General features: G+C 35.4%; 5 protein-coding genes across 25 annotated transcripts in view; 2 read left to right on the forward strand and 3 right to left on the reverse strand.

Moving 5' to 3' along the window:
• Window positions 1–1,555: 1,555 nt before the first annotated feature.
• On the forward strand, window positions 1,556–14,426 carry LOC106069661 (uncharacterized). The gene is made up of 3 exons (XM_056012028.1): window positions 1,556–1,689; window positions 6,335–7,243; window positions 13,388–14,426. Exons 1-3 carry the CDS (start codon window positions 1,651–1,653, stop codon window positions 14,288–14,290), a joined length of 1,851 nt encoding a protein of 616 aa, XP_055868003.1. The 5' UTR covers window positions 1,556–1,650; the 3' UTR covers window positions 14,291–14,426.
• Window positions 14,427–14,508: 82 nt separating this feature from the next.
• LOC106069675 (vacuolar protein sorting-associated protein 72 homolog) lies at window positions 14,509–23,618 on the reverse strand. 6 transcript variants are annotated; one of them, XM_056011712.1, is made up of 9 exons: window positions 23,417–23,618; window positions 22,681–22,838; window positions 22,380–22,538; window positions 21,283–21,388; window positions 20,355–20,549; window positions 19,569–19,716; window positions 17,969–18,091; window positions 16,972–17,047; window positions 14,509–15,737 (listed from the first exon to the last, which is right to left on the reverse strand). In XM_056011712.1, exons 2-9 carry the CDS (start codon window positions 22,792–22,794, stop codon window positions 15,579–15,581), a joined length of 1,080 nt encoding a protein of 359 aa, XP_055867687.1. In that variant the 5' UTR covers window positions 22,795–22,838; window positions 23,417–23,618; the 3' UTR covers window positions 14,509–15,578. The 6 variants fall into 6 exon arrangements, with proteins under 6 accessions (XP_055867687.1, XP_055867686.1, XP_055867689.1 ...); XM_056011711.1 differs by lacking the exon at window positions 23,417–23,618 and adding an exon at window positions 23,122–23,401; XM_056011714.1 differs by lacking the exon at window positions 23,417–23,618 and adding an exon at window positions 23,061–23,401.
• A 75-nt stretch (window positions 23,619–23,693) lies between these two features.
• Window positions 23,694–31,767, forward strand: LOC106069678 (uncharacterized). Of its 3 annotated transcripts, none has more exons than XM_056011715.1 (5): window positions 23,694–23,846; window positions 25,271–25,581; window positions 26,214–26,350; window positions 28,340–28,461; window positions 31,026–31,767. In XM_056011715.1, the coding sequence occupies exons 2-5, from the start codon at window positions 25,319–25,321 to the stop codon at window positions 31,152–31,154; spliced, it is 651 nt and encodes a 216-aa protein (XP_055867690.1). In that variant the 5' UTR covers window positions 23,694–23,846; window positions 25,271–25,318; the 3' UTR covers window positions 31,155–31,767. The 3 variants fall into 3 exon arrangements, with proteins under 3 accessions (XP_055867690.1, XP_055867691.1, XP_013084842.2); XM_056011716.1 differs by lacking the exon at window positions 23,694–23,846 and adding an exon at window positions 23,953–24,287; XM_013229388.2 differs by lacking the exon at window positions 23,694–23,846 and adding an exon at window positions 25,020–25,083.
• A 5,188-nt stretch (window positions 31,768–36,955) lies between these two features.
• LOC106069676 (TAR DNA-binding protein 43-like) lies at window positions 36,956–45,879 on the reverse strand. 4 transcript variants are annotated; one of them, XM_013229385.2, is made up of 6 exons: window positions 45,522–45,879; window positions 43,218–43,384; window positions 42,499–42,639; window positions 40,425–40,562; window positions 39,792–40,046; window positions 36,956–38,351 (listed from the first exon to the last, which is right to left on the reverse strand). In XM_013229385.2, the coding sequence occupies exons 1-6, from the start codon at window positions 45,757–45,759 to the stop codon at window positions 37,881–37,883; spliced, it is 1,410 nt and encodes a 469-aa protein (XP_013084839.1). In that variant the 5' UTR covers window positions 45,760–45,879; the 3' UTR covers window positions 36,956–37,880. The 4 variants fall into 4 exon arrangements, with proteins under 4 accessions (XP_013084839.1, XP_013084838.1, XP_013084841.1 ...); XM_013229384.2 differs by having other exon boundaries at window positions 45,516–45,879; XM_013229387.2 differs by lacking the exon at window positions 40,425–40,562.
• A 10,080-nt stretch (window positions 45,880–55,959) lies between these two features.
• The window catches only part of LOC106069679 (peripheral plasma membrane protein CASK-like), a 390,362-nt gene continuing 374,665 nt past the window's right edge, over window positions 55,960–71,656 (reverse strand). For 7 of the 11 annotated variants that reach the window (XM_056013242.1, XM_056013241.1, XM_056013240.1 and 4 more), the window contains 6 exons: window positions 67,323–67,421; window positions 66,581–66,728; window positions 65,691–65,912; window positions 63,974–64,176; window positions 62,124–62,222; window positions 55,960–59,797 (listed from right to left, as the gene is read on the reverse strand). In XM_056013242.1, coding sequence (XP_055869217.1) covers window positions 59,621–59,797; window positions 62,124–62,222; window positions 63,974–64,176; window positions 65,691–65,912; window positions 66,581–66,728; window positions 67,323–67,421 — 948 coding nt within the window. In that variant the 3' untranslated portion in view covers window positions 55,960–59,620. Of the gene's footprint in view, window positions 59,798–62,123; window positions 62,223–62,626; window positions 62,708–63,973; window positions 64,177–65,690; window positions 65,913–66,580; window positions 66,729–67,322; window positions 67,422–71,656 lie in introns of all 11 variants that reach the window. The other 4 variants (XM_056013245.1, XM_056013243.1, XM_056013239.1 and 1 more) reach the window with 1 other exon arrangement.

Below are 71,656 nucleotides of genomic sequence, written 5' to 3' on the forward strand. Positions count from 1 at the left end.
TGGTTTTATACAAACTAAATAGGCTATGTTGCTGGAGTAGAAAATATATAGGTCACAGTTTCAATGCAACTAAAATTTCTGAAAGTGAAGTTACGAAAGAAGAATATGCACACCTACCTATATTTATATAGTCTGATGTATTTCTATGCATGAGATCAGACACATACAGTGCGTCTTTCTTAACGACAAAGTGGGGTACGCGTACCCCCCAGGGGCACGGGAAGACTTTGGAGGGGGGTACGCGTGGCACCTCATTAACTACGCTGATTTTCTTTTTTTAAATCGACTAAGAGTAAGACTGCTTTATAGCTGCTGCCTGGTCGTGCGGTTTGCGCGCTGGACTGTCGTTCGGATTTATCGACGGTCGAGGGTTCAAACCTTACCCGCTCCCATCCCCCGTCGTCCTGCGGGAGGTTTGGATTAGGAAGTAAACTATCTTCAACTCTGACGGAACATCCGAAACATGTAAAACATTTTACAAACATTTTTAATAAATATAAATTTTTATTGATCCTTACGGAAATTTGTTGTGATTACAAGGACTCTTTTCTCATATAAAGACAACACAACAGAAAAATACACATAAATACAACAGACACAACATAAAGAGTTCATTCAGCGACTACACACAGGTATCTTAGTGCTTTTCATGTTCCCTGGTCAACGAGTGGGCGGTGATACGTTTTGCACTAGTGATTTGTTCGGTTAAAGCCTTAGGCTTAGGCTCGTTATTAAGTTCCAAGATGGCGGGTGTGTTGTCCATACTGTCAATCGTTTTACATCAAAACACCAGAAATATCCAGTTATTATGTTCAGTCTTCTCATAGATGCAAGGCGAGGGGTACTCTGTACTCAGCGTAACAAAAATTATACAAGGGTACACTCTAGCCAAAAGTTTGGGAAACACTGATTTAGATGATAGTCGAGTTCTGAACAAACACAGCATAATGTTATACCGTTCTTATCTTATCTTATATAATACAGACGTTACTTCACAAAAGAAGATGATTACGCCCTACGCGTCATGCATTCAGTCATGCATATTAACCAATGACTTAAATTCTGCCAAGCCACTGGTTTTCCTGACTAGCTCAGGCAACTCATTCCATGCTCTAATAGCACTAGGGAAGAAGGAGCATTTGTTCCGTCTCCGTACTAACGTCTAACAAATGAAACATATGTATGCGACGTTAAGTCTGTTTCTAATTTTTAATAAACTGACATTATAAAATATACAATAACTATTGAATACATTTTATAAACTATGGGATTTTTTTAAAACAATAGACACTCAACAATCAGTAAAAGTAGGTAATCAGCTCACTGTATTGGTTCAATAAAAAGAATAAACTAATGATAGTATTTATTGGTAAATGTTTTAAGAGAGCAGATGGGGGGAGGGCACTCTGAGCTAACCGCACCTGATGACACCGACCCTAGTTACGCCGATGGAATGGATCCATAGACTTATAAATAGATCATAATGAAAATGCGCATCAGAGTAAAAGTCTAAAACTAAAACACCAAGAAATGCATTTTTGTTTCACTTGATAGAAGAGTTCTTACTATTTGCACTGTTTCATCAATATAGGCTACAACCAAGGAAATCGCGTTGACTATTAGATCTAGATCTACATCTAGAATACAAGAATGACACTTGTACCTACTTGTACATTAACATTTTTACTGGTAATGTTTTCTTTCTGTATCAGTGAGAGGTTAAATATCTTAGATTTAAGTATCTTATCCTAATGCTGTTGGAGTTTATATTCTGTATTAATGAGAGCGAAGATTTATCTAAAACATGTTATTGTTGGTAATTTTTTAATAACAAGAATACGATTAAAGCTTTACATGTTTCGGGTGTTCCTTTATAAACCAAGAATATTAAAGATTCCTCAGATTTAAAAAAAAAATAATTTTATTTCACATCCAATGTCGAGCTTTTTACACCCTAAGAGTCCTTAGGCTTTTGTCTCTTTTTTTTTTTTGGGGGGGGGGGGGAGTGGGGCTACAATATACAGGTACATTCATTCAATCTTTTATTCTTTCTTCATTCTTCTTTTCATTCATGAAACTGAACAATTACTTTCACCTATCCCATAGTATGTTGTACCGTTGGGGCACCACACAAGATTTGTCAACCATAGTTCTCCATTCCTCTCTGTCTTTGTCTTGGATAGAGCCTCTATCAATGGCAGGCCAGTCCATTATTTTGATGTCTTCCCATCGCTTTCTCTGTCTGCCTCTTTTTTTCTGGTACTGTTCCATGAAAGAAGGTATTTACAAGCCCCGAAAATGTAATAAGGCCATAGAGTTTAACTTTTGTTTTTTTTTTTTACAATAGTTAGCAATTGCTCTGGAAACCTGTCTTCGTTTGTGATTAACTTAGTTGTATAATTTATTAATAATTTACTATTGTGTTTTCTATAATTTTTCTAAAGCTAATATCTAGTAGGCCTATATTGCTATTAATTTACAAGATTCACATATGTATTCCAAATTATGAGCCTCTGTATTAAGCGTTTATTATTCTAAAAATGCTGAATTTTGTAGTATGGAATGTATGGAGTTGAAATGTATGGGCGATGTCTAAAGATAAATACAAAAAAAACTTAGAGCTAGGTTTTACTTTTTTTTTATTACATTGGTGTACAGTTGTTATTCTTTTATAATAGAGTGTAGATAAGTTCTAGAGTGCTCTAAAACTAGAAGTACAAAAAAACTTTAACCAAACCATAACCCCAACCAACCATCCAACCAACCCCACCATACGTTCAACCAATAAACCATCCATCCAACCAACCAAATACCAACTATTCATCCAACCAAACAACCAACCATCTAACCAATCATCCATCCATCCAACCTAATACATAGGTACCATCCCTTCAACAATCAAATACCAACCACCCATTCAACCCTTGGCGATACAGCCTATGGAGGGTTGTGGGTTGCTTCAACACATACTTCCTTTCAGGTCTCTCTCGTCTCCAGCTCTAGTTGCTTTAGATCTGCCTCTCAGTGGCGTAGCTATGGTGCGGGGATGGGTGAGAGAATTGGAAAATCCCCCTGGGCCCTGGACCCTAAATGAGGTCGGCTCCCAAATGAGGCTTCGACATTAAAAAAAAATATTAAATATTACGCCATTATCTCAGGTCATCTTCTTCTTCTTCATCGTTCTCATTGTTATGTTGGAGTGTTCATATGACTAGACCAATACATGAGATGAACTGCGCAGTGGTTTCCAAATCAGGGAGCTCTCCATATAGTTTTCTTTCTAATGTGGTGTTTTGGGGCCAGTGTCTTATACGGGCGTCTTGGTAGAGAGAGCAGTTTTGGCATTTTCTGGTGATACTCCACATGGGCAGATTTCACTGGTTCCAATTTTGAGCTTCCGGAACATGTGTTGTCGCATTCTCATGTCATGATGTTGAATGTCAAAATGCAAGGGCCCCTAAAGGGGTCAAGCCCCCCCCCCCATGACGGCAAATTCCTAGCTACACCACTGCTGCCTCTACACCATCAAGCCATCGTATTCTTGATCTGCCTTTGAGGCACCTGCCCTTTGACTTTTGCAAATGAACTATTTTCCTCTTCTGTTCTCTGGCATTATCTTATTTTTAGACTTGTCTAAGGAAGGCTGTTCTTCGTTTATTTCCGTCACTCTTTCATTTCATTTTGTATGATTCACTGACATGTTTGATCAATTAAATGCGAGCCTTTTTTAATATGTATGTTGTCTTCTTTAGCGCTTCCCGTAAGAGGAGAAGCTGCTATTAGATCGTGTATTCTGACAGTCCGTCCGTGACGTTAACAAGCGAAATAAAATATAAAAAAATACTCACAAAAATATATCCTTTATATTGAGTGTATACGATTCGATTAGTCATGTAATAGAATATGTAACAGATCTGGACTAACAATACAAAAGCAGTGCGATTCGAAATATTTTTGTTACCAATTGTTTTTTTGTTTAGCGCAATGTCATACTTTTAGCGTTCTCAATACGCTATGATCCAATCACTTTGTTTGGACTAGATGGAAAAGAGGTAGGGGAGAAAGAACGGGGTGTCTGGGTGATCGCTTTTTCAATAGTGTTTAAAAAAAAAAAACGGAACGACCTGAAGTCGAACTTGTGGGTTAAAGCCTTCTCAGGCTTCTCAAGCTAACGCGGTAACCACTCTGCTAGCGAAGAGTCCTGAATGTGGAAGATTGTCTAGTTATCTATTGTTTCTATTTCATGTTTGTGTTCACTCTGACGACAAGCTAATCTAAAGGGCAATAATTCAGCTTACACCATCACTTCAGTCAAGTACTATTTCTTTCCCTTGTTTGAAATACCAAACAAAACAATTTATTACAAATAATTAATTACCTAATTGTTTAATTTTGTATATTGATTCATGTGTTTTCAAATAAAAGAAATACTCCTTCTTCTTCGTTCTCATTTTTATGTTGGAGCGTTCAGATTACTAGACCAGTATATGAGATGAACTGCGCAGTGGTTTCCAAATCAGGGAGCTCTCCATATAGTTTCGTCTCTATTGGGGTGTTTCGGGGCCAGAGTCTTGTTCTGGCCTCTTGGTAAAGAGAGGTAAAAGATATAATTGTGCGAAATTTCAGCTTGATCCGAGATTGGACGTCGCAGAAATGACGTGTACAAACTTTTGGCCTGACAGACAGAATGAGTTTAAATGAAACGGATTTTACAAATGTTTTCCAAAAGCTAATCCTTTAATTTTCAAAATGAATTAAGCAAAGCGTTATAATAATTGTAAAAAAAGTACGCCTCTTTTACACCAATGTAACAATGTAGGCCTATAAATGTAAGTAAAATAGTGTATTATTATTTGTACATATATCCTTACGCATTCAATATTGAGATTAGGAAAAAAAACAAAAAAAAACTTGAAGATAATGGCGGATTACATGATTAAGACAATTGGCTTCTTTTTTTTTTTTAATGCACGATTTTGCTTCAGTGTTAAATATAATTAGCTTCCTAGTTCAAATCTTTCGCAGGATGACGGGGGATGGAAGCGGGCAGGGTTTGAACTCGGGACCATCGAGAAATCCGAACGACTGCCCGGTTGCGTAGCGCACGATCATCAGCCATAGCCATCTATAAGCCTAAATCAATTTAAGGGATTGTCTATAATCTATATCACATAATATGGTGCTACGTACAGAAGAGACTTTTAATGATACAATAACAGACTCATATATGGTAGATTATGATGACTTTAATCTTGAGTTACAATTAATAATGTGTCAACAATAACTTTGATTACATTACTCCATTTTCGGATTCCATCTTCTCTCCCCTTTCAACACACATTCCACATTCACACTATGCTGCCCACGTAACATATGGGTTTAAAAAAAATATTTTATCATAGTCAAAAATGGTTTTTAGCGGCCCCCGAAAGGGGAAAAGACGCTATTAGTTTTGTGCGAAATGTCTGTCCGTCTGTCCGTCCGTCCCGTTTAGATCTCGTAAACTAGAAAAGATATTGAAAATCCGACATCACAATATTTTAGACCATTCAAAATTCTGATGCAACGGCTACTTTTTTTTTTCTGAAAGCGAAAAATCTAATTTTAAAATCAGTTATGCAAGCAGTTTTTTAAAGAGAAAAAACTAATTAGAAAGCATTATAAGTTAGACCTAATTTAAAACGAATAGTAATCTTGTAAACTTCATTTTCATGAACTTTTTTAAATTGATAGATTGGTTGTAAGACATCAGTTAGGCCAGGGGAGGCGCGGTGGCTGATCGGTAAAGCGCTTGGCTTCCGAACCGGGGGTCTCGGGTTCAAATCCTGGTGAAGACTGGGATTTTCAACTTTGGAATCTTTGGGCGCCTCTGAGTCCACTCAGCTCTAATGGGTACCTGACATTAGTTGGGGAAAAGTAAAGGCGATTGGTCGCTGTGCTGGCTACATGACACCCTCGTTAACCGTAGGCCACAAAAACAGATGAACTTTACATCATCTGCCCTATAGACCACAAGGTCTGAAAGGGGAACTAGTTAGGCCAGGTTCACATCTAACTTTACATCACTTTTACCTATCCGGGAAAGTTGGTGCACTACACAAGATCCGTTAACCTTCTTTCTCCATTCTTATCTCTCATTTGTCTTTGATATAATTTCATTCGGATGTTCTTTCTGAAAATATTGAAGCCTGCCTGGGTGGACCACTTCGGGGGCCAATTTTGAGTTTGTGTCTCCACACAAACTGTCTTAGTAACCTTGTTTGTCTTGTAACCTGTTTTACGTATCCCATTCTGTTCAACTGATTGCATGTAATGAATTCCTCTATTTTTCTAGGCATTATCCGGGTATCTCGGAGCGGATGTTTGTACCTATGATGTACTTCCAAGCGCCAGTCTTCCTGAGTACGAGAAGAGCTACTCTGATTTTATCCATAAACCTTTCCAGAAATCTCGTCATTTCGTTAAACAGTCAAAATTAGCCAGCAAATTCAACTCTTCTGTCTGTGGGATCATGGATGTTAGTCTCTCCGGAAGCATTCTGGGTAAAGACGTTAAGCTCGCCCCAATCAAATCGTTCCCCTGGCACGTGACTTTGTTTACGGGAAGGCTAGATTTGTGCAGCGGCGTCCTGATTTTAAACCTTTGGGTATTGACCATCGCAAGGTGCAGTCCTCCCGCTCAGCGTATTTACATGGGGATTTGGGGTGTCAACAGTTTCAACAACTACGAAGAAGACATTATCATCAGCAAAAGATTCGAGCATGAAGACTACAACCCACTGACCAAAGAGAACGACATTGCTTTGGTCCGGTTACAAAAGCCGGTAACCTTCGATGCATACTCAAGACCTATTTGCTTCCCTGACGTCAATTTAGATCTTTCTGCTTCCTCTGAATGCTACATCTCAAGTTTCGGCGCTGTAGACACCAACAAAAGCCGCTTAAGTGAATTTCTTCGATATAGCAAAGTAAAAATTATCCCCAATGAAATATGTTCGTATGCCTGGAAAACAAGAGGCATTGTGATTGATCGAAGATCCATTTGCACAGACTTTGATGCTGGAAATCTTTGTTTTGGAGACTCTGGAATTCCACTGGTGTGCAAAATGAAAGGACGCTACTATCTCGCTGTAATCTCGAATGGTTATGAAGAGGGTTGTACACTCACTTACTACCCAACGACTTTCACTCGAGTCTTTGAATATTCTGACTGGATCTACTGGGTCATTGAAAAAAACCCTAATTGACTGGTCATTGAAAAAAAACAACAACACAAATTGACTGGATCTAATAATAATCTTTATTATCCATGGGGAAATTTGTCTTACAATTTGTACATTAAAAATACATTATAATTCTAAAAACAAAATATGCCTTAACACTAGTTTCATCCAAACATATTGTGAAATATCCACAGTAGATCAAAGCGATTCAATGTTTTGATTGTCAGAGAAACAAAGGATTTTTTGTTTTGAAAACGGTATCTTATATCTCCTTCTTAATAGAAAAACTTCAAAATCCTGGCCTTCTTGCTATTGTTTCTCTCGAACAGTTGCCTGAATGAAGTTTGTTTGCTAGCAATGACTTTGCTAGAAGCATTTTTTTTTTTTTTGCCGTTTATTTTTTCAATATTTAGATTGCCATTACAGGCAACTTAATATACTGCAAAAGAGAGCATGTTAAAACATTGACAAGGCCTTTTCACTAACAGTAAAGCAGGACATTTTTCTTAAAAATTGTAATCTTTGTTGCCCTTTTTACAAAACGTATACCAACTCACTCACTCAAAAAGTCAATACACGCTATTTCACTCCCTATGTCGGATCAAGCTGAAATTGTGTACACTTTTTCGTTTACTTAAGAAAACAAGAATCAATAATAATAATAAAAAAAAACCAATTGTTAATTAACTATTGGTAATTAATTATTTTATTTGTTACCTCGAACAAGGGAAAGAAAGTGTACTTAGCGGATGTGGTGGTTTAAGTTGAGTTTATAATTTGCTTTAAAGTTTTAAACTAAAAATAAATAACTATAAAACCTTCTATTTTCACAAGCACTTTTCTTGCACAATGGTTAGTGTGTTGGCTTAAGGAGGCTAGAGCCCTCGAGCTCAATCCGAGGTTCAACACCTAAGTAACTACAAAACGTGGAAGCACGATCATGTCCAGACTTGGGATTGGCCACACCTATATCACGCACTCCTTTGTGCTGAAGAGAGAGGAGCCCCCACTTTGTGAGTTCTGTGACTCTCGTCTCACCGTGGAACATATCCTCATTGATTGCCCCAGATACCAGAATATTAGGGGGGAGGTTTTTTAGAGTGCTCAACTTAAGGACACTGCTCGATAGAGTCGACCTCGGGAAGGTACTGGGCTTTGCCCGGGAGGTGGGGCTGTCTACGAAGATTTGATTTGTGAAATTGTGAACATATAATATTTACAAAAGATTTTTATTAAATTATTACATTTTTACTACCTTTTCTATTTTAACTGTGAATAGACCTTGTTTTTAATGACTTAACTAAGTAAAACTTAGCTCTTGTTGTACGAAGAGTAACCTTTTAGGGATTACGGGCACGACATGGCCTAAAGCGAGCTGATGTGCCAAAAACTCAAAATTCAAACACCCGACTTGAGCAGAGTTGTGTTTGCTGAGCGCAAAAGGCAGCACAGAAAACCTTCTATCAGAGATCCCCCACCCATCCCCGTTTCTTCTTTTTCGTTCTCATTTTACATGTCGGAGAGTTCAAATCAGTAATCCTACATCTGAGATGAACCGCGCAGTGGTTTCCAGATCAGGCAGTTCAGATCAGTAATCCTACATCTGAGATGAATCGCGCAGTGGTTTCCAGATCAGGCAGTTCAAATCAGTAATCCTACATCTGAGATGAATCGCGCAGTGGTTTCCAGATCAGGCAGTTCAAATCAGTAATCCTACATCTGAGATGAATCGCGCAGTGGTTTCCAGATCAGGCAGTTCAGATCAGTAATCCTACATCTGAGATGAATCGCGCAGTGGTTTCCAGATCAGGCAGTTCAGATCAGTAATCCTACATCTGAGATGAATCGCGCAGTGGTTTCCAGATCAGGCAGTTCAGATCAGTAATCCTGTATCTGAGATGAACCGCGCAGTGGTTTCCAGATCAGGCAGTTCAGATCAGTAATCCTACATCTGAGATGAACCGCGCAGTGGTTTCCAGATCAGGCAGTTCAGATCAGTAATCCTGTATCTGAGATGAACCGCGCAGTGGTTTCCAGATCAGGCAGTTCAGATCAGTAATCCTGTATCTGAGATGAACCGCGCAGTGGTTTCCAGATCAGGCAGTTCAGATCAGTAATCCTATGTCTGAGATGAACCGCGCAGTGGTTTCCAGATCAGGCAGTTCAGATCAGTAATCCTACATCTGAGATGAATTGCGCAGTGGTTTCCAGATCAGGCAGTTCAGATCAGTAATCCTACATCTGAGATGAATTGCGCAGTGGTTTCCAGATCAGGCAGTTCAGATCAGTAATCCTACATCTGAGATGAATCGCGCAGTGGTTTCCAGATCAGGCAGTTCAGATCAGTAATCCTACATCTGAGATGAATCGCGCAGTGGTTTCCAGATCAGGCAGTTCAGATCAGTAATCCTGTATCTGAGATGAACCGCGCAGTGGTTTCCAGATCAGGCAGTTCAGATCAGTAATCCTACATCTGAGATGAACCGCGCAGTGGTTTCCAGATCAGGCAGTTCAGATCAGTAATCCTGTATCTGAGATGAATTGCGCAGTGGTTTCCAGATCAGGCAGTTCAGATCAGTAATCCTACATCTGAGATGAACCGCTCAGTGGTTTCCAGATCAGGCAGTTCAGATCAGTAATCCTACATCTGAGATGAACCGCGCAGTGGTTTCCAGTTCAGGCAGCTCGGATCAGTAATCCTACATCTGAGATGAACCGCGCAGTGGTTTTCAGATTAGGCAGTTCTCATTATAGTTTTTCTTCTATAAGAAAGTTTTTGGGCCAGAGTCTTTTTCGGGCCTCTTGATATAGTACCGGGTATGCAGCTTTGAAGGACATGGTCAGCAGGTTTCGCTTGTCCCGACTTTAAGCTTCCGGAACATATGTCGTCTCATACTGTTGTGTCCGGTTCTAAGTTGAAAAATTATGCATTGGTCATGTCGAGATAGCTTTTAATAGGCGTCCTTTTTCGTGTAATTGGGATGTGAGCTGGTCTAAGTCTCATTTATTTATTCTACACTCTGTTATTTTCATCATTTTTTCTGTGCTAGGCATAACAGTCGCGCTATATAAGAAGCAATTAAGAAGAAAAAAAGTTTTTCTAAAACATTTTGGAATCCACAATGGAAGTAAATGAAACAATAACAAATCTAAAGTTATTCATTTCCTTTGGTTTGGGATCCTTTGTTACCGGTATAGGAATAATTATGGACGACGTCCGACAGACGCCATAGAAAGAATTTTTCTATTGATCATAAAATATATTATCTATCTATCTATATAATTCTCCTCTTTCCTCAAGAGTTTGGACGAGAAGAAGAAGTAAAGGAAAGATCACTCTCTTATTTCTGTGTTACGGTCGTAGCGCAGCATGGTGTGAATGAAAACGGTGCGAATTTGGATATTGAATGGAAGTGGGATTCAAAAAGGTGGAAGCCGGAAGGGATGGATATGAAGAGAGTTGGAAAATAGGATGTTTACGTAATTTGTGATCATATTAAAGTATTTTTAGATTAAAACCTGAAAGTGTCTTATTATTTGTGAAGAGTCTTGTGTCGTAACACAGATTTCGCGGGGCTAAGTTTGGGCAGGGAAGCGGATAATAAGTGACATTTAAGAGTTTTTATTAGAAAATAAATTCGTCTATGCATTTTAATCATTCTAATATTCTTTACTACGTACAGAATTACTTTACGAGCCTTGCGTGTAGCAAAGTCATACAGTATATCATAATAATTCTGTTTCCTACATAGATCACGCTCAATAGCAAGAAATACCAAATGTTTCAATCTATCTTTGAGAGTTGTTGACCTCAAGTAATTCTTCATTAGTTTGAGGCGCGAGAAGCTTCTTTCGCCAGATTACACAATTACAACTAATGCATAATGCCGTTTTTGAATAAAAAAAGAAGACGAAGTGATATGCAGAAATGTGGTGACTATATAATGGAACATAGAACAAAACAAAGGAAAAGTGGAAAATTTGGGAGATTTTGAAACATTAATTTTTAAATAAATTAAGCCTAGAACGCTATATTTAAAGATTAAATTCTTACAAGAGCTGCATCTTCCCTAGTGCTATTAGAGAATGGAATGGGTTGCCTGAATCAGCCAGGAAAACCAACAACTTAGCAGAGTTTCAGTCATTGATTAACATGCTAGACTAGATTGACACATGAAATAACGTCTATAATCTATAAGATAAAAAGATTCTTATTGCAAACTAATTTTAAAAAATATACTTAGTCCTACAAGCGAAAATATGCACCATGAAACAGAAAGCCATTCAATGTGACACCTGTGATGAATGGTACCACGCATCATGTCTCCATATGGATACACCTGTGTATTAGGCAACAAAGATGCATCGTGGCACTGTGTACCGTGTGGGTTGCCTCATTTTACATCAGGATTGTTTGACTTACTGGATGCAAACACTTCTAACCTACGAAGTATTAAGAACATCATTCTGTTCCTGCATTTATGTCTGGCTTCTCACTTTCCAAGATTCGATTTCTAAGTCTGCTGATTTGTTCCTAATACTTTGAAAGTTCATTACTAGGTTTTTTAGATACTTTAGTATAACTGCTTTAGTAGGTTTATTTAATGAGCGTGTTTTATTCTTTCCTCGATCCATATGCTAGGAACAATTTGTACAAATTATTCCTTAGAGCAATTAGAGCATGGAATGGGTTGCCTGAGCCAGCCAGGAAAACCAGTGACGTAATCAAGAGATAAAAAAATGTGCGCATCAGATTCAGAATAAAATCTGGAATAACTTACAAATGCATTTTAACTTTTCAATAGAAGAGCTCTCAAATAGACTATATAGATCAGTGTAACATATGTGACTTACAAAAACAAAATATGTTTTAATAGAGCATGTTAACTATTAGATTCTAGATCTTATCTTTATATGATCAATGACTTCTGTTACTAAATCTACTTTTACATTTTTACTGGTAGCCTAATATTTTTATTTTACAACAACCATTTTTTTTAAAACTAGTACAATAGTTTGAATAGTCAACTATTTATGAACTATACTACTGTTACCCTGTACGGTGTACTGTAGTGTGTAGCACTAGTCTAGATCTAGTACATAGTCTATTAGTATTATCTATTAAAATATTGAAATAGTATAAAACACAACTCCTATTATAATAATCAGTGGCATCACTAGGGTGTTGCGTGGGGTGTGGTCTATACCGGGTGACATCCAAGCTCGAAAAAACATGACAAAAGAAGACACTTAAAAGGATAAAATTTCTAGTCTATTCTAGGTATATAACTACATGCACATTTACTGTACTAATCTAGATCTAAGCCATAATATTTTTTGTTGTTGGTACAGATGTCTAAAACGTTACATGCTTACAAGGGGGTTGCAAAGGTGTTTGTTTTTTTAATCAGTTATATTTGTATATTTTAGTATTAATCAGGTAAAAACCACATTATAACATTATTGCCACATTTTAGACAATTAAATTATTAATTTAAGTGACTTCATTTCATTTGTAAGTGCAACCTTTCTCAGAATAGTCAAAGTTCTCTCAACGTGTATATGTATATATATATATATATATATATATATATATATATATCAAAGAAAATAATTAATCATGAACAATTAACTAATTGGTTAACTTTTTGATTGATTCATGTCTTGTCAGGTTCAATAGTTGTGATGATTGTGCAAAGTTTTAACTGGATCCAAGAAAGGGAAATGGGAGAAAAAACATGCTCAAACTTTATACCAGACAGACAGAGTGAGTTGATATAAGCTTTGTAAATAAATCATCAACAACTCCTGCAACATTTTCAAACAAAAAATAACAACGCTACAAATATCAACATAACACCACCACCTACATTAAATTTAACAACACAAACAATACTGGAAAAAAGAAAACAGAAATATCAATGACACAAACCTTAACAAACATCATCAAAAAACCCATCATAAGAAAACCCAACTGAAATCACCACCACCAACAACAAAAACCATTCTTCCAGCATCAACAATAAAACTTAACAAAAACATTAACAACAAAGACAACAGCAAAATCAATACTTACAGCAACAATTTAGACCTCTACATTTTTAGAGAAATAGGTACGTGTAAATCAAATTTATTTCAATCTCATGACTTTGTTTCTTTCTCTAGATGTTACCAGCGATTCTCAGAGCTGATGTTTGCACATATGATGTACTTCCTAGCGCCAGTCTTTATGAGTACGAGAAGAATTATTCTAATTATATCCATAAACCTTTCCAGAAATCTCGTCATTTCGTTAAACAGTCAAAATTAGCCAGCAAATTCAACTCTTCTGTCTGTGGGATCATGGATGTTAGTCTCTCCAGCAGCATTTTGGGTAAAGACGTTAAGATCGCACCAATCAAATCGTTTCCCTGGCATGTGAATCTAAAGTTGTTTTCATGCAGCGGTGTTCTGATTCTAAACTATTGGGTATTGACCATCGCACGATGCAGTCTTCATGCTCAACGTATTTACATGGGGATTTGGGGTGTCAATAGTTTAAATAGTTTTGAAAAAGACATTACAATCAACAAACGATTCCAACATGAAGACTACAACCCCCTGACCAAAGAGAACGACATTGCATTGATTCGGTTGCAAAAGCCAGTAAAATTTGATGCGTACTCAAGATCTATTTGCTTCCCTGATATCAATATAGATTTTAACGCAGCTACTAACTGTTACATTTCAAGTTTTGGTACCATAGACTCCAACATAAATCGTTCGAGTGATTTTCTTCGATATAGCAAAGTAAACATCATCCCCAATGAAATCTGTTCGTATGCTTGGAAAACAAGAGGCATTGTGATTGATCGAAGATCCATTTGCACAGACTTTGGTGCTGGAAATCTTTGTTTTGGAGACTCTGGAATTCCGCTGGTGTGCAAAGTGAAAGGACGCTACTATCTCGCTGGAATCTCGAATGGTTATGAAGAGGGTTGTACACTCACTTACTACCCAACGACTTTCACTCGAGTCTTTGAATATTCTGACTGGATCTACTGGGTCATTGAAAAAAACCCAAATTGACTGAATCTTCTGGGTCATTGATAAAACACAAATTGACTTGATTCTTGAAATAAAAAAAAAAACAAAAACAAAAAACTTATTTTGCAAAGTTTTAAACTAAACCCCAACTACCCAATTTTCGGCAACTCTGAATAAAAAAAAAATCTAAAAAAAAAATAATTAAGATCTAATAATTATAAAGAAATAAACAGCTGTAAATAATATAACAATATGCCTAGTTTCTAAAAATATATACTTTTAATACCTTTAGAATATCAAAAAGGTTTTAAAATACTTAATTTCCCAGCTGTGGGGGCTTGTATACTGAGGTCATGGGTTCGTTTGTGTCAAAAAATTATTTAAAAAAAAAGCGATATACATTTAGATTTCACTAAAAAAAACAAAAAAACAAACATCATCACATACTGAGTTCTTCTTAAAGAAAAGTTTTAAAAACTGCTGCTAGCATCCTAATGTATTAGGGCTCTTAACACTGCGTCCTACCCTACTAGAGTCGAATTGGTTAAAATCTATTTATCAAATCAGTTTATATAATGTATATTTTTTAAAAAGTTTACACTTACAAAAACAGGATACAATTTACTGTAATGTGTTCAAATAGGCTATAATGTTGGACATGAGCAGCTTTCTTACACAAATATAAAAAATCATGTTTAAGTTACAAATCCATTTTTGTTTTTAAATTTCCCTATAACATGTTTTTGTTGTGATCTAGGTCATGAACTAATAAACAAATTCCCCCTTATACATCCTCAAATTTTGCCCCATCACTGGAATCCTGTTAAAATTAAGTTCACTTGCTTAGCCTTCTCTTTAGCTCTCTCATCATTTACAAAAAAATGCAAATTTCTCTCACCCCAACAACAAAACATATCTAGTCCTACATACCCACTGTGATAATGGTAAAACTCTTTAGTTCCGCAAAATACAAAAATGTAAAAAAAACAAAAAACAAAAGTAAACATAAAGCTTTCATTGCATTCTCTAATATTTGCCAATAAATATGCCTAAGTCTGTTGAACAATTTGGGCACCACACAAGATGTGTGAACTGTATTTCTCCATTTCTTTCTGGCCAATCACTAGTATTAAATTAAAGTAATTTAGTCCTCATGCACACAAACAATGGTTTAAACAGATATTCTATGTTCTCCAAAAAAAAAAAAAAGGGAAGATCAATCAATTTGATTTTATAAAGTTGTATATTTTTTAGAGTATTTACTCCATAAGTGAAACAAAAAAAAAAGTTTCATTATAAATTACATACACTCAGAATTTTGTTGTTTTTTTCAAACAGTCACTGATACAGTCTGAGGCGAATCTTCGTTTTTTTCTTTTCTTTTGACACCAACTAAAGGACTGGATGCTCTGCTCTTGCTCTCGCTCTCTAACTGCCGGGAGTAAGCATCACGGATGAGTCGAAAGGCTTGGGCGTTAGAATACGGAGTCTGTGGAAATGCATGTTTATGAGTCGCCCACGCTGAAATTTGGAATCCTCTTAAAAGGATAAATAAAACATCCCATGGCCCTTACTTAGAGTTAACTTGATGAATCAGTTTTAAAGCTATGACATTTTTTTTATTTATTTTAAGGCACAAACAATCTTTGGGCACTATGGAAACAACTAACCACATGCTCATGAGCTCAGAGTCATACTTAAGAGGGGAAATTGATTTCACAAAGTGAACATAATGACAGCTTAATTTGATAGTTTGTCGTATCTTTCCTCTACATTCATGTCTCCTAAGTTTTAAACTTGGTTGAACATTAGCACGACTAAATTTGTCACCTGATTTTAATAATGTTAATAAAATAAAGTTCCCTTTTCAGACCTTGCAGTCTACGGGGCAGATGAGATAAAGTTTGGTTAACAAGGGTGTCATGTGGCCAGCACAACAACCAACCGCCTTTACTTTCCCCAACTAATGTCAGGTACCCATTAGAGCTGGGTGGACCTCCGGTTCAGAAGCCAAGAGTTTTACCACTCAGCCACCACGCCTCCAATAATCTTTATACATTTAGTTATTAACTTTTGGTCCATTATCATTAGGAGTAACCTTCCTTTCTCATTTGCTTGTTTCCACATTATTGCAAGCAATTTATGACCTTTGACCTTTCCTGCTATTTCCAGTTTCTTTGATATATTTATAACCTAGATTTTTAAAAATTGCAATGTTTTTTTCTATATGCAACATAATGACAATCCAATTCAATGGGGAACATAATAGCTATTTAATTGTACAAACAACTTAATGACATGTAATTTCTATAGGCAACATAAAAACTGCCCACTTCTAGACACCAAGCAGCCTAGATTAAATATCAGCAATTCCCTACTAGTAATCTGCTTTAATGATAATCCCAATATTGATGAATGTATATAAATAACTAATAAACAAAAAATGTTCAAAGCAGTGAAGATCTAGATATGGAATAATAACTAACGGAAAAGCAATTACAGATTTTCAATTTCTAAATGATATGATACAAGGGAGAGTAGAAGTCCTAGTGGTGATATTGTATATTCGAATAATAAAAAGTTTATCACAATACGCTTTCAAAATATAAAGTTTCTCTAATTATTCATGGGTTTAAAACCTACATCTGAATATAATATCAATTTCTGAAATTTGATGGAATGGTGCCAACATTAATCTAGTAAATAAAAATTAATCTAAATACCTGAGTGATGGGATCCAAATATTTGGCAGGAAGTTTAGTCACAGGGCAAAGTGTCTTTCCAGGTGGCTTTATTTTACTGAAACATTCAACACAAGACTAGATGTAAAAAAAACTAAAAGAATCAACTTGATGTAAGAAAAGAAACATCTCAGGAAAAAACAAATAAAAGTCTAATGCTCAAACTAATGACAGTAAAACACTGAATCTATTTATACTTGGTTTTCCTTCTTTAAAATTTCTTAGACATGGGGTTTTCTTTTTATGCAAGAAGAAGGTGGCCGGTCGAATTCTGAACTGATGGCTTTCAAGTTAAAAACCCAGGTGAAAACTAGGATTGTGTTTATTATGGAATTTTCAGGACATCCCTGAGTCCACCCAACTATAATATAAATAAATAAATACGGAAAAGCTCCAGACTTTTGTTAACAGATGTCTATGCCGGAAATTAGAAATTAGGTGGTCAGAAAAGATAACTACTGTCAATTTGTGGGAGAGAACTAGACAAAAGATCATAGCCCAAGACATCACAAAACGAAAGTGGAGCTGGATAGGACACACCCTGTGAAAACCAGCTACCAATGTTGCAAGGCAGGCACTTGATTGGAATCCGCAAGGAAAGAGACCCAAGCAAACCTGGATGAGATCAGTCATCAGTGAAGCAGAGGATACTGGAATGACATGGGAGCAGATGAAGAAAGCTGCTCAGAACTGAGTTCGGTGGAGAGGTGTGGTTGCAGCCCTATGCTCCCCTAGGAGTGCACAGGATTAAGTCAAGTAAGTCAATATAAACTTTTACTGTCTTTTACTTTAGTATTTAAAATTTAGATTTAAGCTATTGCAATGTAATTTTGCAGATATTTGCAGCTAACCTTTGACTCTATGCATTCACATATAGCCTTTGACTCTATGCACTCAAAGAGAACCTTTGATCTATGCACTATCAACTTGAGAAAAATATTTCTACAAATATTGATAGAAGAATAAAGTAAACACTTACACTTGAGGAAAAATTTCTCTAAATGTTGACTCATCTGTGAAAGTTATAAAAGTGCGTTCACATTTCTCGTCAACTGTCAGCTCCGGCTTCTTCACCTCTGCCACTCTGTGTGGACGAGACAAACTTTTGATTCAACAAGATATTAGTGTAAACAAAACATCACTCAAAACATATTTAGAACAGCATTTGTTTTATCAAGTGTAATAGTCACATACATCTCTGAATATAATAAGTGATTTCTGAAGATGCAGAGTCTGTTTTTATTACAATACCTCTATTCAAGTCAGAACTTAATGGAACCTGTATCCAGGAACCTGTATCCAGCAGAAACTTGGATCAAGGAACCTGGACAGATGATCTCAAAAACTGTTCTAATGATTTTGTTAGAAATTTAACAGTTGATGTACATCACTGAGAAAAGAATTACTAGCTTCTTGGCCACAAACTCTAGTTTGGCTGTTATAATTTTTCAAAGTAAAAAATAAATAAATGTAAATTCGGCTGGAGACTATATCTAGGTCTATGTAGAGCCAACATGGCGAAGTCAGCCATATTACCGTAATTATGCCATGACTGAGTAAATTTAAAGTTGCTTAAACTTTATTGAAGTTAATAAGTGCTGTTTATATTTTTATTAAAAACTATATAAATAACATCTAGATTCTAAATCTAGATGCAGATTTAGACAGGATATTAAGAACTTTAGGTCTATTGTTAGATCTAGATGTCCATATAATGAACATATCAATAAATAATCACACAAATATACCTGCCTTACTAGCCGAATCAGAAAATGCATATTTCTTTTGCAGCTGACTGTGTCATCGATACAATACCCGAATTGAGCCCAAAAAAATTTTTTATTATATTTTTTTTAGGATTTTATTATATTTGAAGTTTAATAATAGAGGTATTGTCTTTTTAAAAAAAAATTATCTTAAATTTTTTTTTTTTTTTTTGTTTCGTCTGTTTCAGTGTCAACTTGAACAAATGCCATTCTAATATGTATTCATACAATGCATCACTGGCTATGTAAACAAATAACTTCATTTATTAACTAGAAAACTAAACTAACTAAAACTAACTAAACTAAACATTATTGGAGTAAACTTAGTCAAATGTTTCAAGTCTCTGTTTCCCTGATTTGTTTTTTTCATTCATAGCTTGCAATTTCAGCAACTATCTAGCCACTTTCCTGACACTGAAACCCATTTCTCCAACACTGTAACGATCAAGCCAGTTTCACTAACAATTTAGTTAGTTGTACAAATTCATACAAGTGCCATTAGAAAGCGGAATGGGTTGCCTGAATAAGCCAGGAAAACCAACGCTTAGCAGAGTTTAAGTCACCCATTAACATGCTTGACTAGATTTACACATGAAATGTATAGGATGTAATTATCTTCTTTTTTGAAGTAATGTCTGTAGTCTATAAGATAAGTTTACCTAGCTGTTAATTAAGCCAATTCCCTGTCTAATAATTAAGTCAGTTTCCCTGGCTTCTAATTAAGCCAGTTTTCCAAACTATCAACTAAGCCAGTTTCTCTTACAATCAAGCTAACTATTCTGACTGAATGCTTAAGGTAACCCAGTAACCTACTCTTCAGAGTCCACATCTACATCTGGCTCATAAGGAAGCTCTTCAATCAGAGGCATGGTCAAGGAATGGTAGCGTATGATGGGGCCTTGATAAACTTGTTTCACAACCCTTGCCCTTTTCTTCTCAAGCTCTAGCTTCTGATAGTTTTCTGTTGTAGATTCAGAGCACATAGAGATAGACTGACGACGATGTAACGCAATAGAGTTGTATCATCAAATAGCGATAGAAAAATGACTGATAGTGTTATTTATTAGTAAAAGTACCCCTTTTCGGTCCTTGCAATCTATATGTTTTTATGGCGGACAGTTATCGAGCGAGTCATGTGGCCAGCACAATGACCAACCCTTTTTTGTTTTACCCAAATAATGCTAGTTACTCACATTATCTGCCCTATAGATCACAAGGTCTGAAAAGTTAACTTTTACTTTTAAAAAATGATAAAACCTAATCATACAAAAATGTTAAACCTAATCATACAACAAAAATGTTAAACCTAATCATACAGAAAAGTTAAAAACCTAATCATACAAAAAATGTTAAAACCTAATCATACAAAAAATGTTAAAACCTAATCATACAAAATGCTAAACCTTATCATACAACAAAAACGTTAAACCTAATCATACAGAAAAGTTAAACCTAATCAAACAAAAATGTTTAACCTAATCATACAAAAAATTTTAACTTAATCATACAAAAAAGCTAAACCTAGTCTAATTCTGGTCCTATAACACAGTCTTACAAAGATGATAACTTTATTAGAAAACTTCTTAAAAAAGTAATTACCAAGACTTTTCATGTTTTGTATTTCTGTAATTTTGGCTTCTTCTAATAACTCCTCTTGTGTCATCCTACGAATGTGGGAAACATTTTTCTTGGCTGCCATATCTTTCAACATTTTGTCCTTCTCCAGATCTAACTTCTGCCGAGAAGACGCTGCTTCAGATTTAAGAGCTGTTGACCTTCGCACCGATTTCCTTTCTGATAGTAAAAAGTAAATTAAAATCCTCAGTTTAACCGGTTAAAAAAGAAATAATAGAAACAAACCTCAACTTATCTCACGAAATTTTATTTAATGAGCCCTAATCCATATAAAAAAAAAACCACTGCCATGATTTAAGTAATAAAAAGGCTGCCTGGTCCTGTGGTATGAGCTTTGGACTGTATATCATGATGGTCCTGAGTTTAAACTCTCTGGCTTCCATCCTCTTGCAGGAGATTTGGATTATGAAATTATCTTCATTTCTGACGGAAATTCAAAAAATGATAAACTAAAACAAAACAAGTAATGTTTGTTTGTTTGTTTTACATGTTTCGGATGTTCCTTCAGAGTTGAAGATAATTACTTCCTAGTCCAAACCTCCCGCAGGATGACGGGGGATGGGAGCGGGCAGGGTTTGAACCCTGGACCATCGATAAATCTGAACGACAGTCCAGCGTGCAAACCGCATGACCAGGCAGCCATCCCGGTGTGAAGCACTTAAAGCCTTTGAAAAGAAAAAAAAAAAATACCTATAAACAACAGACTTGAATGGAGATAAATATAAAAAGGATGTGTTTGGAGATGTAGGCTAGCTCTTCTCAAGCAGAAAAGGAGTTTGGAAAAGAATGTGTCCATTTGTTTTTCTTCATCCTTAGCAGACTACAAAATTCTTAGAAGTTGCAACATGTGCAGCAACATAAATGCTGAGTATGTATACAGTATACTACTCACCTGGGGACACATAGATTTGTACAGTTGATGGAATTTCTTTGGGCTTTTCTTTTTTGGGTTTCTTAACAACAGGTTTTTTTTCTTTATCCTTTTCACCTTTAGGATCCTAAGTTGAGGAGAAAATAAAAGAGAAAGAAACGGTAAGTGTGATGACTATTATAATCGCCATCAAACGTTCATTTGATTGAAGACTTTAAGGCTCAAATGCCCCCTTTTAAAAGCTCCCCGCCTTTGCGCTTTATGCATGTAAATTAAAATTTGGCAAGTCTGAGAAAAACATAAGATGGCTGAGGATCACTCGGAAAAGGGCAAAGAACATTAGATACAGTTTCCCTTTCTCCCTACAGTGAAGACAGTGAAGGTCAAAGATGGGCCTGAACCATTCAAAATAGTAAGCAATGGGATATATGCCTACCCTGCAATGGAATATGATAGCTTGTACAGGCCTTCATAACAAGGGTGCCTCATGTGCTTTTAAAGATTTTACACAAAATAGACTGGCTTACTGGCATTTTTTTTTCTCCAATTTTTATAATTTTTCTATAGTCAAACTATTTGTCTCAGAAGAAACTAATTATTAAAAATAGTTTTTCATAAACCTTTTGAATTTGTCATCTATTTAAAAAAATATTTAAATTAAAATTTCACACAGGGGGCAAGGTGACTGAGTGGTGAAGCGCTTGGCTACTGAGCTGGGTGGTGTCAGGTTTGCGGCCCGGTGAAAACTTGGATTTTCAAATTTCAGGATTTTTAGGGCACCTGAGTCCAGCCAACTCTAATGGGTACCTGACATTAGTTGAGGAAAAGTAAAGGAAGTTGGTTGTTGTGCTGGCCACATGAAACCCTCGTTAACAGTGCACCACAGAAACAGAAGATGACCTTTACATCATCTGCCCCAGAGATTGCAAGGTCTGAAAGAAAAACTTAATTTTTTTAAATTTTACAACAGTCCTGCATTTTCTTCACAGCTCTAGAAGTGATTTTTTCCCACTGTTGTTTACTGACAAGCATATTGAGCTTATGTGTTACAGCAAGTTCTTAGCTAAGTTTTCAGTGTTCAAAAAATAGAAAAGCAAATTGCAAGTCACAGCACTTACTTTGTAAGCTTTTGTCACCACTCCTTTTCTTTTCTTGGTTGGTTTGCCTTCAACATCATCATCACTTTTCACCTCATCATTTTCATCTATGCTAAAGTCTGAATCGATAACATCATCGGAATCGGACTGAGAGGAGTTATAATCTTTATCTTCCTCTTCCTGTTGATGGCAGAGTGAACAAAATCAGAGTGAACATTTTTCAACAGACAATACATAAATTAGAAGCTAAGTTTTTCTATGAACCATGAGACACGAAGCATGACAAATCTTTATTAATTAAATGACAATGTTAATGACTCACTTCATCGAAGCCTCCATATGTTGTTTTATAAAAATCATCATCATCTTCGGCTTCTAACAGCTTCGACATCTTATTTCCAGCGTTGATACGCTTCTCTCTCTGTGTGGCTAACATTGTCAAGTGTGTCTTTTTGTTGCAATATATACCAGTATATTGATCTACAAAGGTAAAGTCATACTCATAGTAGAAATAATATTTTGAGAAGAATACATTAATACAATAATAAATAATATTTAAAATACATACAATAACAATTACAATATTTAGAGTAATACGGTTACTAAAGTGAACTAAAGTTACTTACAGAGTTGAGTAACTTACTCTTAGTGAAAAAGTCTTACTACTTAGACTTACTAACTAGAATCTCATCTATTACTTACTAGTAAATACTAGAATCTAGTACTACGGTCTTAGTAAGTTTAAAGTTACTACTGAACTTACTTAACTTATCGTCTTATTACCACTTATTTTGACTTATTCACATTATAGTGATTATAGACTATAATCACTATATACTAGATCTATATTTACTCTGAGATCTTATTATTTTTTTTATAAAATCTACATATCTAGATTTTTCTAGTCTACTCCCAGTGTTTTGGATATAATAAGTAATAGATCTAGATCTATAAGTCTAGAATCTATAACTAGATCTAGAATCTAGATCTAGGTCGTCTATTTTAAAAGCCTAGAAATGCATTGGTGACCAGCAAACAGCGAAAATATTTTTGGCTACCTTTCTGTATACAGGTACTGTAACTGTATGTGGTTCGATAGATCTATTTATTTAGCTGTGAAACTTGTGTAGCGGGGATTGAGAGCTGTTACTAACAGTGTTAGTAGTGTTAGAACTCTGAAACTAGTCTAGATGATAATATTAAATCTAATAGCAGACTTTTTAAAGTCGGTAAACAACGACAATAAGACTAGATCTAGATGTAGATTATAAGAGAAAACGAATAACGATGGACGTATGAATACATTTTTTTTTCTAAATCTAAACAAATACGTAAAAATAGCATCGGGAATTCGTTTTTCTTTATTTTTGTTTATAACTGGATTCTAGATTCTAGATCTAGATTCCCTAGATTCTAGATCTAGACTAGTCTAGACTATAGTTTATATGAAAAAGATGATCTAGATCTAGATAGATCTTATCTTATCTAGTAATATTACTTTTAGACTAGATTTCTCTACTTGTATTTAATTTTAAATTCTAATAAGTTCTAGAATCTAGCTGCAGTCTTGAGTCTAGACTAGTACTAGTAGCAGCTAGATAAAACTAGATTCAAGATTGCCTCCCTAGTTCTGTCAGTCGGACCCTAGATCATGAGAATGAATGAATGCATGATCATCTGACATCTGTCGATCTGATAATCATCATCTCACTAATCATAATGATTCACTAATTGGAGTAATCTAAATCTCGGTCACAGTGATTGAATGATATTCAGTTCAGTCCAATCATCAGTCAATGTAATCACTGTGCACTGACTCAGTGAGTGTCTCTCAGAGACTCTCTGACTACTGAGTCAGTGACTGTCGTTGTCACCGTTGTGTCATCTCTGTCCATTGAGCTCCTGTAACCGAATCCCTTTATTTTCCCGGTCAGCAGCTATTCTTAGTTGTCTTAACTTAGTCTTAGAAATCTAGATCTATATCATAATAATTAAAATGCAATCTAATTATTAGGTGAAACTTTACACTGTCACTTTACTGTAACTTTACATCAAAGGCAAAGACCACTTAATAAAATAGACCTATAAATATAGATATCTACTTTAGTAACTTTATATAGATTTTTATAGATCTAGTTCTAGAGTTAGTAGAGTCATGCAGCTCCAGTAGCACATCATTGACATTGGATGGCTGGTATGCATGCTAGACTGCTGTTTCATATCGATGTCCCGGGTTCATACCCAGTCCACTATCATCCCTTGTTGTCCTGCTAGAGGTTTAAGCTAGGATGTAGATTATCTTCAACTTTGAAGGAACATCTTAAAATGTAAAGAATATAAAATATTTTTACAAACATTGGATTCAATTTTCATAAATTTGGAGACATTAATGATGATTAATCACTGATTCCTGAGTAATCATAAGTGATGGTCATGAAAGTAAGAGCAGCAAGAATGAAGATGAATTGTTTACATTTTAGGATAAATCTGGTCTAGGTCTAGATTACTAGTGAGCTTAGTAGAATCTAGAATAAAGTCTGAATAATCTACATCAACCTGTCAACCAAGTCTTGAAACATAACAAATTCAGCAACAATAGCTGCATCATCCGCCGTTCTCAATTTTGGTTAATATTCTAACTAGCCCCCCCCCCCCCCCCCCCCCCCCCCCAGTTTGAGAAATGCTGTTATTAGTTTTATTCACTCATTAGATCTATTTCTACAAGGTTTGATTCATTGTCTACTACCGGCACTGTATTTACAATTTTTAGTTGTCTGTCAATCTTTTTATTATATTTTTATGATAATTTTTTGTAAACTATAGATTTAATGGTAATTATTTTATAGTTCTAAATACTACATTAAACCTTCAAGCCTAAAATATGATTTTGTCATTTTTTTTTTTAAAACTAGATTTGAGCATGTAAGAACTAAGTGTCATAGATTCATTTGAAAACAGCAATGCAAGTCTTTCTAAGAAATACTTTCAAGACATCTGTAATCAGTGTAAGCAGTATTAGCAAGTTTATGAGTAAACAGAACATCATATCAAGGACACTATTTAATCTGCACACTCCACAGATTTTATATTTAACTTGCGGTACATCTTTCAGTGTCTTCCCTTTGATTCACTGCAGTCCTATCAAATCTGTGTTAGACTGCAATATCAGACTCATCCTCTGCCAGAATCGGACAATCTTCACGCTACGAAACAGGTTATTCAGGTAAAATTCGTTCCAGGCATTTGGTATTGTCATTTGTGAATAATAGAAGTACCTGGTAGGCATTGTCATTTTAGCACTCATGTAAAATTCATTCCAGGCATTTGGTATTGTCATTTGTGAATAATAGAAGTACCCGGTAGGTATTGTCATTTTAGCACTCATGTTTATGCGTGTAATGTTATCACAGTGCCTTGAGCCTACAATTTGTTTGTTAACACCACTCTATAAATTAAACAATTATTATTAAATTATTATTGTCTTAAAGCTCTTCACTAAATATTACCAGTACAAAGACAGTTAAAACATAAGACTGAGCTGAAAAGAAAAAGGATTATTAAACTAAGCAAAAACTTGAAAATATTGAACAGAGACCAAATTAATTGAATCCCAGAGATTCTTCTAGACTCCTAGATGAGATGTGGATTTTCTCCTTCACCACTGTTTATAGTTTGTGTGTGCATAGCTATTCTGTCAAATACATTGAAATTACTTCCCTTAACCATATCTACACTACCAGAACTTACTAAGGAGTAAACAATTTTATTGAACATAAAAACTCAAGCTCTTAACCACTCATCCAGCATGCCCCCAAATGTAATGTAATATTGAAGTGTATATTTCTATGTCCACAGCTCTCAATTAGGTCAAGGTAGTGATATTGAAGGTCGCCCTGTTGACGCTGTTGTAATAAGTCAAGTAACTATCAATATGACGACTCACAATGTTCTACATAATCAAACTGAAAACTATTTCTTTATCGTATTAAAAGGTTAGCAGTAGCGGTAGTTGTTATTTACTGAGACAGAATCTTGTGACTTTTATCAAGCTCTATCCTGCAATAGTTAGCGTGGTGGTTGGGTGGTTAAGCGCTTGGCTGTTGAACCTGGGGTCCTGGCTTCAAATCTCTGTGGAGACTGGGATTTTTAATTTCAGGATTTTTAGGGCGTCCCTGAGTCCATCCAACTTTAATGGGTACCTAATTTCATTTGGGGAAATTAAAGGCAGTTGGTTTTGTGCTGGCCACATGACACCCTGCTTGTTAACTGTGGGCCACAGAAACAGATGACAATAACATCATCTGCCCTATAGAGCGCAAGGTCTGAAAGGGGAACTGTACTATGCAGCAACAGTCACTGCACATTTCTTATTTCAGCAATTTTGATCCATGTAATAATTTTGCAGCTCTAACTTTACAGTTCCAAGTTTGAAAATGATATGGTAATTAAAATATTTTTGTTAATCAAAGACATTGCCATCACCATTGTCACTTTCAATTCAATTTCAGGCTTGGAATTAGAATGAGATTTATTTTGATAAGAGTTCCAAGTGGAAGGGCTGCTTACAACTACCAAGCTTTACTAGTCAACATAAAGTTACATTTTCATTTCTCAGTCTATTTGACTTGATAGGATATAAGAAAACAATATTTGAACTTTAAATTACCAAGCTTTACTAGTCAACATAAAGTTACATTTTCATTTCTCCTGAGATGAGGGCTAAGGACGTTGGCGGCCTTAATTATTGCTCCGGCAGGAGTGTGTGCATATTGGCCTGCAAGAGGGTCCGAAACTTAAACGTGGAAAGTCCACTCTGCTCATCACTTCCACTGTTAGCTAGAGTTTCCCACAATGGGGAGTGGTTTGACGAAGGTTTTTTGACATCCCCAGTATCAGAACTGCCACTGGGTTAGACGCGTTTCTCTACTACCACGTCGGGGGATGGGCTAGATAGAGCCTAACTCATGAGCGCAAAAGAGACGCCCAGCTCAGTCCGCGGAGGCCGTGCCAGTCAGCCCAATTTTGCTCATTAGAGAGACCCGCCAATTAGCTGAGTCCCAGGAGAACCCGACCAACCCTTGAGTTGGTGTCCAGCGCTATCCGCTTTTTGGAGAACCCGTGGGTCTCTTAGTCACCGTTGCCCCGGGGCTTCACAGAGGGGGGGGGGGGCTGGACATAACCCCTTTGTTTGCACTTTTACAATTGCCGACTGCTCATTCATCAGTGGCAAGTAACCAGTACCCTTGGCCACCCCTCTATAGAGCGGGGTGTTCACCCGTGACCACGTTGAGGTGGTACTGGAACGCCATTTATTTCTCAGTCTATTTGACTTGATAGGATATAAGAAAACAATATTTGAACTTTAAACTGAGTGGTTTCTCGTGATGGTCGACTAAAGTATATTTAAAAAATATATTGTCTGTAAGGAAATTTGTCTTACAATTTGTGCATTACACCAAACAAAACATTATAACTATAGAAAACCAAATTGTACATTCACACCAGACTCACTCATAATTTACATGTGAAAAGTTTATATCAGATTGTATCTATTTGACCCTAACCCTTGTTTGTCTTTGCTATCAGTGTCTTGTATCTCTTTTGTGATGGTAAAATCACAAAATCCTGACCCAAAGGGTGATTTTTTATTTCTAGAATCTTTTTAGCTTTTTTTATGGATATTTGTCTCAAACAGCTGCCCCAATGGGGTTTGTTTTTTTTTGCCACTGACTTTACCAGCAGCATTTAGGATTCTATGAAGTTTATATTTATTTTTAATGCTCAGTAACTTGACTTGTACAATTTTGACATTCAGAAATGAAGATTATTACATCCTGGTACAGGACAATCAGGGAATGGTTTGTTTTGGGATGACAGACTGATATTCATACCTCATGACCAGGCAGCCATGTCTAAACTGAAAATTCTCGCAGTTGTTAAGTCGGTTCATTCTTTTAAAATGCAAATTTTTTGGTCATCAGGTGAAGAAAAGAAGTTGGCCAAACTGGAGTATGTTTGGATCAAACCAGGACTTGTGGATCTATATCACACAGAGGTTCCAGCGGAGTATCAAGGACAAGGGATAGCCAAACAACTAGTTCTTGTATGTCATGGTTCATAATTACTGCATTTGATTTATTTAGTAAACTAGTTTTTTTTTTAACAATAATTCTATACTTATAACACTAATTTTTCTTCTCGAGGATCAGTAATCCTATATCTGAGATGAAGCAGGCAGGCAGTTCTCCGTATAGTTTTTTTTCTATAGGAGGGTTTTTGGAGCCAGAGTCTTGCTTGGGCCTCTTGATATAGTATAAAACTTTGATGGACATGGTCAGCATTCTCATTTGTCAAGTTAATTGATTGTTGGGTAACCACACCAGTAAGCTGAAGGAGGGGCTTGTTAGCCATGGCTGACTACCCACCTAGGAAAATGGAAACTCTGAATTCAAACCTCTGTTGCCTTGTAGATATACCAAATCATGGGAAAGGCTTCGGGAGTCAACCCTGAGGAAAAATCAGGAGCTGGCGACCCTAAGGCAGTTTGCAGCACCCGGTGCTACACCCTGGCAGAACCTGCGACGCCACTGACCCCAAACTTTATCGGCACTGCCATTCGTTTAGATACATCAGCTGTGTGGAGGGGGGGGGGACTGATGTGTGGGCGACATCGTTCCAACCACAGCTAATGCCCAGGCATTCATCTCATTTCCATGAGATGATCCATAGTCGCTTTGCGACTGAAGGAGTCCATAGAATGCCTCACCAAATGATTTTGAACAGTAAGATTGGTTCTTTGACAAGAGATTTACTGGCAACTGGTTCCACAACTATTTGTTGATTACAAGTAGTTCAGTGAAGCATGGTTACCCAACAATTAACTTGACAAATGATTCACTGATAATTGGCTCATCAAAATGGTTCATAGACAAATGGCTCAATGGCATTTTATTTATGTGTTTAAAATTATCCTTAACATTTTTATAGTGTGTAGAGGTGCAGAAAAATATGCAGGTTGCAATTGGGTTTATGTAGTCATGTGAAACACTGCACTCATCCTTAATCCTGGGAATCGAAGACATTGCCATTAAACATATTTTTGTTATTAGCTTTTTCTATGTGAAAATTTCTTTTTCATCTTCTAAGCAAAGAATACTGAATTAAAACATAAAAACATACCGGTACCTGTATTAAGGTTAAATAATTAATATCTCTACACATCAATGATAATAAAGTAATGTGATCTATATGATGGTAACCTTACATAGTTATAGAATTAGGCTATAATGTCTTTTAAAAAATTATCATCTGGTTCTATTTCTTTATTTCTGAAATTTTTTTTTTTTTCTTTTGCTATGCACAATTGTTGTTTTTCTTTCCTGCCTAGTCTCAAGGGGATATTCATTAAGTTAACCATAGTTGTTTATTGTTTAAAGTTAGGCGTTTAAGATCAAACTTGCATTCAAAAGATTTCTTATTTCTCTTTTTTTCTCTTTAAAAAATAAAATATGGTGACTTGAATTAAACCCCTAGGGGAGCATAGGACCCCAACCACACCTCTCCACAAACTCAGTTCTGAGCAGCTTTCTTCATCTGCTCCCATTTTATCCAGTATCCTCAGCTCTGCTGATGACTGACCTCTTCCAGGTTTGCTTGGGTCTGCCCACTTTCCTCGCATATTCCAATAAGTGCCTGCCTTTCAACATTTCTTTATTTGTCCTGTCCAGCTTCACTTTCACTTTTTAATATCCTGGGCTACAGGTTTTTGCTAGCTTCTCTCTCACAAGCTGATCTTATCCTATGAAATACAGAAGTTACTTCAAAAAAGATGATTACATCCCCTTTGCGTGTTTCTAGGTCAATCTAGTCATGCAATGACTTAAACTCTGCCAAGTCCTTAGTTTACCTGGCTGACTCAGGCAACCCATTCCATGCTCTAATAGCACTAGGAAAGTAGGAGCATTTGTTCAAATTTGTCCTAGCATAAGAAACAAGGAATGTGATAATGGATATTTTTTGGGGGGCTACCTAATTCCCAATATCCAGCATAGGTAACTGTTTGTTACCGGTACGTGAAAAAAAAAAAAACGCAAGAAAATTAAGAGGAAGATTCCTCCTAAGGATGCTATGTATTAACAATGATCACTTGCTAAAAAGTTCCAAAAAAATTATTTTATGCACTTTAAAATGCACAGTTTATCATCAATTCTTTAATACTTAGTATCTGTACCAGTACATCAAAAAAGAAAGTAATTTGTAAAGTAAAAAAAAAAACTTCATGAAAAACCTTAACATTCTCCTAGCTAATAAACATACTTGCTACGTCTTTTCATCCCCACCTCTTGTGGTATTCAGGCAAGACCAAAACTTACAAGACATATTAGTGCAGACTAAATTGCACATCTCGAGTGAACCTGGCACTTGGCCATGTAAACGACGCAACTGTCAGACATGCAAACACACTCTCGCCACACCCTCCATCACTAGTCCTAAAATCACTAGTTTGCTTAACCATTTAGTCCAATATGGACTAGCCTAAATTCAACAACAGACTACATTGATGAGATAGTCTATTTTATGAAGGAAAAAATAAATAATCTATATTCTTTAAGATGCATGTAATATGAAACACTATTATATGTTCTGGTGTCTTCTATTCAACACTAGGCTGCATTGAATGCTCTGTGTACAGAAGGGGTGACTATTAGACCTACTTGTAGCTATGTGCAGAAAGTGCTACGTGAGAACCAAACACAGCAATACATTGGTCACATTGAGACGGGTTTCAAGATTTAACAATATACAGAATGATGTGTAGCATTTGTTGAGAATGATTTTATGTTCTAATGTACCAGTATAGGATTTGTTGAGAATGATTTTATGTTCTAATGTACCAGTATAGGATTTGTTGAGAATCATTTTATGTTCTGATGTGTAGAACATAAAATCATTGAGAATGTGAGAATGATTTTATGTTCTGATGTGTAGAACATAAAATCATTGAGAATGTTGAGAATGATTTTATGTTGATGTGTAGCATCATTTGTTGAGAATGATTTTATGTTCTGATGTACCAGTATAGGATTTGTTGAGAATGATTTTATGTTCTGATGTACCATTATAGGATTTGTTGAGAATGATGTACCATTCTGGTGTGTAGCATTTGTTAAGATTGACTTGATATTCAAGTGTAAATTGTTACTGGTATATAGTTTTTGAGAATTTGATATTTAGTGTATCAATAGTTGAATATTATATCAAGGTACCTGGTATCAGTTGTTGAATGGATATTCCAGTGTATGAAGCACTTTTTAAGAATGGTTGGATGCTTTTCTTTCATACATCTGTCCCATAGAGTACAGGTATATATTTATTTTAGTAACTGGAATAATAACTATGTTAAACAGTTTTTTTGTTTTTCTTAAATTATTCTTATATTTTTCTACAGTGTATGTGAATTTCATGCAAAAAAAAAAATAACAGGGATACTAAAATTCAGTTAATATTTGGGGGATTGAGTCATTTAGTCAGGTGTAAAATACATTCTTTTTTGGGGGAGTAATTAATTTTAGCTCGTTATTTTCACCAGCCTGTTGGCTACTGGATGTCATGTACATTAGCTACTTACCATAAATTCAGGATATATTGCTGGTAGAGAAATTTGATTGAAACTTATTCTCAGTTGCTATCTTTTGGCCTATATTATTAACATCTGGCAACAGTTTCTCTAGTAGCTGTTGATGACAGGTTTCCTCAGTGTGTGGCCAGATATTCAGTTTTCCCAGAGATTCTTTTATTGTGAGCAGGAACTGTACCATAGATAGTTATCCGACTTAATATATATTTTTAAAAGAAGTGAAAAGGCTATAATTTAGAAATACTCTAAACTGAATGGTTGAACCTTTAGTGGCACAGATCCATCTATAGATTTTATGGATAGCACAGCCTACATGAAGTCTTCATTGTCACATGAAGTATAGCCAAAAGTATTTTATTTAGACTTGTCATGATTTTACAAACCATTTCGAAGAGCCAATTATCAGTGAATCATTTGTCAAGTCAAGTTAATTTTTGGGTAACCATGCCTCCCTGAGGAACCAATTGTCTATAAACTACTTGTCAATGATGCCTCCCTGAACAAACTAATGTGGAACCAATTGTCTATAAACTACTTGTCAATGAACTAGTTTTAATGTTCAAAATAATTTGGAATAATTATAGAACTACCTGTACTTCCTTTTAAAAAGCTAGTTTACTAAATACAACCCTAGTCTTAATGATTATAAATACTGAATTCCACTATTTTGGTTAAGTTTACCATATTGAAGTATCTCATGTAGAGGTTCAATAGTCTCTAAATCATCTCTGCTTAAAGTAAACCAAAATGTGTACCAGTAATACTGGTAATTACAGTACATTTGTGAAGAGTTTTACAAACAGTATTTACCACAACAGCAAAGTTGAACAGGCACATTTACAGAACACCAAAGTTGAACAAACATTATTTACCTGTTTTATACATTTTATTTTTATCAATTCAGTGTAAAAAAAAAATGTTTATGTACAATATAATTACAAAAACAAATCATCTAATCTAATCACAATTGCAGATATTCTGAAAAGAAATAAAGAACTCTGGTATTATGCAGAACTCTTTAACTAATGGCTGGTGGTAATATGTTTATTTGAATTCCCCCTAAGGGAAATGTTGCAAAACTCCATTTCTAGATCTGAGAAATTATGATGTAAGACAAATCTTGTGTACAGCCTTACAAAAAATTGCACAGATCTCGAGTGACATGGACAGGTTCAACATCACAGAAAGTTACTTCAAACTTTTTAGACAAGCAATCTGCTGTTGTTTTTTCCTTAAACGAGATGATTCTAAATTCGTGGGGCAAATGGCAGGAATGATAAACACTGAATTAATCCCAGATTTCATTTAAATTCATAGATTTTTTTTCATCATTGTCCTAGATATAGCTGACCTAATAGTAAATAATGTCTATATTACCCTCTACTAAAACCAGTAAGGACCTCCCTGATCAAAATATTTCCAACCTTACACTTTCGGTCATTATACAAAATAAAAAACATCTAGTTCTAACTTTTGTTGGGTACAAGTATTTAAAAAAATAAATTTCATCAAAGTTTGGAGTTAGCTTTCATCATGATACTTCTAGTACTTAAGTCAGAACCACTCTTGTTAGATAAAAACATGTCTCAAATCCTATAGTTTTGGTAGTTTTACCCAGGTAACTGCCATGACACCGAGAAACTAATATTTGTGGATATCAATGAATTTCAACTACCAGTACTAGTAAAATAGCCCAAAGTAGCAGTTTTGACAAAGTCACTAAATTATAAGCCTATATCCCCTCATTATAAAGGTATTGTTAAAAAAAAACTTCAGCCATTATACAAGGCTGATCCTGAAGATAAGTTTGGCCTTTCTATGCATAAATATGTTTCCATGTAGTCTGTATCCAACTGTACAACAGGATGTACATTGCTGCCCCAAACACTAATCACATGTCAGAATTCTATTGAAAGTGTAGCCTTGTCACAATAGAATTCAAGGAATGAGCCAATACCAGAAAAACAAAATGCTGCCAGATAACAATACAGTGTGATGCTCAGGACCAACTAGTGATACAAATCACTGTAGTGATAGCGACCTGGAAAATACACAAAAAAAACAATCCATTAGAGTAATCCTGGCAGAAGCAATCACTGATTTTGAAAAACAATGTACATGTAACTTAAACTTTAAAGCCAGAATAGCTAGCAAACCATCATGTTAAAATAGAGGGACATTTTTTTTTCCAGCCAGCGTGAACAATGAAATAATTTAATGGTCAATAGGTCTTAAAACGTACATTTTTCATCAATGTAGATAAAAGGAATAACGGGGGGGGGGGGGGGGGGGGGGGGGGGGGGTCACAAATTGATACAGGTACGAAGAAAATAATGCTTTTGTAATAAGCAACACATGTTCTTGACAAATGTCTTACAAAAATGTAAACCATATTATTTAGCCCACATGACAAGTTAGATGCCTCAAGCTCAATGCAAAGAAAACCTTGTTTTAGTTGAAGTGTAACTAAGATAATGGTCTATTTATTGAAGAATAATAACACTTAGTTGAGAATTCAAGACAGTTTGACTATCAATTAGAGCAAAACACATCAGGCCTGGCAGGAACACAAGCAATATGTTCTTTACTACTATACAGTAAGTGTTATTAAAGTTTCGGATGTTCCCTCTGATTAGAAAATTATTACATCCTTGCCAGAATCTCCCAAGGACAGCAGGAAGGGGGTGGGAAAGAGATGGGCAGAGTTTCAATACAGTACCGGTACCACAGAGATGACCAGGCAAGTATCTAATCTAATCCAAAATGTAGGATCTATATTAGAAAAGAGATGGAATAGGGAATGGATACCACACCCTCTGCAATAACTGCATATCTGTTGAATATTTATGTATCAACTTCACAATGCTTTGCTGACAGTTTACATTACGGTATTTCAAAGAATTTAACGAAGACTTTTGGATCGAATTTCTGAAGCGTACAATCTACCTTGCCACAGAAAATAAACTTCTAATATCCATGGATGCCAAACAAGAATACATAATTTTACTAACACACACATACAAATAGAAGCACTTACCATCACACAGTTAAAAATTAGTACCCTCAGCTCACACCACACCACTGGCTCAAGCACTTTCAGATACAACTGTAATCATCCAAACTTTGCTTTAGTCTTGCAGACTCCTTAACTTCACGCAGGCTTCAACTCTCTGAGTAGCTAACCAAACATACCTCAATTGTCAATTAAGCAAATGCACTGAAGCTGTCAATCTAGATGTATACTCATTTATCTTTCAATGAAAAGTACATTTGTGCATTTCACAAACCAATAGTCTCATGGTAACTGTCTTTTTCTTTTAATGTGTTAGTTTCTTGATGTGTAGGACCTTTAGGTTGTTTTACTACAAAGGGTGTATATTGTTTAGTATTTAATGAGAGTTTAGATATATATATATTTAAATATATATGCATTCATATATATATCAATCAAATTATTGAAGTTATACAGCCTATTTTGAAACAAGGTTAGTTTAAGATTATTCTTAATTTTTATTCATATGTTTTGATTTTTTTTCCCTAGAGATTTTGCTGTCAATATCCAGAAAAAAAAAATTGAGTTCCATATAAATGAAATGACATTTTCTTTTGTATAGTAGGATATCGCTATAAAATTGAACAGTTAGGCATACAAATTTCAATATTTACTTATTTATTCATTTTATAGAGAATATAGCTCATAATTGTCAAAGCAGTCAATAGAAGGGTGATACATTTGCGAGTCAATGCTATGAAGGGAATATATTTTTTTTTTAAATTTTGGAATCCAAGTAACAGTAGGCACATATACATATTTTTAAAAAATATTAGGACATAAAAGAGTATAGGCTATTTTTTTAAGGAAACAACCGAAAATTCATAAAATCATCTTGAATTACTGGTACAATTATTATTAAGTGACTAGGCCTTGCTAGCAGCATTGTGTGTCCTGAGGCATAAGTTCTCATTTCTGTTGCAATATTTGCTATAAGAAGAAAAACTTACTTAAGTATAGATGTATTGCTGTGATGAAGATCTACCTATTTCATGTACATTTATAACATAATTATTGTGGAAAAAATTATGTACTTCATTGATCACTGCTTTTAAAGGGATAGTGTCAAGGTTGTAAAATTATGAATTCAGTTTTAGGTATTATTTTTCTTAAATCATTCACCTGAATAAATTACTGTACTGAGAGACTTATAAATTCTTAATTAGATATTAAAAAACAGAAACAAATAATTGATCCGTTAATTATTGTAGTACCGCTCGTCAAATTAAAATAAAATTATTACATATAGACAGGTGATACTTATTTTTCTTGCTATTTGTAAGGTGTAAATAATAAATATTGCACCATGTTGTATTTGGGTATTGCAATGCCCATTATGTATCAGTCTTAAAGGTGAACAGAAAGAAGTGACTATTGGAATTGCCAGACCAAAATGTTCCTGGTTAAACAAACTACATCATTTCTTGAAAATGTTTTTATGTTTTAAAAAAATAATTTTTTTCTTGAATTGTATCCTTCCCCAACAAACAGATCATCAGTGAAACGATTCTGGGGTAGTATAGTTTTAGAAGTCTCTATGCTGAACTAATTCCATCCCAAACCTTATGACTGTTGCATGCGGTACTTTGCTCCTTGCTATATCTGTCTTTATAACTTACTTCAAAAACACTGATCACATTTGTGTGAATGTATTAAATAGAAAGTACAGGGAAGTCCCTTCAAGAAGAACGTTTTCACTCAACTTTCTGTCAGAGAAGAATAAGTACATTTGTGATCAAACACACACAATGTTATAACTTCTAGACTCTTTAAAGCAAACCAGATCGCAGCAAATCAATAAAAAAAAAATACACCAATGGTGAACTGATCATAAAATACATATTCTTCTCTTGTGTACAAATAGTCACTTTCTAAACAAGACAGAGGAAGTAATTACAACAGCTAGCATACGATTGATATGAAGACCATTTAATAATTTTGTTTTCTGAATTATTTTCTCCTTTTGACAATTCTCAAAATAGAAACAAAGTGCACATAAAAACAGAAAATCAAAAGTAGACAAATCACTTCATTTTTTTGTTTACACTTAATTGATGAATGTTTTTTGTTTTTTTTTAATTCGATAAACAACAACATAGTAGTATCAGAATGAATCCTAAAGATCCATGAGACGAGGATTGCTTGATTAATTGTTACTAATGGATGGGATTTGAGACCTTCAGATTGTTGCAGTGGAACGGAGAGACTTCAGTCAATTGTTTAAATGGTCTTCTGTGTCCTAGCACACTAGCCAGTCATGCCTGCACTGCAACAAAGTCCATTCATCAGATTCACAAATCCCATTCTGCTAGAGGAGACTTCACACTCATTGAGCTCAAAACTGAGTGAAGATAGCTACAAGCGGCCACTTTCACTCTAGTTCAAATCTTAGCCACAAATTTCTAAAACATCTTGCAACAACTAGAAATCAATCAAGCAACCCACAAAAAAAAAAAAAAATCTTACAAAAATGATCAAGCTCAACATGTAAAATAATAGTGACGTAGATTAAAAGAAAAGCAAAGATATGATTAAAAAAAAAACATTTTTAAATTGATAAAACCATATGAAGCGTTGTAATTATGTCAATGAAAAGGAGCTGAATGCAAAGTTGGAATAAGAGTTCTTTAGAGAGTTCTATTTGACAACATTTACACCAATGACATGAAGAAAGGAATTCTATTTACAAAAAAAAAGTTACTTAGCTTTAGACTCGCATACATCTGATCCAATAAAAACTACTCAAACATTATTAATATTCAAACTTTCTAGTTCATCCAATCACATCTGCAAACATTGGTTGTCTGGCTTTCACACATTTAAAAGTAGTGATTTAGCTCCAACCACCACTGCCCCCTCTAGCTCCATGAGATCCACCCCATCCACTATAATGACCTCCAGATGTGGAACTACCCTCATTGCTCCACCAATTTCCTCCACTGCCACCACCTCCCCCTCCACTTCCTCCACCCATGCTTCCAAACCCACCCTGGTTAGATAATGGTGCCATAGGTGGAGGGGCTTGGTGATCCCCACCTCCCATATTTCCCCCACTACCCCCTTGGGATGGTCCTTGGTTTAAAGCGCCCCATCCTCCCTGGTTCTGGAGCATGGCTTGGGCAGCAGCCAGCATGGCAGAATTCAGGAGGTTCATACCAAGGTTTCCTCCCAGTCCATCAGCACCATTAGCTACTTTACCGCCAACTGGTCCAGGTGCAGAGGCTCTACCCTGAGCCCAACCACCACCTTGATTGTAACCTCCTCCTCCACCACCACCTTGTCCAAAACCTTTCCGGTCAGAACCCTGGAGATAGAAACATAGTAAGCAATACATTACATTTAGAATCAAACAAAACATCTTAGTTTAAACTAATTTATCACAGAAGGGCTAAGCAAGTGCATTTTCATTTGATGTCCTCAACCAGTATTTCTCATTGGGAACACTAAAGTCATGGATGCAACAAACTCAAAAAGGATACACATAAGATGCCCTAAATGTTTTTAATACTTTTCTTCATCAACATGAAGCACTTACTTTCATAATAATAATTTTTTTTAAAATCTAGATTTCAAGCAGCCATTTGTGATATTTAGACCTAAAAGAATTTAAAGTGTCACAGGGAATCAACAAATTAGGGTTGGTTTGTTTGCTAGTTTTTTAAATATTTTATAATCCTTTACTAAATCTGACCTAAGAGAGCAATAGCAATTTATAGAAATTTATATGGTATCTGCTGCGTGGAATGAATTTGTATTAATATATGAATGAATTTATGAAAATTACATGTTTGTTTGTTTTTTGCAAATGCTACAAGAATGGAGCATATTTAACAATGTTTAGGCTATAATTGAATATGATTTTGATGGTAATATTAATGTTTCAGCTGTAGATATTTGGGGAAAATGATTTAGAGCCTTTTGAGATCAACAGTAGCAATAGTAAAGAAAAAATTAACACTAGAACTAGTATCGATAAGGTTAGATCTGATCTGGTCAAACTAAAAATTAGAATGCAGCTAAATCAGTCGTGATATTTATATGTTTTTGAGCTCTGTAGACCTATACATGACTTGAAGCTAATCTTTAGCTCTATTCTTCTTTTATACAACTGCTCAAGGGGTAAATTAATCATGCAAAAAGAAAAAAAAAAATTCAGAATATTTTCTTACACCACTCCCAAGTTTGGATGATTTTATTTTTGGATCATATTCAAAGGAAGAAAAAGACTTAACTAAGCATGCAAAGATTTCAAATAGAAGTCAAAACTGCAGATGAAGTTAGAGGTTAGAAAGAGAAAAACTGCACTGTTAATTTCATATAAATCATTAATAAATCATTGTACAATGAACATATTCAGTTACTATGTGAATATTAAATAAGTCACTTTTTTAAAACTCTAGTTACTTGAAAAATTTGGAGTTCAACTTTTTAAAAATGGTCAAAGGTATGGTAGTAGATTACTCCTAAATAAATCATTTGTTTTTCTGGGGGAGGGAGAAGACTTTGAAAATGTTCTATTTAAAACCATTTGTCATCCAATTGCATGTACTGTTTGGTCTTAACTATCCTAACAAAATTTTTGTTCTTATTAATAATTTTGTGATAACAAATGTCCCACTAGTTTCTGTTCAAAATTTAAACAAGTTTTTGCTTAGTATGGCAAATGAGGTCAAGATTTTCTCTTTCTTCTTGTTATTTCAAAACTGTCCTGAGTATTATCAACTGAACATCACTGATAGCTTACCTTATCAAATGACTTGGGCGCAGCACTGCTAACATGAACACTAGCTCCTTTAATAATATGATCCTCCCCACACAAGGCTTGCGCTGTTTCAGCATCAGCAAAAGTGACAAAAGCAAAAGCTCTGTATGGTTTAGGAATAAAGACATCCACAACTTCGCCAAATTTGTTAAAGTAATTCCTGAGGTCCTCAGCACTGATATCCTCTGTTACACGTCCAATGAACACTTTACGATTCATCATCTGGTTATTACCCTCCTAGAAAAACAAAACAAAGTTAGTGATAAGAGAATACAAGCATATATTATATTCTAAGCTGTGAAATAAATCTCGACTAAAATAAGTTAAAACTAATTAAGTTTTATTTTATTTTCTACTTCCACACCAATAATAAATACACATGCATCACACATTCACACACACATTTATCATGCCTATCACTTCCCTTATAGCGTGCTCATCATTCATTACACATACATTTTACAAGTGATAACATTTTAACCTTGATCATGTTTGATCAAGCATTGCACTTTCACTACAGCCAAACTACAAACAAAGTTCAACAACCACTGGCAACCACTACAAGAGGTGTACATCTAAAACCCTTGGATGGAAACAAAGAAGAGTGCTACAAACCTGGCGATAACCTCCATCTAGATCATCTTCATAACCAGACCCAGACCCAAAGGAAAAGCTGCCAACTGCTTGTTTCGCATAGGGTTTAAAGTTGTAGCCTTGACGGGATGATGATGATGATCTGTGCTGAATAGGATGCTGGAAGTGGGGGAACATAGTGCTATCTTTGAGGGACTCAAGTCATTATACCTAACATTCAGAATTGGCTAGCTTTGTTTATAAAGAGTCTTAGTTAATTTAAATCTAATGTATTGGTAAAATTAACGGATGAATGTATTAGAAGCATTTATTACCCAGTTTAAAGAAAATACTTTAAATTTCTTTAGCGCAAAGAGGAAACTAACCACTGAGTTATGCCTATTTATTTCTAAAGGGGGCATGCATATTTTGAAGTGAACTCTCATTCGATACCATGGTGACAGTCAGAATGTTCAGCACATCCAAACATTTAACAATCAACTGAGAAGCTTTTACTCAATGCCATGTAAACAAATACACACACACATCAAGACATCTGACATGTTCACTGGAAGTTCAACTCCAACGGCTTGATCACAGTTGGATGCTAAGCTGCCAACTCTCTCATTTAAATTAAACATTAAATAAGCTTTAAACTCTAACAACTGTTTACTGATGTTAACCCAAAATTATTATCAAGGAAGATGTATTTTGCTTCCAAAAGAAACAGATTTAAAATTAATCATACCCCTTGTTAATTATAATTTTAAAAATATTAAAACAAAAAAGTCAGCTTAGGAAAATATAATGGTCACTTATTTAGTCGCTAGAATTTGTTACTGAATTAATCCCAAGGAAATATGATTAGAAAAAATATAAAAAATTGCATAGCAGCTTTTGGTATTCATCAGTTAATTTTTACTCATGACAAAAAAACAGAAAGAAAACTTTTTTTCTAATAAAAATTCAATGTGAACTGGCTTGTATACAACAGAGATGCCTACCTACAAAACATAATAGGATAATTTTGAGGGGAGGGTCAGGAGGTGTCAACCATTTGGTATTTTAGGGGGCAGACTTTATTTAGGAGAGGTATAGGGCAGTTATAATCATATACATTTTTAGCATTTTCTACACCATTTTTCTGGTTTCAAATACGCTACTAGAATATGATGTATTGTTAATTGCTTTAAAAAAAAAATTTTATTTAAAAATTCAGGCAATTGCTTTATTACAAATCTTTCCTACTGCACTTGAGAAAATAACCCTAACCCTGCCAAGTACAGACATCATCAATGCAAACTAGTCAGCATCTGTAGCAATACCTTTAAATTTGTTTTTCCATCTCCAGAATCAACTTAACTCCCCTTAATTCTTATTTTTATCTTACCCCATTTCTTCCAACAGCAAGAGCAGAAGGAAACAACAGTTGTTTTAAGAACTCAATAGAAGTGTGAGGAGGCATACTTGAACAGATTGCATTTTTTTCCTGCTAAATGGACCATCTAAGGCAGCTGTTAAGAACTATGTCCCAAAAGTGAAATGATCCTCCACACAACTTAAGCATTATATTGTTTATTTGTATGCGAAAGCTAATCTATTCACACCATAGGCGTACACACTTTATTCTTTTTTTTTTTAATAATAGATAATTCTATTTTAAAAATAAAATGACATAATCTTCAAACAATGAAATTAATGTTACTTAAAAACAGAGCTTCCTGAAAAATTTGTTTACATACTTTCTAATGACTTAAAAATTTGGGGTATATAAAAGTGAAAATTTACTTGATAACACTTGTTTTAGTAGGCATCTCTGTGAAAATTTCAACAATAATAATAGCAAACTAAAGCCTAAAACCTTTTTTTTTGTTTTTTTAACTTTATTAGGCACCAAATACATTTTTTTTAAACAACGGTTGAAAAATGGCAGCACAATGTGCACATATAATACTTCATTTGTACTTTTAAAATGTCAATTTTATGTATTTTGCCCACTATTTAGACAAAAATCTTGAAATACTCTATCCAATTAGTGCAAATTATCCCGGAAAGTTTTAAACACCCAGATAAAGAAATGACAATCAACAGATGAATGGGGAAGGTGAAAACTTACTTTGGAATTGGGAATCGTTACATCACACCATCTTCCATCTATCATGTGACGCTGAGCACAACATTTCACTTGAGATTCATAGTTGACAAAGCGAATAAAACCAAACCCTTTGGACTGGCCACTTTTGGTGTCTCTTTTAACCTACAGATATAAAGAAACACAAAATGCTTAGGCAAGTTGTTAGATTGTAACAAATCTTGAAATGCATTACTCAAAACAACAAAAAAGAGATGGAGCAAGTAGACATAGTCTTAACACCCATGAGAGTTTGGATTTTTATTAACAAAGTTAGGCCTAGACATGACTTTTCGGTGCAAAAGAATTATGTAAACCCCCAAAAATGTAACCTTTCAACTTCAATCAAGTTTCCCTTGACTAGATTTATAGATTAAAATTTAGAAAGATCAATATCTTATCTAGACATGATTCTAGATGCATGTAGATGTAATCTTGATATCTAGATCAATCTAGTCTTTAAAATGGTTTTATGTATTTTCCTTTATGAAAAGATGATTAAGTTTTCTTGAAAAAGGATAAGTCTCAGATAAATTTGTAAGTTTGTATATATATATAAATGAATGTATTCTTTTTCAGACTAAACGTGTGAGAAAAAGATGTTAAAATGTAAATGGTACCAACACATAGTACTTAAGTGAAAGACAAAAAATCCACAGAAGTGAACATGATTTTAAGTCAGCAGATTGGGCTTATGAACCTACCTGAACTAAAATAAGTTCACCAAACTGTTGAAAGTACTTTGTTAAATCTTCCTCTGTACTCTTCCAAGGCAAACCAAGAACAATGAGATCTGAACATTTCTGATTTTCTAGCCTTTTGGTTTTAGCCACAGGATTGTCATAACCATCTTCACCTTTTCTTTTATTCTCTGGCAAAAGATGATAATAACATTCAAAATTGACATCAATAGCTAAACAATGGACACAAAACAAATTCAGTATTCAAATTGAAGAGTTTATTTGATCAAAACTGATTGGATGAAAGCTGCCATTTGTTGGATATGTGCAGTCATGAGCAAAGTACATAGATCTAGAATCTGTAATGCCAACAAATAAAAAGAAATAACTAGGTCGATAGTGGATGTCAATAGTTTTAGAGTTACGACTACGGGCATAAAATTTAGATATTTTGGCACACTAGACAAACAATGGTTGGGCACTGTAATCAACATTTTATTAATTTTAAAATGAATTATGGTCAATTAGATCTAGAAAAAAAAATCTAAATCTAGATCTAATGATTATAGGCGACAACAAACATTGCACAATGTCTGCAAGATGCAAGTTATTGTAACTTGTAAGGTAGGAAATTAATGTTATAATTTATAGAGGAAAGGATGCTTGACGGCCACCCGGGTTTCGGCTTGCTTATCGATCACCTCACTGTATTATTATTATTATTTCTTCTTTATTTGAATGTTTACTACCCAACTTCCTCTTAAATATTGCGCATGCACCATTTTGTCTCACTCCCGACACGTACAGCTCCCTTTTTCATTGAGAGAAAGTAATTTTATCTGGGGTCAAAGTAGACTACTGTAAAACTGCCCTTTTTTTTTTCTCAAGGGGAAGAACGAGATAGGGTCTGGTGTTAACACGATTTTTAAGCCCCTAGATATATTAAAACCCAGTTATAATGCTTCTAAATAGACATAGAAACAACAAATACATTTCACTACCCAGACTCTCCTATCCCACTTAAACACGTAAACAGGGGGTGGCCAATAAGTTTTTCCTTTTCTGAACCAGAAAGCATATCGTCATATGACGCAGGTCATCAAAGGGAAATAACTTGACACAGTAAAGAAGGGGAAATAAAAAAATTTGTTAATGTTTTTTTTTAAACAATTATATGAATAATTTTGTTGTTTGTCAAAATAATATTACAAAATGTATATTTAAGTTATATATGTGTTCTTGTGTTTGTTGTTACATGTTTTACTAAAAAAAAAATTCATAACATATTTATAAAAAAAAAACTAATGTGGTGCATGCAAAACATATAACCATTTATTTTAAACCATTTAATAGGCAACAAATATGTACAAATATTATGGCACTAGACGTGACTAGAGTGTGGATCCAGATTTACAATATAATAAATTGGCATCAATGGGCAGCTGAAGTCACAGTAGCAATATCATTGTAGACCTTGAGCCTACAATTATTGATCGACCAGGTGCGCTAAAGGCCTTTGTGTGAAACATCAACATGCACTGGGCTTGAGATAAGTATACACTCACTATGCTAAGTGTAGTCTAAGAGATTGAAAAATCAAAAGATAGTATGAAGCCTACTCTCCCTCCCTTTTTTCCCATGTCTCCTAAGCATACCATAAGAGTGGAGACGCTCTTTACTCTATATATAAAAAAAAAAGGTGAGAGAGAGCAGGAGACTAGCAATTATCGATCGACCAGTAACTGGTACCAAAAAGGCCAAGGTGAGACAGGCACGCACTACGCTAGTGGAGCTGTGCTATGTTACATGTATGGGAAAAAAAGTGCCCCGTAGAGACAATAAGGTAGAGTAGAGAGAAGACTCCTCCTCTTCTCTGCCGTAACAGAGGCGATTTTTTTTCCCTAGAGCGACCAGGCAGGTTAGGCCCAGAGTAGTGGACTTGGTGTGACATCAGTTACATTTACTTACAAGCCAAGAATGAAAGCGTGGAGCATGGGAAAAGTGATCATATGATAATATTGATATGGCTTGTTTCGTTGCGCTAATGTACAAAAAAATAAAATTAAGGATGAAATTTCTTAATAATTTTATAATGTTTTATTAAATATATTTATATGATGACGAATTCATTGACACCCTCAGTTTTTTCATAGGCATAGGGAGATTGGCTTAGGCTTAGCGTGGCCGACAAGCATCTTTTCCTCTAATTTTTATTTTATTTAACACAACATCACTGAATCAGTGACTGGATAATCAGTGGATAACAACAGACGACAGTAGACTCTAATTCTAATAAAAAGAGAACAAAAAATGATTGATAACCTTTACCCTTGGGAAACACAGCAAGATACTGAAAATTTCCCCAAATGCCATCAGGTGGATGCAAAATTCCGTCAGCAAGGCGAATTCCACGAAAAGCGCCAGAATCTGGATTGCGGTATTTCAAGCCACAAGCACCAGGAAACTGTGCAGAAAGTGTTGTCAACAGCAAAGTGCCATCCGGTTCACTGGGAATTTCAACTGGTTCGTCGCTTTCGTCCTCAACGACTTGAATATATTGTGCCATAGTGGCTTACCTTAAATTCAACTCTAAAACAATTTTTTTTATCAATTTACTACAACAAACAATTTCTAAATTCATGCAGGAGTTACAAGATGGCGGAGGAAAGGAAGACGTTGATAAAGCGCCACCTAGGGTTAAAATCTAGACCTAGATTCTAGTTCCTAGATTTAGATAGGTTACGGCGGCTACCATATAACTAGTCTAGATCTAGATCTATGTCGCGTTTGTTTATTTGGATGCACTGTACCCATAAAGTAGCCTAGGGTATTATGTTTCCCACATATTCTAAAATCTAAGACAATCAGACAATGTTACACAAACCGACAAAACAAGCATAATGCATAGAAAAATGCACGACTAGATTCTAGATTGACCTAGGAACAGGCGTAGGATGATCTATATCCATAATGTCCATATATATAGCAAATTTTACTGTATAATCATGAACTGCGATGTGGTCAGAGCTGAATATCACAACTATAAGAGTATTAGTTGTGTGTTAATACAATAAAATCAGACGATAAAAATACATCACATTCACCTTGCTCTTAGGGTTTAGTCTGTGGAACCGTTGGGGCACCACGCATGATCTGTCAACCGTACCGTCTTTTCTCCATTCCTGTCTATTGCAGTGGCGTTCTAGCATCCATGGCGCGAAGGGGTTCAATGAACCCGGGCCCACGACCAATAGGGTCCCACAGCCTATGGCGTAGCAGAGGGGCTGATTGCACTCGGACCCATGACTCTTGACCAGTTGGGGCCCCCTCGCGATACTATAGAAAAAAAAGCTCTTCTGTTAACACTAGGCTACTATAGCATATAATCTGAAAAGCTCCCACAAAATAGCCACATATAGCATGAATTTTATATTTGTTTTAAAACATTAACCCGTGGTTTAAGCTATAGAGAGTATGCACCAGCGGCTTGGATAATTAATTTGCTTTAATAATGTAAAGAACTGCTTTCCATCAGGTTTATTCTAAAGGTGGCGAGCCCTAGGCCTAATTGTACCATTGAAAGGACAATTGCTGCCAGTTCGTACCCTACTTTTTCCCCCCCTGTATGTTCATAAACCATTAGTATTAATTAGGGGGTGGGGGGGGGAGTTTGGTTTAGAAAATATTAATGTGTTGAACAGAAAAATAAGGAAAGGGGCGGATCTATAGGGATAGCCCTAATAGTCACGAATTAATATTTCATCAGCTAATTATTCAATTTTTTCAAACCTTAATTTGTTTCTTTTATTTTCTGTATTTAAAATTCATAAATTTGTTTCTGATTTATCGTATACCTATTGTTAAGGCAAAAAAAAGAGGCATAAAGCCCAAGGATTCCTATGATGATAAAGCTAAAACTGAATAGCGCAAATTCTGAGGTTTCCTTTTTAGAAAAAAAAAAAAATCGAATGTACGAGAAACAGATGTATTTGTAATGTCCATTATTCCTTTAAGTTAGATTCCTATGATGATAAAGCTAAAACTGAATAGCGCAAATTCTGAGGTTTCCTTTAAAAAAAAAAAAAATCGAATGTACATTTAAAACTTTTATATCCGATCCAACAAAGTAAATAGGCTACTGTAAAATAAAAGTCATCATATTACAATATTTTGTTGTATTATGTAAAAAAAAAAGTAAATGTAAACAACAGAATAAAAAAAGAAGGAAATAAAATCTAAATAAACAAAAAATAACATGAAATACTAAGCAAGCAAAAGAAATAGTCTGTTACATAACTATTGTGCTTGTGCTATTACAATGAATGGCGAAATCGAATTGGCGATCAGGTTTATAACAATGGTCAAGAAGATAGATGTCTAAATTGATCGTTGAATAATGTCATTCTCAGACCTTCTTCTTCTTCTTCATCGTTCTCATTGTTATGTTGGAGTGTTCATATGACTAGACCAATACATGAGATGAACTGCGCAGTGGTTTCCAAATCAGGGAGCTCTCCTTATAGTTTTCTTTCTATTGGGGTGATTTGGGGCCAATGTCTTATACGGGCCTCTTGGTAGAGAGAGCAGTTTTGGAGGACGTGGTCGGCATTTTCTGGTGATACTCCACATGGGCAGATTTCACTGGTTCCAATTTTGAGCTTCCGGAACATGTGTTGTCGCATTCTGTTGTGTCCGGTCCTGAGTCGAAAGATTATACGTTGGTCTTGTCGGGATAGCTTATAGTAAGCGTCATCTTTCTTGTGATTTGGATGAGAGCTCGTCCATTTCTCATTTATTTTATCTACAATTAATTTCTTCATTTCTTCTGGATAGAGTGCAGAGTTTACTTGTGAGTTTGTTCTCCCACTCTTGGCGAGTGTGTCAGCCTTCTCATTTCCTGCTAGTTGTATGTGAGCTGGTAATTCTCTGACCAACGCTCGGTATTTATTTGGTTGATAGTCATTAAAGAAAGGTAACGCCATTATATTTAACCGAAATCCTCTAAAATTGCTATGAATATTCCAATTTGACAGGACAACAAAGCCTCAGAGATAATAGACCTTTTGAGCAATGCAGTTCTAACAAAAATAGAAGTATAATTAGAAGGCCAATTTTTCTCTTTCATTAGAGAGCACTCAAGGCATATCAATAGTTGATCAAATTAACATATTTTTTTTTTATCTTCGATGTAGGAATACGCACCCAAGAAAATAGCAATGACAAAGTCATTTCTAGGTTTTCATAATTGTGAAGAATAGGCTGTACTATTGCTCCAAGTAATGAATAATTTATTCTTAAATAAACTTCGAGGCTAAAGCTAATTAAGATGGTGCTTTCAATATGAGTGGATAGTAGGCCTATAACGACCTTCGGGCATCGCTTCATAAAAAGAAGCCGCTCGCGCATTATGTTCACTGTAACCACAGCTTAAACCTAAAACTTCTTCTTCTTCTTCGTTCTCATTGTTATGTTGGAGTGTTCATATGACTAGACCAATACATGAGATGAACTGCGCAGTGGTTTCCAAATCAGGGAGCTCTCCTTATAGTTTTCTTTCTATTGGGGTGATTTGGGGCCAATGTCTTATACGGGCCTCTTGGTAGAGAGAGCAGTTTTGGAGGACGTGGTCGGCATTTTCTGGTGATACTCCACATGGGCAGATTTCACTGGTTCCAATTTTGAGCTTCCGGAACATGTGTTATCGCATTCTGTTGTGTCTGGTCCTGAGTCGAAAGATTAGACGTGGTCTTGTCGGGATATCTTATAGTAAGCGTCATCTTTCTTGTGATTACGTCAGCTCTGTAAAAGACGTTGCCGATTTCCATGACGTAGTGTTTTCGCTCACAGCTTTTCAAGATGGGCGCGTCTTGACTCCAATACGGAGAGCGTAATTTCTAGGACACTCAACAAATGTTGCCTCACAAGGTGGTCACCAAGGACAACAATAAGATGAAGGTATGTTGATGTCCTAAAGCTCTTTACACAAATTTGTGTTCCTCAAAGGAATAAAAAAAGGTCTGGAAGCTAAAATACTTAAAGGTCAATTATCTTATCTTATCTTATATAATACAGACGTTACTTCAAAAAAAGATGATTGCGTCCTACGCGTCATGCATTTAGTCATGCATATTAACCAATGACTTAAATTCTGCCAAGTCACTGGTTTTCCTGGCTAGCTCAGGCAACCCATTCCATGCTCTAATAGCACTAGGGAAGAAGGAGTATTTGTACAAATTTGTCCTAGCATATGGGACGAGGAATGTGCCTTTATCTTTGTGTCTAACAAATTCAACTGAAGCAGATCTGGATTGAAGTAAATCATTTGAGAAATGACTTTTAGAGAGTAATAAATAAGGCTGCTGAAGTAGCTCGATCTTGGGGTGTTCATACAGTTTTTGCACTACACCATCGCTGAAAGATATTAAGGAATTTGATGAACCTACCACAAATTACTGTGAAGAAATAACTCAATTCAAGATTTAAGAGATGACTTTCAAAATCAACTTTCAAATTCAACGTATTTTAACGGGACTAGCATTGTCATTGTTTCACAATTACTTGACAAATTTCATGGACATAAAAAAATTTCATGTTTGAGGCGTTAATGCCCAGTTTCATTTCAAGTTCAAACGACAAAGAGTTATATGATGCCACCATTCTCCTAGTCGCATTTGACCCAGATGATATTGACTTAGAATAGTGTTCACGGATTCAATCTTTCATAAAGACATATCAAGTCTGTACACGAGATTTGGCTGTTTATTTTTTTTTTTTAATCGTAAACAGATACATGATGTTTGGCTGTTTTTATTTTATTTTAGACAACTACATTTTACTATCATCTTTTCCAAACATTGTCATAGCAAGCATCTTATTTCTCGTTTTGTCTGTAACAATGTGTTCAGAATAGTGGTCATTTTCGAAATTTCGATTCATCAAAAATTATTTAACAATTTCTGTGACACAGAACACTCTGTGTTCTTTCCATTTAGTGAGTAGCAGCCAAAAAGCCTAGAAATAAATACACTGGTTACTGACTTTGATACATAAAAAGGCCAGAAAAAATGTTCCATCTATTTACCGTTAGATGATGGAAGTAGGATTAGATCAATATTTTGTATCAATATTTAAAAGTTTTCACCTAAAAGTTTTAGGAATGAAAATGTGTAGAATATAGAACACATAAAATATTTCTTTATTTATTTGAAACATCTTTAAGTCGTATAATTATCTTAAGACATTGAACAAACATTGACTTTTAAGACACTCTATGACTTGTCTGAGTCCTAATTGAATCAAACGTAGTGACATTGTTACTGATTAAAAAAAAAGATACTCTAGTTGCATTAGAATATCTTTCAGTAAATGCACCGATACATATATAAATTACTCATTGTTTTGTCTCACTTTACATTTCATTTTATTAGGGGAAGGGGGGCCCAACAAGATATTCTTGAACACGGGCCCACGGGTACCTTGCTACGCCACTGGTCTATTGCCTTGGATAGAATGTCTGCTTTCTCTTTCTGCCTCTTCTTCTATTGCCTGGCATTTTCCCCTGAAGCAGACATTGTCTGTTGCGAGTCTCACAGACTTAAACTTGTTTTCATTGACTTGAATGCCGTTTCAGATGTAAGTAATGCTGCGGTCTCATCAATAAGAGTATCTATTTCTTCCATGACAGTTCCAAGCGAGAGCGTTGATGCTAAATTTACCTCTTTTGTGTGAGACACAATGGACTGAAAAAAAAAAACCAATTCCTTTGCGCTTTGAGTCGCAACTTTTAGAATATCTTTGACTGTTTGGCGTATTTTAAAATAACGTCTGCAATTGAAACTTAGGCCTACGTAACATGGTTCGTTAGTTTCTTCATTAACGTCTCGCTTTTCAAGCAATAATAATGCTCAGTTCAACCTGTTTTGTCTACATTCTTAAACAATGCAAGAGCTGCAACGTAAAGAAGAAGATCATCACTGCAGATAAGCGTTCATTGCCAGTCTGTCCATCGTGACGAGAAGCCATTCAGTAGTAAAGTTGCATTTGTTGTTTGCTTGATCGTTGGGATGCACGAGCAGCACGGATAAACTTAACCACCGTGTAGCCTACAGTAAATAGTTTATTTTTATTTCATGAAACAAGTAGGCCTAGGCCTAGGCCTATTAACAGCGAATTTAATATCACATAGGTAGGCTACCAGTTCTTTTCTTTAATATTCTCTATAATAAAAAAGTCGAAGATACAACTTTGAGCTATAGGTGGCAAATTGCAACTCCCCTGGAAAAGTCCTGCGGGCACCCATGTCTGGAAACCACTGCGCGGTTCATCTCAGATATAGAATTACTGATTTGAAACCTCCGGACATGAAAAAAAGGGAGGGAAAAATTAAAGAGAAAAAAAAAGATACAAATATGAATAAAAAGACTAGATCTAAAAAAATACTATATTTTAGAGAAAAAAATTTAGAATTCTTGTAAATTTAATCTCACTTTCCTTTTTAATAAAATATTTATAATGCGTATTTTAGTTTTAAAATGTGTACTTTTTTTTTTTTATAGTTTTTGGAGGGTAAGACCCTTGGCAGACGCATTGTCGTAAATCCCTGGCTGTATTTATAGGCTGCTATTTCCATAGCTAATTCCAAAGATTCCGGAAGCATTCACTTTTAAATCACGATACGTTTGTTAGCCGTAAAAATGCGGGAAAAAAATGTTAGGGAAAAAAAAAGTTGAAAGTTTCTGACCCGTCCTAATTCAGATAGGCCTATATTTTTTTTTTTATCTCTTTTGTGGAGGCCCCTTTCTTGTGGAATTCCTGGGGCTGTAGCCCCGCACGCCCTACCTTAAATCCAACTCTGGTTATAATTGGGACACCTTCGTGCTGCTTTCTTCCCAAGTTCCTTAGGCCTATATAAATATATTAGAATTATAACATTTAAGATTTGCATGAACCAGCTAGGCAAATCAATTTAATGACTCGATCAAGGCTCTATGATAATTAGGCCTACGTTTAACCAGAGTCTCGAAAATCGTTAGGGTTGCATGCATCCTAAAGATTTATTTATGCATAATGTAAGGTATTGTCTTCAATTCCAAATCTCTAATGTGTGTTCTATGTAGGATATAAGAAATGTTTGCTCAGTGGTGGTCCACGATACTGACACCTAATATCATCTAATATTAATTCCTGCTATACAGTTTACAATATTTGCATATATGCATAAAAACAGACAGAGCATGTTTTTGTAAGTGTTTTACATGTTTCCGATGGGCAGAGGTCCTGTGACACCAGGGGCGGACTGGCTATATGGGCATTCGGGCAAATGCCCGGTGGGCCGGTATCCTAATGGGCCGGTTGGACCACAGTAAGCATATTCATTTTTTGAAATCACGTCTGTATTTTATAAGAAAAGGGTCGCATGGATGCCACTGTTAAATTGTTAAATTTTTTTATTGTATTCCTTTCTCAGGGGAAGGGGCCTCTACTAAGACTCTACTAATTTAATCTAACATATTTTCCGAAATAATGCAATCGCCCACATATGTAGAGCTTCATCCTTTTAGGGCCTAAACACTTTGCGATTTAAAAGCAACATAAAGTCTTTATTCCTTATAAGGACATAGTGTTCACTGTGTACAGCTATCGATACATTATCAAATTTAACATAATGATTTTGAGGACAGGTAGACCTAGAACTGGATGTCCATCATATAATATACAATTTATGGGCCGGGTTATATAGAAATGCCAGGGCCGATTTTGATATCCAGTCCACCCCTGTGTGACACTCTTGTTGTGTATTGTTGAAGAATGCTGGGTTCGTGTGTCCATTTAGTACGTAACAAACATGAATAGTATATAAAGTCGATCTTGAGCAGACACTATGACATTTATTCAATAATAATAATAATGTACTGCACTTCTAGTTGTTACACCAAAATATCCAGTTGCAATATGGGGGGGGGGGGGGCTAACTACATCCGCATAACAGCGGTATTAAATATATCAAATATAGGCCTACTAAATCTTATTAATTCACATCCGCATCACAGCGGGTAAAAATAAACTTCAAAGTTACTACTTGACTCTCTAAGTCCAGAGAAAAACTATCAAAATACGTGTACTGTCAAAAGACTACTGGCTTCGACTGCTCAAAAGATACTACTTAACTCAAAGTTACTAATCGACTCTCTAAGTCACTACTGTCCGCACCGGACCAAAAGATAGAACTGACTGAACTAAAAGTCAATTTAGTCATTCTTACTTCCTGTTTCTATATCAGGAGTTTCACGTGTCTTTTCACCCTCTTAACCCGAGGTGAACATATAACAAGCAATGTCAACCGAGACTGTGAAAAGTCCTCGATACGACTGTTGGGGGTCCGCAGTAAGATGAAATTTGTATAACCTACAATTAAAATAACTTTTTTCGCTAAAAGCCAGTTTAGGCCTATCCGATCAGATAATTTAAATAATATTCTACTCGCCCCTTATTCTACTGTTTAATGTCTGTTAAAAAAGTGGCACTGGATAGATTTACATGGAGAGCGATCTTAAAGGAAGGGTCCCGGATCGCAGATGCCATACACCAGAGTAGTAGTAAGAAGGGTGAAAATGCAACGGCGCCTGGTCATTACATATGCCCAACCTGTGACCTCAGCTGTGTATCAAGGATTGGCCTCTTTAGTCACACAAGAAGTTGCAAAGGGAAAAGATTCCCTCTCGAGACGTAAAATGCCACAGAATGTCTATTACGTAACAAACAAATCCAAAGATTTTAAAACATTCTTCACTAGGATATTCCCTACTGGGTTGAACCCTTTTATGTGGGGACAATCACAGATGGATCAATATTAATTTAGACAGGAGCAGCTTATTGAAATAACCACAAACCAGGAACTGAACCAAAGTTAGAACAAGGATTTCACAAGTTCTGGTTACAGAAGAATTCAGAGAATATAAAAAAAAAATACTTATAAGAAAAGAGGAAACCTAAATTCGAACTCATAGATCAAGTCTTCTGAGGCTTCTCTTAGCTTATCTTATATAATACAGACGTTACTTCAAAAAAGATGATTACGTCCTACGCGTCATGCATTCAGTCATGCATATTAACCATTGACTTAAATTCTGCCAAGTCACTGGTTTTCCTGGCTAGCTCAGGCAACCCATTCCATGCTCTAATAGCACTAGGGAAGTAGGATACAAATTTGTCCTAGCATATGGAACGGGACAAATGCCTTTATCTTTGTGTCTTTCTGAGTATTTTATTAAATTTTGTATTTGAAGATTATGGTTCAGTGTTTTATGTATAAATGCTACTTTACTTTTAAGTTTTCTATCCTGAAGGCTTTCTCAAGCCAACACGGTAACCACTCTGCAAGTGGAGAGTTAATGAACATGGAAGATTGTCTACTCATCTATTGTTTCCTTAGTCTCGTCCTATTTTTCATGTTGTGTTCACTAAAACTCAGACGACGACATATAAAGGGGGACTAATTCAGCTCATACAACCACTTCAGTCAAGTATACTTTCTTTCCATTGTTCGGGATACCAAACATAATAATTAATTACCAAAAGTTAATTAACTAATTGGTTAATTTTTTTTATATTGATTCTTATGTTGTCAGGTAAAAGAAATAATTGTGCGAAATTTCAGCTTGATCCGAGATTGGGTGTGGGAGCAATAGCGTGCACAAACTTTGTAGAACCCAGACAGTGAGTTGATAAAAGCTTTGTAAAAACTGATTCCAATTTTAAAACCTGCATTATGGGTCATTGTAAGGACTTTGACGACTGTTTTCGCGTCTTCTTATTTAGTACAACGCGCATTTATTTGCCGCAATGAACCTCATCACAAATAAAAAAAAAATCGACTTGAAATTAGTGCCCTTTGAGCCGGGCATAAATACAATCATGAAATCTCATGAACCTCATCCAAATCATTTTATTTTAATAAATTTTATTTTAAACAAAAGTTAAAGTCTTAATTTAAAGCTTTATAAATATATTGTTTTACTGGTGGTCTTTATTCTTGTTATTGTTTTTCTGCAAAAGATTCAAGCTTCCCAAGCCTTGTGTGCTTTTCTAAGTGGTGAAAGGACCCCATAGCCATCTTTGAGTTCATATAGGAAATGAGAGTTTGCTCCTGTTCGACCATGAAGGAGAAGCTAAATAGGCCCTATTTAAAAATATAATTCTTTGAAAGCATATTTCAGTTAGGCCATTTCGTGTCTGTGAAGCCCTTTCAAGACAATTGATTCTATTCATCCACCAGTAGATCCTTACCTAATAAATCCCAGATGAAATGCAAAGAACTAAAATACTTATAATTCAAATACCCGTATTCAAGATTGTATTTTCTAGATTCTAACACAGCAATAAAAATACTTTGTAAATGTATATACGTGTGAGTATATGTCACTTAGATGTTTGGTCACTAAAGCAGTTTTACTAACAAATCCCAGGCACTTTACCAGGAATCTCTACACTGTCAAACTCTGAGGTTTACCTTCACATGTCCCCAAGTCTTTAGACCGCTGAGGCACAACAGATGATCTTTCCACTATCTTTCTCCATTTCCTCTGTCATTTGGCACAGCTAGAGGTTCTGAGGTTATAAGCATTAAAATATTGGCTTCTGATATTTTTTTTGAGTTTTTGGAACATCAAGGCCATGTCATCAGATACATGCTCCAAAGAGAGGTCACAGTTTCATTCTTGTATAAGAAAAAAACAAAACAAAAACAAAACCAAACAAGACAGGGAGATTGTGTTAAGTTTTCAATTTTATTTCCAACATTTGTTCAACCAGACAATCTCATTGCTAACAGATCAACACACAGAAACATGCCCACTTCTGATCTTTGATTATTGCAAACATGGCGCTGAATACAGATAGGACACGCCCAACCCAACATTCCTAAGGACTTTAAAGAAACCCAAAAAAAAATATGACAAGATGATGTGAGAAATTTGACATCACAGTATCTGGCAAGAGAGTTTGGTTTCAGCATCAGGGGCATCACTACCGATGAAATAATTGACACTCAGAAGGACATAAACATTCAGCTGAGGAAATAATGCTAGGCCTTTGGTGAGACCCCGTTCAGCTGTTTCAGGAAAGGAAGCCCCAGTGTTTCCCTAACTGTGTTCCATGGAACCCTAGTGTTCCTCAGGGCCTGAATAATTATCTAATAGGCCACCGTGTAAATTAATCTCTCTGAAAAAATAAGCAACATGTTCTGCTAAATACTCAGAATGTGCAAAGTGTTCCGTTGAGGAAAACGTTTGGGAAACACTGCCCAAGGCAAACCAACTGTCTCTGACTTTCAAATCAAATGTGTTTAATGCCCAGATCAGAGGGCAGATAAGATGGAAGACAAAATATTAGCCTCTGTAGCTCATGTGACTGGAGTAGCAGCCAACTCAAGACACTATGCTCTCGCTGACAGTAATCTAGGACTACAGGCATTCATACAGATGTCTTTTTAGAATGTAGTCATCAGCTCATGGCCAGTATTGCATCAGTTGAATTACATAAATTTGTTCTTTCATTCAGTCATAAAACATGTCAAAGTAAAAAAAATAAATGATGCATAATAAAAATGTAGAATAAAATCAAGGTTTCCAAGTCATAATAAACAAAACAGTGAATGGGTTTCTACTTTTTAAATTCTCTTGGAAAAAAAAAAAATTATTACTATGTAGACATAGTAAAGTCAAAACCCAAACCTATAACAAAGATGAATAAAAAAAAATTTCTACCTTCAAGAACAAAAACTTTAAAAATATAATTTAAAAAACAAATTCTTTGAACTTAATAAGCTGTACAGCAATTATTCATGGTCCAGTGGTCAACACGAAAAAAATAAAACAATTTAGGTGTCCAATTTTATAAATTAGTTAATATGTTTTGGGTGGCTAATCATGCATAAATTAATCGAATGGGGGTTATAATTCAAAAAAGTTTTGAATCATCAGCTGTACAGCTTTTAATAAATTAAAAGGTTATTTCATAAAAACCTAATAAAAAATAATTATAAAATTAAATTGACAAAAATCAGAATGTGTTTCTACAGTCCTAACAACAAGATAAAAAGAGTTGAGTACAAACCAATCAAAACACAACCTGGTAAAGATAAATAATGCTCCTGAGGCAAATGGTAGAAAAATATGAACATGATGAGAATGTAGGGATGAAGTCATACAACTAGAATGCAAGTAGCAAGGACATATTATGATCACACTGTGAGCAAGAGATTATACATAGAGCAGAATTATGCTGAATTTATGAGTACCAAAAAGAGAGTGCTGCTGGGAAGAAGGTTCTCAAGCTACTTTCTTGACATTCAATTTAAAACATTCAAATATCACAAGGAGACTATTATGTCTAAAAACAGAAACATGAAGGCTACTGTTATTCTTTCTCAAATCAATTCAGGTCATTGATCAATTTATGTTATGACCACCGGGCCAGGTCAAGTTGGCTAGACCACTGGTCATTTCATACAGTTTATTAAAGTTTCATCAATGTTCTCAATAGTACCGCTTCAAAATTGACCACACATAACATGACTAAATCTACTGTTTGAAAAGCAGTCTGCAATTGTTTAATGTTGCAACAAGGTTGCAGCTACATTTATCATACTGCATGGCTGCAGCTACACTTATCATACTGCATGGCTGCAGCTACACTTATCATTTATCATACAGCATGGCTGCAGCTACACTTATCATACAGCATGGCTGAAACTACACTTATCATACTGTATGGCTACAGCTACACTTATCATACTGCATGGCTGCAGCTACACTTATCATACTGCATGGCTGCAGCTAGTCATAACTTACAAAACCATCGAAAAAAATGCCTGCTTAACAATACAGCAGCAACAATTTCAAGTTTACAATATTATTGACTTTTTAAGATGGTAAAATTAAAATTTTGATTAGCTCAGAACAGAGACTGTTCACATACTATTACATTACTATACTAGTTACTTTTAGCTAACATATTACATCCGTAATCTCTAACCTTTAGCAAGTAGATTGCACTAATCTAATCTCTAGCTAGTACATTATGGTAGCAACCTCTGACCTTTGGCTAGTATATTACAGCAGACATTTATTATTGCAACAAGGTAATACCACCAGATTATTTAAATTTCAATGAACACAGTTGATCCTTTAAGTTTAGACTTGGTAAAAATTGTAACAAAACTATTTTGCTTCCGGACACCAATAGGAAGAAATCAAATTGCAAGAAAAAAAAAAGGAAAAAAAAAACTTGATTAAGAGGACAAGTGTAAATAATGTTTGTGCCATGTGATGCTTGTTCGATGATGACAATATAAACAAAAGTTGACATTTAGATGACATGCTCATGGAATGGATTGCATCATTGAACACAAACAGCTGGAGCAAACTTGAAACTGACATTCGGGGGCTGTGACATTCAAGTAGCAACACTTGAATCAGGAACTCTAAGGCCTTGGTAACTCACATTAGCACTAAGTTCTATAAACACTGTTTTTCATAAGAATAAAAAATGAACTTTTTTCTTTTGGCAGACAAGTTACTGGCACCTGTTTATCTACTCAGGAGACATACAATCACATAATGTGTCTTAACAGAATGACCAACTGGATAAACCCTTCCTGATACTATAGGTATAGATTTGACTAGGTTGATTTGAAAGATATTTCCCCAAGTTAAAATTTCTAGGATTTAATCTTTCAACTTTACTCTGGAGAAATTTGATGGAATAGATTAATCAGATTGTTGAAAAATTTAGAAATGTCTTTTTCAAAAGGAGGTTTTGAATCAATTTTTGTCAAAGACATTACCCCCCACCCCGGGCCAAAACAGAATATATATATATATATATATATATATAAGATGAAATAAAGTCACTTAATTCAAGAAAATGTAATTATTTAAACCTTTTTTATTTGATTAATACCATACTCAAATATGGATTTATGATTACAATGCAATTAAAAGTGGCCTAAAAACAAATCTACCTATGCAGCTTTTTTCTGTTTGGGTCCCACAGTTTGAGAACTGCTGGTATGATCTTTATAGTTTAAAAAGATTAGAGAAGATAAATTGCACTTTCTTTTAAATTTCATTAACTAAAAAGTAAAAAAAATTGGTTCTCACTAAACAAAATTATGAAAATGAAACATATAGTCTAAGAAATAACCAACAAATTCAAATCCTAAAATGATATCCATGTTTTGTAATGCAGAAAAACCAAGACATCTATATAGTACAGTGTTGAGTTCTGAATTTCTAAAAGTCAGTATATTAGGACAACACAGTAATATTCTCCAGCAGTCACTATCTCTTGTGACAGTACAATTTGAGTCAACTTGTCTCACTTCCTGCTCTAAACTGACATTCGACTGACAGGCACCTAGTGAGGCATTAATACACCCAACTGACTGGTACCCACTGAGGCGTTGAACAAATCTCCTCTATCGCTTTCTCCAAGGTCTGAATGGTTTCCTCTATATCGTTATTGACAATCTTTAAGTCAAAGAAATGACCGTAAGCTTTTTCCAAAAGTTTACTCTCATTGGCCAGTCTTTCTAAACTTGAATCCTGGCAAGATAAAAAAAAATAGATTAGTTAAAAGTGTTTCCACAGATTCAAATAGTTCCAGTACAGTACGCTTCTAAAATTTAAACATTAGCTTTTCAGAATTAAAAAAAAAAAAGCTTGATTAGATAAAAGATTGAATTTTATGTTGTCGATTTAAATGTGATGTTTCTAGACTGGTTTAAAAAAACTGGATGTGTGTGTGATTTTCTAAAAATGTAAGTTCTTTGTAAGGGATGGAATAATTAAAGAAATAAATGTTTCTTAAGACTTAGAATTAGACTATAAGACTAAGACTGCTTTATTGATCCTTATGGAAATTTGTAATTTGAAAATGTAAAAAACTTGTTCACTAGATTTTTGTTCCTACATGATCCACTGTAGCATAATGAAAAATTGATTATTTAGTTTATTTTCTGACATAAGAGACTGAATCAATAACACTGGAGCGTTAGAAACTTAACACTCAAACAGTGCTTTTGTTCAAGGATCACTAAAATAAACCAAAATGAATCCTAGTTAATTATTAAGCAGCCAAAAAAAAAAAAGACAAAATACAACAAGGACTGGATTGTATCGCAGCCAGAGTTACAATGAAATGTTAATTTCCAAATGCTAACAAAACAAGATCCAGGGGGAACATAAATAATAGAGAACTCTTCAATGTTAATGTTTAAAAGATTGCTAATGCCTCAATGATAAAAGTTGTGCAGTAAAAGATAGAAACATCATTAGTAGCACAATATAAACCAAAATGTAGAGACTACTAATGCAAAGGAAAAAGTCACAGCTACAGTATAAGAGCTAGAGAAAATGGTTAATTAAGTGAAGTCAAGTTCCCCTTTCAGACCTTGCAAATTATAGGGCAGATGATGTTCAGACCTTAAATTGCGATCTATAGGGCAGATGATATTAAGACTATCTGTTTCTTTAGCCAAGGGTAAACAAGGACTCTAATAGTTTATGAGCGCAGAGTATTATATTTACCATTACTGGGTACAATGAGAGAAAGAAGAAACAGAAGTATAAGAGGATGAAGATTCTGAATCTCTATTTAAGTAAAAAACCAAGTCACTTCAATAGTAAGCTAACTGGCTCACATATATAGATCTCTGCCCAAGAAATAACTGTTAAGTAGGTCTTCCCATGCCTTGTCTATTTTATAGTAAACAGATCAATCAATCAGCTACTGAGTTGTAGGATTTTTTACAGTTGTGCCTTTGCAAAAAAAAAAGTCTAAGACAGGTTGGGTTTTTATGTGTCAGGGACAATTTGGGGTGTTTTTACAAGTTTTAAAAAGATAGGAACAGTGTTGGCAGCTGTACACATCTCTGTGTGTGGAGCTTAGTCTTAATATATGAAGAATATATAAAATTGAAAGATGTGTACCTAAGGAAACAACGATATTGGTTCTCAGTGGGTAAGGAAGATGATGGTATTCTGTTTTTACAAAGCTTATATCAACTCACTATGTCTGTCTGGTCAAAAGTTTATACACATTATTTCTCCCACACCCAATTTAAGACCAAGCTGAAATTTCGAACACTTACTTCTTTTAACAGACAACACAAGAATCAATAAAAAAAAAATTAACAGATTAGTTAAGTATTGGTAAATAATTATTTTGCTTAGTATGTTTAATAAGGGAAAGAAATTGTGGTGGTATAAGCTGAATTATTCCCTCATTATAGGTCGTCACTTTAAAGTAAGTTTGAAACAAACAATAGATAACTATACAATCATCTAATTTCATACACTGGCAGAGTGGTTAGAATGTCAGATTGAGGAGGTTTGAGTCATGAGTTCAAAATCAGGAAACACTGCTTCAGATAATAAAGTTATAAAGTTAATTACTTAGATCTAGATACGCCAGCCAATTCTCTATTAAGGTGTTCTATATTCTTGGCAGGGATAGAATTTAGCTGTGTTTATTCCCCTACATAGACTGCTATGACTACTGCAGATTGTGGTCCTACAAAACTTTCTCTACAATAAATAAGGTATGCTGATGATGAGATGCCTTATTAAAATATAAACACACTGGGAAAGTTAGACGCATCTCGTTGTGCTACCCACATGACACACTGCTAGTAAACCGTTGGCCATAGAAACAGTTGACCTTAACATCATCTGCAACATAGATCGCAAGGTCTGAAAGGGGAACTTAACTTTTTTACTAAATGTTTCATTATCTTATCTTCTTATCTTACCATTATGTCAAAGTAACAATCTTTCGTATAAGCTTACACTTCCTTACACCTTATCATCACATAAACTACTTTACATTTTCTTCTTACAGCCACAGGTACTTTTCTTTATTTTTACTTACATTGATACTTTTCAGTGTCTCCCGCAGTTCCTCTGGCCGAGGTGCGGCTATGAACACAACATAAGGGGCATAATCAGCTGCTCTAAGCACTTTGAGTGCCTGTAAGAAAACACAAGTACAACAGTCAAGACAGAAAAAAACAAACATGCTGTTATGTGGTTCCAGCAGCCACGCATAGACAGAAATGTTAGGGAACAGCCAATCCTGCACTAAAAATAAGTAGCTCAAAGAAAGGTCATTCCCATTGATTAATACATAATTTTATTGAAAAAACACTCCACCTGTTATTTAACAACAATTAAAATGATTTAAGAACTGGAGAGAGGGGGAAATGGTCCTCTATTCCAGCAGGCAAAATATAATTCATTTGAAAACAGATATCCAATGCAAAGGGGAGGGGGACAAACACAGGTAAGTGAATTAATGAAAGATATTTAATATCAAAAGTAGAATTAGCAATGCTGCCGTTCAATCATGTTAGGGTTAGTCACATGACTGGCTACCTCTGGCAAAGCAGGAAGTGTTGGAGCTGCAATAAATACAATGATTGGAGAGAATGAAATGGTCCTCAGCACCTTGACAGCCTGAAGAGAAATAATGTAGATAACAAATACAATGATTGGAGAGAATAAACTGGTCTTCAGCACCTTGACAGCCTGAATAGAAAATCAGAAGTGTAAAATGAAAAGATTGGGGAGAATGCCCTCAACTAATTGAGTTCCCATCATGCTCTAGCAACCATCCAAAATAAAAATGGAAGTCCGAAAAAGTCAGTATGGGAACATATGAAGTGCCCTGACAGCACCCCCAATGGTAGACACTGCCCAGTCCCGAGCAAGCTATTATAGCACAGTGCCTGACAGATCCCTGTCCTGTTGGCTCCTAGTTCACACAGCTCAGGCACCAAACTTTGACTCACAGGGCCCCCGCTGCAGGGAGGAAGAGAAAACCATGTCTCATATTCTAAAAACAGCAGGGCTTCTGTCCAGGACCTTTCAAGAGAGGTTCTAAACCTCTCAAGACCAAACTCAAATTCTAGATTGACTTTCAGTATGTTTAAAGTAGAAGAAAATACTTAAAGTAAAAAAAAAAAAACTGACATTACATGAGCTGTAGCCATGAGTGTGAAATGAAAAGATCATTCAGAAATGAATCAACTAATAATGAATTTGAATGTAGATCCATGTAGACACAGTTGATGATGGTCTGTATCAATGGTTTATAATAACCATCAGAAAACTTTTGCTATTACAATTTTTTTCCTTTAAAGATATTTAAAAGGATGAAAGTTTAAGAGGGCTAAATGATCCCCTCATGATGAATGTTAGCAAATTCAAGTTGATTGAACATGTAATAAGCAAACAGGTCAAAATATATATTTATATATATATATATTTTTATTATTTTTTTTTTAAACTTGTTACCAGAGGAAGAAAAGAATAAAGAAAATAAACCCAAAGGGAAGATAAGATTTGTGGCAGTCATACAATTTAATCAAAGGGAAAGATAACTGCTTCATCCTAAACTTAGGTTTTATGTATCAAGTGGAGAGAAATATAGACAATAGCATAAAATTGATTAACTCAAGACAACAGGTAGTATACACTTGAAGCTCTTGTTCTGAAAGTAATATGTTCAAATCTTGACCAATGTGATTCCTTGCAGGAGTTTGGGCTAGGAAGAATAATGCTCTGATTCCTTGCAAGAGTTTGGGCTAGGAAGAATTATGCTCTGATCCCTTGCAGGAGTTTGGGCTAGGAAGAATAATGCTCTGAATTGAAAGCAATGAGCCTATGTTCAAGGATATTGATTATATCATTTAATATAAAATAAACTAAACCTAGACAAACCTGAGGTTCCACGTCCAATATGGCCATTAAACCTCGCGTGTGTATGCTTCGAATAGTCTCTAACTTGGTCCCGTACATAGCATCCTCATGCGTCCCGTACTCTAAATATTCGTTGTTGGCAATGTCTCTCAACATGGCTTCATGAGTAACAAAAAAATAATTCTTTCCGTCCTCCTCACCAGGTCGGGGTGACCGAGTTGTGTCTAAAAAAAAACAACAATTAGATGACATTAAACTAATAACATTATCCATTATTAATATAAAAAAATATATGTTTAAGATACATACAGGGCTGACCTTACAAATTGCAGGGCCCAAATTAATGGATGCTAGCGAGGCCACTCTTCTATATTTTTTTTTCAATAACAATTATTACTATTAATTAGATCAATATACCAGCATTTATTGCACAACTTGCATAGGAAATAACTCAAATGCAAAAGGAGCCAGTGGGTTAATTAAAGTTACGTCGATCGTACAATACACTCAATAAGTCCTACATCTTAAAAAGCCTTGACAAGAGCCATGACTTATAATGATAAGCTAAATGTAAGGATGTAATTATCTTCTTTTTTGAAGTAACGTCTGTATTATATAAGATAAGGTGTGCGGCCCAAGTTGGAGCAGTTGGTGGAATCGGTCTAAGGCCCTGGATATATACGTTACATAAGAACTAAAAGAACTGGTATGTTTTAAAACAGAGACAATAGTTAAAAGCAGAGAGTTTTGCATCATTAAAAAAAAAAAAAAGGAAACAAATTTGTAGTCGTAAAGTAGCACACACACAAAACAAAGTAGTAACTTTAATTTTAAATATTATAAAAACTAATTCATCTCATACTTCTATTTTAACAAAATTGCAAAATAAACATTTAGCACACACACAAATTTATTACCAATAGTTAATAAACTAATTGGTTACTTCTTTTTATTCTTGCGTTGTCATGGAAAAGAAATGAGTGTGCAAAATTTCAGCTTGATCCGAGATCGAGTGTGGGAGAAATAACATGTGCAAACTTTTTGCCAGACAGACAGAGTGAGTTGTTATAAGCTTTGTCAAAAAGAAAACTTAGGGTGACAGAATATAAAGAGAGAAGGAGTGTTTTAAAAAAAGATTTAAAGCCTAAAATAATTCTTGTTCTCTAGGCACATTTCAAGACCAAGAGTGCAAAGATTTATTGAAAGTTCTCTTACTTTGGAAAAAGAAACTGCTTGAAACAAGCTAAAAAAATATTTTCATTTCACTATTTAAAAATCAAATATACATTGTATAGTGACCAGTGGCATAGCTAGGTATTTGGGGGCCCAGGGGGCTTGACATGATATAATGGTGTAATATATAATGTAAAAACAAATTTCCGACAATCATTTGGGGGGCCAGGGAGATTTTCAAAGTTGGACACTGCCCCCCCCCCCCCCAAGCTACGCCACTGATAGTGACAAATACTTTTAGTTTGTTTCTTAGTTCAATTAAGTTTCAAACAAATATTCATGTTCCTAATCAAAAGTTGATGAAATGAAACAATATAATGATTAAATGGATGGCTGCCTGGCTGTGTTGATTGCACTCTGGAGTGTCATCTAAAATGTCCCATCTTGGTACCCTACTATTGCCCTCCCCAGCCTGGGGGAGGTTTGGGCTAGATAATGTACTAATCCTCAATTCTACAAAAACATGTAAAAGGAAACAAAATTTTGGTCTGGCTATTATACTCACGTGGAATAGGGTAAGCAAATCTATCGGGGTGACCTGTGATGAGTGTGTTTTTAATGTGACGCCTGCCCACACCATGGGCACCCAACAGAACGAGTGTCCTGCGCATAAACTGCGGCAATCTCACCACCTCTTCGTAGGTGACCAGATCCAGCTGGTCAAAGACAGCGTTGTGTTTAGCAAGGTACTTGTCTTTTTTCTTACGATTGAACCATGAACAGTTGGCTGTGGAGGTTAAAATACAATACTTGTGAGTTTTATTCATTCCCATAAAGACTTAAAATTTATCAACAAGGGAGCACAATATATGCATTAAGAGAAATCTTTTTTTTTTTATTCTTTATAATTCATTTAAAAATGGCTATTGGGTATCTATTCAGATAGTATGGCTTTAATGTTAATTAAAAGCATAAATTTTAGTGATTAATTATTAGATTTGTATTTGTTTAATTAAACTAATTTGAAATTTAAAATAATATGTCTTCATGTTCATCACCTTTAATAATTCTGGTGTCTATTAACAGACTATCCCACTGCCTGCATTTCCCAAATGGGTTAATTTAATATGATTCAACCAGCTTGCCTCTAAAGACCAATTTAAAAACTGTGCCAACCTAGAGTAAAATAAAGTAACTATAACTCTTTCAGACATAATGAGCTATGAGGCAGATGATGTATATCTAAAGTTTATCTGTTTCTACACCACCACCACCACCCCTTTTGTCCTCCTTACCTTGGAAACACACACATACACTTAATAAAAGGAGATGGTTCTGAAAATACTGATGATCTAAATCTAAGTCCACGTGGTATGGAAGCCGAGAAATTGACCACTTTGACCTAGCAACATTGTCCCCTATATTTCTATGTGCATGTGTGATGAATAAACTTACCTGCATGCTCATGTTTGGCTCTCTCGATAGCTGCACAGGCTGTTCTCCATTCCTGGAGTTCAGGGGAGGGTATTAAGCCAGCAGGTCCAGAGCTCTTCACCTCCCATTTCTTGGCTTGCCACCAATCGGAATCATCTTTACTAATTATCTGGGTAACAGTAAATCAAGAAGAGATTTTAAACAGATTCTCTTGTAACTAAAAGTATATACCTACTCTAAACATATCTTTTCAAACTCCAAGCATATACTTACTTCACAACCATCTCTAAATAAACCTTAATTCAGCTCTACACTCAAGCCAGTACTACTTAATGGAGCAGAGACCTGGAGAACCACCATCACCACCATGAAAAATATCAAGGTATTCATCAATACATGCCTGAGGAAGATTCTTATGATCCACTGGCCAGACAATATCTCCAATGAGGAACAAAAGAACAAAGCAGCCCATTGAAGTAAATATCCTTCAGAAATGCTGGGGATGGATAGGTCACACCCTTCGCAAGCCTGCATCCAATATAACAAGGCAAACCCTAACCTGGAACCTTCAAGGAAAAAGTAAGAGGGGATGGCCTAGGAATACATGGCGCCGTGATTTGAAAGCAGATGCCAAGCAGATGGGCAAGATGTGGGGACGGAGAGACTCGCCCAGAGCTGAGTTGCTGGATGAAGCTGGTTGCTGGCCTATGCTCCAAAAGGCACCACAGGCAGAGATAAGATGAAACGACACTAAAATACTTACCCTAAGCACATCTCCCACTGAAAAAGGCACACCTGCTTGAGAACATGGAATTAAATCATCATCTCTTGGATCATAGTTGAATAAAGCTCTAACATAAATCTGTATGAAAGAGGTGAAGTGAAAGCTAGTATCAGTACATAGTAAGTGATGCTCTTATGCAGAATAGTAAATTGCATGTAATACCTAAAAACAACAACTTTAAAATGATGACATCTAAAATTGTGTCAAGACGAAAAAGGTTAAATATTTGATGAAGATAAGATTTGAAAAGGTTTTATAATGTGTTATATATAAGTGTGCAAAGTAAATAGGAGTTATTGATTAGGGTTAATTTACCTACATAAAAAACAACAACTTTCAAATGTATCTAAATTTATCCAATTATATAAATACATTTTTGAGCACTCATTCAAATATCAATTGAGAAAAAAAATAATTGAGAAAACAATATCATTTTGAAAAGTCAAGGGAACCATCCCTCACATAATGCAGGGGGGGGGGGTTTACACATTTCAGACTCTTCAGCAACAGAAGAAGTGGACAAGTCTCATTTTATGCTTATACCAAGAGAGAGACTGATACAACTGAAGCTAATGGATGAGTTAATCGTGTGATTTGGATTTCCTGGAGCACTCATAAAAATCTGCCCATCTAAAGTCATGTCCAACCCTTATGTGGGTCATTGACAACATGTCAGTAGCCATTTAGTCCCACAATTTATTGTAACGCCTAAAAAATTTCAACAAAAAACTTAAAATTCTTATATATGTATTCTATCATGTCATTTTAAGAGGGTTGGAAAAAGAATTTAAAAATATATTTTTTTTTTACATTTTATAAGAATACACACTTTTATTTTTTTGGACCTCATTATAAATTTAGGATAATTACATTTCTTGACTCAGCAGCCAGAAAGTTGATTAATGAGGGCAATAAATTTAAGCAGGTAGGATCAACAATCTCATGTAAACAAAGTTAAATTTAAAAAAGATGTAACAATCCGATTCTATATTCATATGATTGTTTACAATGAATGAGCCATGCAGATAAAATGTTCATAAAAATTTACCACAAAAAGGTACAACAATCACTCAATGACATATGAGTAGACTCTAAGCACTAACACTTAAAACAATTCATACTTAATGTACAAGAAATCAGTTTAATTTAATGGAAGAAAGCCAAAGAATATAATGGAATAATCTTTTGCTTGTCAATGTTCTAGACTATAATTCAATGTGGTCTAACCCAGCAGAAGTGACCTTGAACCACAGTTGCAGCTGAGAACTGCTGATTTTAGAAGTTTAAAAAAAAAGACTATTACAACCTAGCAAAAACATACTGGAGAACAGCTGGGGATGTTGGGCAGAGTTTGAACCTTGGACTATGTTGACAACAACCCCCAAACCCATACCACATAAACAGGTTTGTACACACAACTTCCACTAATCAATACTTCATTAGCATAAATTCATAATTAGCTGTGGATACTCTAAAAGAAATGAGATTTTTCTTTTCAAAGTTTTCATGCACCACATAAATACAAACTGCTGAAGCTTCTCTTTTTTGGTAATTCATGGCAATCCTTTGTTGATGTTTTTTTATTTCAACCAAACTAGAAACAAAACTTAAGAAACAAAAAAACAAACAAACAAACAACATAGCTAAAGTCAATCAGTCAAGAAAATATTGGCTTCATGGGCGTAGCCAGGATTTTTTTTCGGGGGGGTTTTGGGGGGGAGAATTTTCTTTATTACATTCTGACCCTTTATTCTTTCGGAAGACGTTTATTGTGCCCTAGAATAGGTTCTTCCATGAGTTAGTGGAAAAATTGTAGATTCCCCGACATTACCAGCAAAGGGGTCTGGAAGAGCGCTAGGAGCTCCCCTAGCGCGGGGCGAAGCCCCGCCGCCAAGCACTATTTCTGATATTGAAAACCAACAAAATACATATTCTGAGGTATCTACAGTCCATTTTCCTGCTATTAAAAAGTTCTATTTCAAAAACCTAATGTGCTATTCTTACTGACTTAGACCCTCCCTCGTCGTTCGGCGCATTTGCCATCAAGCTGTTTCCATAAAATTGTAGACTCCCCGCCATTACTAGCAAGGGGATCTGGGCAAGCGCTAGGAGCTCCCCAGCGCGGGGCGAAGCCCCGCCGCCAGGCACTATTTCTGGTATTGAAAGCCAACAAAATACATATACTGAGGTATCTACAGTGCATTTTCCTGCTATTAAAAAGTTTTATTTCAAAAACCTAATGTGCTATTCTTACTGACTTAGACCCTCCCACGCCGTTCGGAGCATTTGACGTCAAGCAGTTTCCATAAAAATCTGTCACTGGTAATGTCTGAAGCCTCTTCCCACCTACCATGAGGACCTCCATGAATTAGTGGCGTCAAGTTGTACTAGGATATAATTGCAACTCTTCTTATGCGTAATTCATTTTGTCGGAGAACATGTCCCGCAAACCTCATGCGTCGTTCTCTCACAATCTTACTTAGGGGTCGACTCCCAGTTCGGCATAGGATTTCTATAACTGACTCCTAAAATCTGCCTTAGCCATCTTTGTTGAGCTACATTTAGTGTTTTTCGATTTCGGTAGATGACTATTCACTGCAGTTTATTAATGGAGCCCTGCCACTGGTAAAAATGTGTAACCTCTCTTGAATACGCTCTTGGAATCAAGTGACTGTAGTTTGCTTTAGATTCTATATCGAAAAGAGAAGTTTTATCGTCAAAATCTTCTGTTTGGGGTTTTCAACCTCAAAATGCTCTGTAGGGGAATCTTAGACTTAAACCCATCTGGAGGGGTTTTAAACTTTAAAAAAAGCCATCTGTAGAAGAAGGGTTTAAACTCAAAACCCCCGATTGGCTTGGCTACGCTCAAATAATTTTAGTGTGTATTTGCTTTTTTTATATTGAAGATGTATTTTTAGCACCAAACCCCTCTGAGTGGGGGTTTAAACTCAAAACTCCTTTCAGCAACGCTCATAGCATTTTGAGTGCGTAATATGCTTTTTTTCTTACACAGAAGATGTATTTTTTATCCTCAAACCCCCCTGGCGGGGGGTTTAAACTCAAAACCCCTTTGACTATGCTCATAGATTTTAGAGTGAGTAATTTTCCCTTATTTATATTGAAGAGGTACTTTTTAGCTTCAAACTCCGCTGGAGGGGAGTTTAAACTCAAAACCCCTTAGACTACACTCATAACATTTTTAGTGTATAATTTGCTTTGTTTTTATTATTAAAGAGGTATTTTTTACCTTCAAACCCCGCTGAAGTGGGGTTTAAACTCAAAACTGAGTCAAAACCCATTTAGCTACGCTCAAAACATTTTGAGTGCGTAATTAGCTTTTTTTTTAAATTAAAGAGGGGGTTTATCGTAAATTTTAGACGGGGTTTTTAAATCAAAATCTTCCATAACTGTGCTCTTGGAATTAGGGGATTTTCGTTTGCATTTTTTTTGTTTTGTTTTATAGAAGAGGGGGAGTTAACTGCAAAAACCCCAGGTAGGGGGTTTAAAACTCAAAACCCCTGATAGGGGGTTTAAAACTCAAAACCCCTGGTAGGGGGTTTTAAACTCGAACCCCCCTGGTAGGGGTTTTTAAACTCGAACCCCCCTGGTAGGGGGTTTTAAACTCAAAACCCCCTGGTAAGGGGTTTTAAATTCAAAACCCCTTGCGTTGTGCTGGGGCAAGTGATGGTTTAGTATTAAAATCTCACCTAAAATAAACAAAATCAAAGCAAAAAATCATCAGTCACTAAATTCCGACTCCCCCCCCCGGGGGGGGGGGGATTTCATTTCGGGGGGGGTTTGAACCCCAAAACCCCCCCCCCCTGGCTACGCCCATGATTGGCTTTTGTGGTCTACGTCATAAAACAATAAAAACTCGTATTAAAATATCTCCTTTCTAATCTCTGCCCTTAAATATTCAATTTTTTTTTTTTTTAAACTTCTGGTAAAAGTGTTTCAATGAGATACTTTTTTCTTTATGCTTATTAAATTTTGAAGAAGCAAGCTATAGTCATTTCTTTTAATATAAGTAGCTCATTATATATATTTTTTTATTAATATAATTACTTTTTTTTTTTTTTAAATAGTGAAATAACAAAACGGTTTGTAAAGAAAAAGAATACAAGTTTTTATTCTTTAAATTAACTTTAATCAGGCATAAATATTTGGGTCCTGTCAGATGGGTAGCCTATGGGTGGGCTCATCTGCTTTCCAATCAAATGCTAAAAACCTTAAAATATATAGGCCTATACAAGAACCATGAAACAAAAAAAGGCGTGAAAGGGCCACTGTTCTGTTGAAGCCCTGGATTATAT

The sequence above is a fragment of the Biomphalaria glabrata genome, chromosome 15, assembly GCF_947242115.1.
Source record: "Biomphalaria glabrata chromosome 15, xgBioGlab47.1, whole genome shotgun sequence".
Classification (NCBI taxonomy): domain Eukaryota; kingdom Metazoa; phylum Mollusca; class Gastropoda; family Planorbidae; genus Biomphalaria; species Biomphalaria glabrata.

Excerpts from the sequence above, each read along its gene's own strand:
- LOC106069661 (XM_056012028.1), top strand. The coding sequence starts at position 1,651 with ATGACACTTGTACCTACTTGTACATTAACATTTTTACTG. Across the intron at positions 1,690-6,334 it reads GTACATTAACATTTTTACTG|GCATTATCCGGGTATCTCGG; the intron begins GTAATGTTTTCT and ends CTATTTTTCTAG. Across the intron at positions 7,244-13,387 it reads TCATTGAAAAAAACCCTAAT|ATGTTACCAGCGATTCTCAG; the intron begins TGACTGGTCATT and ends TTCTTTCTCTAG.
- LOC106069675 (XM_056011712.1), bottom strand. The coding sequence starts at position 22,794 with ATGTTAGCCACACAGAGAGAGAAGCGTATCAACGCTGGAAATAAGATG. Across the intron at positions 22,539-22,680 it reads CATATGGAGGCTTCGATGAA|GAAGAGGAAGATAAAGATTA; the intron begins GTGAGTCATTAA and ends TGCCATCAACAG. Across the intron at positions 20,550-21,282 it reads ACAAATCTATGTGTCCCCAG|AAAGGAAATCGGTGCGAAGG; the intron begins GTGAGTAGTATA and ends TTTTACTATCAG.
- LOC106069678 (XM_056011715.1), top strand. The coding sequence starts at position 25,319 with ATGCAAGTCTTTCTAAGAAATACTTTCAAGACATCTGTAATCAGTGTA. Across the intron at positions 25,582-26,213 it reads CTACGAAACAGGTTATTCAG|CTCTCAATTAGGTCAAGGTA; the intron begins GTAAAATTCGTT and ends CTATGTCCACAG. Across the intron at positions 28,462-31,025 it reads TAGCCAAACAACTAGTTCTT|GCTGCATTGAATGCTCTGTG; the intron begins GTATGTCATGGT and ends ATTCAACACTAG.
- LOC106069676 (XM_013229384.2), bottom strand. The coding sequence starts at position 45,759 with ATGGCACAATATATTCAAGTCGTTGAGGACGAAAGCGACGAACCAGTT. Across the intron at positions 42,640-43,217 it reads GTGAACTTATTTTAGTTCAG|GTTAAAAGAGACACCAAAAG; the intron begins GTAGGTTCATAA and ends TTATATCTGTAG. Across the intron at positions 40,047-40,424 it reads TAGATGGAGGTTATCGCCAG|GAGGGTAATAACCAGATGAT; the intron begins GTTTGTAGCACT and ends TTGTTTTTCTAG.